The following is a 72,089-nucleotide window of genomic DNA, read 5'->3' as shown; positions in this document are numbered from 1 at the left end:
TGATGAAAGAGGATATATTTTTTCCTCTGAAATGTGGCTTCTTAAGTCAGTACATTTAGTTCTCAACTTCAGCTTTACTAGGGTGAATAAAGAGAACTTCAGGAAAGTGTCATTTGTCATATTTACCCAGGTCTGTACCTAGAAAATAGAATATTCCAAAGACTACAGTCTTTTTTGTTTTCCACTTTCGCTTATCGTCAGAGTTTTATGACATAAAAAATGTCAAATGAAAAAGAAATCCAGACTTTAATGGAGAGACTTCATTCAAAAAGATTCCTGCAATGGTGACGTTGGGACCACTGCAATATGGAGAGAGCTCTGGCTGTGGGAACTGCAAGCATCTGAAAGATCTGGTAGGAAAGGGTTTTTCTTCTATCAGAAGGAGTAAACAAGGCTAGAAAGAACAGGTTTCAGGCAGTTGATCAGGAAATGTCCTTCTTCATGGTCAGTGATTTTGGGGAAGCATCTGTTACTCAGATGCCTAAAGCTGAGTGTAGCTCCAAGTTCAGGGTCCTGTGTGCAGGAGAAAAGCTTCACTGATGTTTGGTCAAGTTCACAACCATTTTGTTCAGATGGATTAGTGGGGACAATAGTTCAGCGAATCTTTTATAAAGCAAAGAATGGAATTTAGAGAATCTTTATCTGGCCTTGTCATAGATGAACAGGGGGGCATCCCAAGTCTTATATAAATCATATGGGGAAAGGTGGTGGTTAAACTCTTTTCTGGAACACAGAGGAGATGGGATGTCTTTAACCATCTCTGTTTTTCAGGATCATACCTTGTGAGAATGTAGCCAAATGTCCGGACTTCCAGTTTCTCAATATTTGGTAGGCAAATAATGAGAGACAGCTTATAGTTCTGTGATTCATGTTTGTATCAGAATTTACCCCATTTCAGGTGGAAAACTAACACGCAGTATCCAAGACTCTAGCCTTGCTTCCAGAGTCAAATAATAAACTCTTCAATAAATAAGTACTGGTGGCCTCCTGCAGCTTCTGAAAGGAAAGAACTTAGCCACTCCCTTAATTATAGTCGCCTATAATTACAGAACATTGCCTGACACATGCAGGCACTGAATTATGTGCTGAGTAAATTGCAATAACTCCTATTTACTTAATAATTAAGAAAGGAACATTAGGCTTACTACCAAATTACTTGATTTTACTAATATGCTGATATATTGGAAATGTTGCTTGCAATGTCCTTCTTAAATTTAAGAAAAGTCCTTAATGTTTAAAGAGAATGCATTCTCATTTCTTTCTTTTTTTTTTTTTTAAGATTTTATTTATTTATTTGACACAGCAGGGAACCCGATGCAGGCTCAATTTCAGGACCCTGGGATCATGACCTGAACCGAAGGCAGAGGCTTTAACCCACTGAGCCACCCAGGCACCCCTGCATTCTCATTTCAAAGAGCAGCTATATGGGGTGATGGAAGGAACAATATTTTAAATCAAAGGGACCCGAGTTTAAATTCTTGAGCCGCCAACTAACTTTGTGACCACAAGCAAATGACATATGTCATTTTGCCTCAGATTGATTGATTGATTGATTGATTTTAGTGCAGTACTACCTTGAAGAATTCTTCAAGGACTAGGGAGAATGTATACAGTTTATCCTCACTACATGTACATTCCATATTTGTAAATATGCCTACTCACTGAAATTTAGTTGTAACCCCAAGGCCAATACTCGTGGTTCCTTTATGGTCACACTTGGGTATGCTCAAAACAGCAAAAAATTTGAATCATCTGATGTGCACCTGCCCATCCCTAGAGTTGGGACAAATCTATGTTTGTCTTCTTATTTCAGTTCCCACACTGTAAAAGGTATGGTCTAGGTAGTCCCGCATTTTTGCCATATTTGTACTTTTTGTTGGTGATGTTACTCTTTAAAATGGCCCCTAAGTGGTGGTGAAGTATTGTCTCATGTTACTAAATGCAAGAAGGCTGTGACGGGCCATGTAGAGAAGATGCATGTGTTAGACAGCCTTGTTGGGAGTTCAATGTTAACGGATCCTCAGTATTTACTAAATAAGGTGTCTTTAAGCAGAAAGATCATAAAACAAGGTTATGTAATGATTGGTTGATGAAAATGTGATTAGTGGCTCACAGGAACCTAACCCTCTACTTCCACTAGGACAGTGTTCATGTTAACTCAGAGTTCACAGTGACTGTGAATATGTAAATATTCACTAATAATGAAAGTTGACATTTATATATATCAAATAGTGAGAAGCAGAAGAGCAGCTTCTTATATCCGGAAGCTGGCCTGACACTCACAGTTAAATATTGATATCCTTCTGCTGAGCATAAACAGTTTCACAGAACATCTACATCAAGACAAGGTGACTCCATGACCATGAGGAATCAAGGATAAAAATAAGACAACTCTGTAATTGTGTCTGGTCACAGATGAAACATGTGCATTTCCAGCCCACAGAGAACCATGCCAGACCCTCCCTCTCTGAGGTAACATGAGTGACTACAGCCTCTTTACTGTTTGTCTGATAGCTCCTTCCAGCCTGCCCTCCTTACAGATAAGATTTATGGAGAATTGCCCTTACTCTCAGACAGCAGTCAATCCAGAGCAAATTCCCATTGCTGTGGACTCTCTCCAGAATCAACCAACTAACCGAAGTCCAAATCTTTTCTAAAACTCTCTCACCGAGACATGCCACGGTTCCCCGTGGTACATTATCTCTTACTGCCATGAGAAATAAGCCCATCTCCTTTAACTACACATGTGCTTCTGGTGGTCTCTGGCTGGAGGGTGTTGACAATAGACGTAGCTAAGAGGTAGTAGTGGTTTTGTTAATTTTATAAGTATATTAATCAAGCTAGCCCATGCTAATGATCTCAGATGCGCTAAAAACATACGACAACAAAAACAACAAAACAGTAACACAGCAACCTGTAGAGTATACCTCTCTTATAGACAGTTGATTTTGTTTTTCAGACTGTGTTTCAGTCTATTTATTGTTTTGCATTGTATTATAAGAAGTCAAAATATAGAAACCTGAGTGTATTACCCATGGCTTTTACTTATAGATGCTTTGACAGCTTGGAGCCTTGCTGACCTTGGAGAGATGGCTTCTTCCAGCATGAGCTAATTCCTAGCAAACCACTCATCCACTCCTTTCTTGGGCAAACCAAACAAGGCAGAGCCACATAGCCCTAGCAACTCCTTTACACTCTCACATCCTGGGTCACTATTCCCCTGCCCTAATCACAGCCCAGGCCAAGTACCAGACAACTGGAGATAGCCTCTATGCCCCACCACCCAGTGAAATTATTCGAACTAGCCAGTGCTAGGTTTACTTATGCTGCCTTGCCCATTCCTTCTCATGAAAACCAAAATAAAGGCTCCTGTCCATATTTTCTTGGTTCTCCCCAGTGTAGCACCCCATGGTGTGGCCTTCTCTTAGAATCTATGACTATAACAAACTACCTTAGTCATGGCAATTGTATCATGATCCGTTGGCCTTGCTATAGCTAAATAATAATAAGAACTATATTTTAAAATACTTAATCTTTGTCATAAAGGAATTTAGAGTATAATATTGGAGACTGGATAACCCTCACAAGAGAATAGAAAGGAAGCAAACACAGTGTACAACTAGTACAAACCTATGCAATGCCAAGTGCTAAGTCCTTGTTGCCTGTAAACGTGGAAAGGCTTTATGGGCGATAAGAGACAGCAGTGCTTGGAGGAATGGGTATGTCTCTTGGATGAGGGAAGGTATGCATTTGATCAAGTAATAGATTAAAAAATGTATCTGAATGATGCCCATTCTCAAAAGCAAGCATTTTTCTGATTTTTTTTTTTTTCCTGAAGGCAAAATGAACCTAGGCTTTTGCTTTTATTTTTAAAAGGAATGTCCTGAAGAACATATGATGCTTTTGGACATAAACTCCTGTATCCAGGCAACATCACTCTGAAGTAGGGGGCAGATCATTGACATTTTAAAGCTGGAGTTCCAAGAACACCTAAAGAAAAGCTGGCTGTGGAAGCAGAAATAGCCTAGAGGCCAGGGCTCCTAGAAAATTGGGATAATTACTGAAATCAATTCTGGCTTATAAAGAACACAAAAGCTGAACACACACTGTTAAATTGCATTCTGCTCACCTGTGGTTTACCATGCTTTTTTTTTTCTTTTATAATGCTCAGATTTTATAAAGGCCAAGTAGAATTTCTAACAGATCATTAATGAGAAGAACTTGTGGCAGTAATGGGAACACCATCCTATCACAGCTCTTAAAAATCTACGTATTATGTAACTTGGAAATTCATAAAATGGAATAAAAACTACTAAATCGATTCCAGCAAGTGACATTTATAGATAACATGTATATGGAAGTACTTTTTAAAGCTTTTAACACATATATGATTCAATTTATTTATGATGTGATTAATACTTGAGAAGGATTTGAGAAGTCATGTGTTTATGAATAATCCCATGAATCTTTGGTAATTGTTCATGTATTACTACACCCCTCCTGATCCATACATAAATCATGAATCATGTAGTTGATTTTTCAGGATAAGCGGTAATTGTACTCATAAGTTCTATGGTGCTAGTGATTGTCTCAGCATGGAGAGGGAGTGATCCACAGTGTGCTGGCTTTATGCCCAATGAACAGGAGATCACATTCATAGGATACTACTGCCTGGGAGAAGGAACTAGTGCTTAAACCAAAGGAAGGTACTAATAGAGCTTCAAGCCTATTTTGACCACAGGAAATCCAGACAGATGAATTCAGCAGAACTCTGCTGAGGCCTCATAAATCTATTCCCTAATGTGCTTTCTGAGCTTTTTGCTAGAATGTATCAGAAGTCACAGTGAAATTTATCTTTTGTTCCTCAATTAATACAATTCATACCTACCTAGCCTGTTTGAGGAATTATAGGTGGCATAAAATAGTCAAGTTTTTTGAGGCAGATAGACCTATTTTGATTCTTAATAGTACAACTTTCTAGAAGAATAACGGAACATAAGTTATTGAAACTTTTGGAGCTTTCATTTTACTCATTTGTGTATTAAGTGTACCCCCTATATCGTAAAGACTTGTGAAAATTGGGTCAAAACACAAAAGAACAAGGCTGGCACATAGCAGATACTCAAAATATGGATTGCTCTTCAAAAAACTAATTCGGGAACAAATTGGGATCTATAGAAGACATGGCTTGAAGTCACCCTTGATCTTACTCAAAACGGAGAAGTGCAGGGTTTATCTTTGTCAGCATCCAGTTCCCCTTTCCAAACCATTAATCTTGGTGTGGTCACTTAGTGCTTGTCATCATCCCTGATCAATGCCTCTCCTGTAAGGAGAAAAATCTGTAATCCATTCACACTGAGCTCTATTATTAATTGGATTACCTCTGCCAAGTTATAAGCTTTAAAAGACTAACTGTAGAATTAGAGACTTCAGCGAGTGGATGTGTGTTTTTGGTCCAGTGTGTATGAGTGGGAGGGAAAAGGGGGGAGTTTGGAGGGAGTGGCAGGGATATAGATATGCTGAATTTACACGTTATGGACTATAACCAGGAAAACAACTTTACTTTCTGAAGGAAGGGCTTGTGTTCTCTTTTAAAGAGCAATATATTAGTGATTGTATTCAGACTATTTTCTGGGGACAGATTCCAATGCAAAATATTTTTAAGTAGGTTTTAACTCTACAGAACTTTTAAATGGTCTCTTATCCATAAATGACCCAGACAAAAAAAAATTAACAAAGGAGGAAGGGCTATATTAAACTTAAAACATGGGTTTTTTTTTTTTTTTTTAAGACTTTAAGGAAAAAAAAAAAATTATTTTCCTTGGCGTTTCGTTTATTCATTTGCTTTGGCCATTTCCAGTTGAAAGGGTTCGGGACACATCCCCTAGAATGTGATGTGGACTTTGGCATGTGGACTATTTTGAGGTGAAGGTAATTGAAATCCTGCAGGCTCAAGAGAAACTTTTCCCCCTCCCTTAACTGCATAGAACAATCTAAATTGGGGTCTTTTCCAGTGTAAACCTATTGTCAGAGATAAAGTTTGTCTAAATGACCCATCTGTAATGGCAGGGCAAGCATCTAATTATCAAACATCTGCTCTTCTTATTACTCTATGAGTTACATTCTTCGCCTTTGAAGTCTTGGGCCCACTACCCCGTTCTCCTTAGTTCAGAGATATAGATCCCATTTTGCCTGTCTTTATAATTTCACGTCTGTGTGGATTCCCTGTCCATACAAAACTGAATTTAGTTTTCTCCTCTTAATCTTTTTTTTTTTTTTTTTAAGATTTTATTTATTCATTTGACAGACAGAGATCACAAGTAGGCAGAGAGGCAGGCAGAGAGAGAGGAAGGGAAGCAGGCTGCCTGCTGAGCAGAGAGCCAATGCGGGGCTTGATCCCAGGGCCCCGAGATCATGACCTGAGCCAAAGGCAAAGGCTTTAACCCACTGAGCCACCCAGGCTTCCTGTTAATCTTTTCCATGTCGATTTGATTTTAGCCCAGGTAGAGAGACCTTGAATGGAGCAAGAAATTCTTCCTTTCCAACAAAAAATATATGTGCCCCCTTGTTTTTTGACTCAATGCCTTGACAGTATCTGTTAGGAAAACACAATTGAAAATCGCAAGCCTCAGTGTTGAGAGTCTGAGTTTTTTTATAGAGGATTTTTAAAGATTTTATTTATTATTTATTTAAGAGAGATTGAGGAGAAGCAGGGGAAAGCGCAGAGGAAGAAGCAGACTCTCTACTGAGCAGGAAGCCAAAATGAGGGGCTCCATTCCAGGACCCCCGGAGATCATGACCTGAGTCAAAGGCAGCCATTTAACTGACTGAGCCACCCAAGGGCCCCCAGAATCTGAATTAGTAATATATGATATAGAAACATAAATTTTTTTTTCTTAATCTCTTCAGGCTTAAAATGTTATTATCTATATAACTAAAGCAGGTTTGTTTGTTTTTTTTCCCCCCCCCTCCCACTTGAAACATTTGCATAAGCACAGCTAGAGTTCTTCCTGTAACTGATTTGGGATGAAAAATAAGTAAAACTTGCAATATTGAAAAGTAGCAGAATATGTCAACCCAAAATATGACTGTAGGAATTCAAGATGTGCCACCCCAAAATATGCCATTTTGGTATGTTATTTTGAGCTGTAAACACTTGAAAAATAGCAAATGCAGGGAGAATCTTTGAATCTTGAATCTTGAATTCCCCCCTATCTGCCTGAAGAAATATCCTCCAAAAGTAACTCAACTGTCGTAGACCTTCCTGGGATTTTTGTCAACCACAGAAGATTGACTCATCACAGGGAATGAGACTAGAGGTCAACATCACACCCAGACAAACTTTGTCACAAACCATCATTCCTCCAATCTGTTCTTGTAAGGGCCTTGTAAGGGCCCATTCATCCTAAACATTGTTTGCTCTGAGAGTCCTACACCATCTCCCCTTTTTCCCTATCATAGTATTTAAACCTGAATTCCAAGCCACCTCAGGGAGTGACTCATTTTTCCCTGGGTATACATAGCCCAAGTATACAAGAGGTATACATGTTCATAAACTTCTGATTGTTTTTCTCTTGTTAGTATGTCTTTTATTATAGGGATCTCAGCTAAGAAGTCAGAAAGGTGAAGGGAAAATTATTTTTACTCCTCCTTAATACATTACTGAATGTAGCCCTTTTTATAGTCTGTGAAGTTTCCAGCATCCAGAAGAGTTTCATATGCTTATGTGATTAGAATGTGGTTTTTACTCCATGCAGTCGGGATGTCCCCCCTAGGAAAAAGTCATATACTATTGAATCAGAATAATTTCATGTGGAAAAAAGCTACACATGCAAGAATGTTAAATTAGGTACATGCACCTGGAGGCTTAAAAAGAAGCACATTATAAAATTAAAAAAAAATAATTTTACTTGAAGCTGTAATGCGGGCAATATATACTGTTGATTATTTTATTTAGTTATTGGTGCTGTTCTGTAATGATTATTCTTCAGAGTTTTAATTCCTACCCTCCTCTGATGGCATGCTGGAACTGATTACACAAATATAAAATTTAATCTTTCTCCAAGTCATATGTTTTACAAGTACAGCTTAACTTTGGGCAATTACATTTAAAATGAAAGGATTTCAACTGAAGAGAAATAGATTTAGAGGCAGTATGAATTCAAAGACCTTCCATTTCCCTAAGCAGCCTCTAATCAAATGGATATGTAAAACCTAAATGCTCTGCTTTTCCCTACCATTCCTCTTCTCTCTCCCATTGAAACAAGGCCCTTACATAATAATGATCTTTGGACTTGCTCCCCACAAGCTGTTTTAAACAATGCCTCCCAGTTCTTTTGTTGAGTTGTTTTTACTTTTAAAACAGATGGTTTGAAATCAGTGCAGAACCATAGGTGCAATTTTTCCTTAAGAAGAAAATTTATATGAAAGAAAATACTTGCAACAAATACATGTGATTAAAGGACTGTTATCTAAAATTCAGAAAGAATTCTTAAAACTAAACAATAAGAATGTAAATAGCTTGACTAAAAAATAGGCCAAAAACCTTAACAGATACACCACTAGAAAGGATATACAGATGGCAAATAAGCACATGAAAAGATGCTTCATGTCATAAGCTATCAAGGAAATGCAAATTAAACCAATGATGAGATACCACTATACACCAATTAGGATGAACAAAATCCAAAATACTGACAATACCAAATGCTAGCTAGGATGTGGAGCCACAGGAACTCTCATTCATTGCTATTGGGAATGCAAAATAGTATAACCACATTGGAAGACAGTTTGGCAGTTTCTTACAAAACTTAGCATACTTTTACCATATGATCTAGCAATTGTACTCCTTGGTATCTACCCAAAGGAGTTGAAAACTTATGTCCACACAAATGTTTGTAGCAACTTTATTCATAATTGCCAAACATGGAAGCAACCTAGTTATCCTTCCATAGGTAAATGAGTAAATAGTGATACATCCGGACAAAGGAACATTATTCAACACTAAGAAGAAATATGCTATCAAGCTATGGAAAGACACAGAGAAAACTGAAATGCTTATTTATTACTACATGAAAGAGGTCAGTCTGAAAAGTCTACATCCTGTTACAATTCAATTATGTTACATCCTATAAAGGATGTAATCCTTTAATTACATCCTAGAAAGGAAAGCTATGAAAGGAGTGAAAAGATCAATGTTTGTCAAAAGTCAGGGAAGAGAAGAGATGGAGCACAGGTAATTATTTTAATAATGGAACTATTCTGTATGATACTATAATGGTGGATACATGTTATTATACACTTCTCCACACCAATAAAATATACCAAGCCAAGAGTGAACCTTAATTGTAAACTCTGGATTTCAGGTGATAATTATGTGTCAATATAGGTTTATCAATTGTAACAAACACACCCATTTTGGTGGAAGATGTTGATAACGGGGGAGGCAATGCATATGTGGGGCAGAGTGTGTATGCGAGATCACCATATTTTATACCCAAAACTCCTTTACAAAACAAAGTCTATTTTTTAAAAAAGATTTTATTTATTTATTTGACAGACAGAGAGAGCACAAGTCGGCAGAGAGGCAGGCAGAGAAAGGGGGGAACCAGCCTCCCTCCTGAGCAGAGAACCTGATGAAGGGCTCGATCCCAGGACCCTGAGATCATGACCTGAGCCGAAGGCAGAGGCTCAACCTCCTGAGCCAACCAGGCACCCCAAAACAAAGTCTATTTAAAAAAATAATAATAAAGATATAGGGACACCTGGATGGTTCAGTCAGTTAAACATCTGCCTTCAACTCAGGTCATGACTCCAGGGTCCTGGGATTGAGCTCCACATTGCGCTTCTTGCCAATAGGGAATCTCCTTTTCCCTTTCCCTCTGCCTTCTGTTATCCCTTCTTGTGCTCTCTCTCTCTCCTCCGACAAATAAAATCTTTAAAAATAAAGATACACACACACACACACACACATATATGGAGGCAATTAGTTAGGTTCTAACAGGATGCCTGGAAACCAACAAAAAGGAAGCCATGGCCAGCTACAGGGTAAGTCTGAGGTTTGTCCTGGCAGCACTCTGAAACAAAGCCATAAGAAGCCAGAGAGTCCTAAGATGGCTGACAAAGTTGGCCAAAAACCCCTGAACAAATAAGGAAGAAAAAATGTAAAACCCTGCTTCCAAGAAATCCTCACCTCAAATAATGAGCATTCTTCCCCCTTGTTAATGACTGTCCGTAAAAGATAGAAACACGGCCCCGGGGACACAGCTCTATCTCTCTCTTGACCTTGACCTGCTCTCACATCTCATTGAGTGTGCTTTTGTTTTAATAAATCTTCCTGCTTGTGTTACTCATCTGCTGTGCTGTGTCTATTCTTGAGTTCTTTCTCATGAGACCAAGAGCTTCTGGTGACATCTTTTGGACAGGACAGGTTGATTCTTAGGGCCCAGGGATTCCACAGTTCATCTGGCTATATATATATAATATATAAAGACTTGAAGGACTTCCGTCTGTGATATGCTGCTAAATGTTCAATAAGCAAGAAACAAAACTAAACAAGCTCTAATTTGTACCCTTCACTGATTTCCATGATTTTGACAGGCAAGACATAATTTTGGATTCTCAACTATTAATATGCTGTGACTAGCAATTGAAGTAACTTCCTTTATCTTTGGTATGTGTATACATCACTTTAGCATTAATAGATTGGGAATGTTTTTGCATATATCCTGGAATGGCATGGATTCCAAGAAACCCAAATTTTTGAGTACAGTTTAATCATTTAATCCCAGACAAAGAGGACACTGCTTCTAAAGTGCGGTGTATCCATTCTGAAGCCTAACAGCCTCCATCCACATCTTTGCCCCTCCATTTATTTTTTTGCTTTAGGCAAATTATATAGGCTCTCTGTGTCTCTTTTTCTTTAATTGTAAAATGTGCAAAATAACAGTCTATACTTCCGTGGGTTCTATAATATAACACATATAACATGGATATATTAAGTTCTTAATAAAGTTTAGCAGTTATTCTCATTTGACTTTTGTGAAATTGTCCCCTTTTGGAAAATACACTTCTTTCTAAGACTCCCCACATGCGGGTGTGAGGCAAGAAAAAAAAAATTTATCCCTACCCTTTTAATTTCTTGGCTGAGACCTCCTCCACCCATAATAAAAGACAAATTTATAGGAGAGAATAAGCAGAAATTTAATAACATGTATACTCTTGTTTAAATGGGAGATATCCAGGAATTACTTTGTCATCCCCGGAAGTAGCCCACATTGTCACCTTAAGTACTATCTCTAGCTAAAGGCAAAAGAAAGGTATTAGGAGTGGATTGGTTATGGGAGGGTACCCAGAAAACACAGTCACCAAGGATATGGTTTGTTATGTAGATTTAAGTCCTGCCTTCTCCATTTCTAATTTAGGGCCATCTTTGTCTTGGTACAGGGAGGGAGAGGACCTAGTATATGGAGGTTCCCCTTACAAATGTAAATGTCTCTCTCTCTCTCTTTTTTAAGATTTTATTTATTTATTTGACAGAGATCACAAGTAGGCAGAGAGGCAGGCAGAGAGAGAGGGTAGGGGAAGCAGGCTCTCCGCCAAGCAGAGAGCCTGATGCTGGGCTTGATCCCAGAACTCTGGGATCATGACCTGAGCTGAAGGCAGAGGTTTAACCCACTGAGCCACCCAGGCACCCTGTAAATGTCTCTTATAAAGGAGTAACAGAGCTCTTCTTGTGTCTGCTGGTTCTTAAAAATTATTAGCTCAAAATAATCCTTATGCCAAAAAGGCATATTGGGGGTCAAAAATTCTCCTGCCCTTCACAGAAATTCCCCCAGATCACACAACTTTGTGTGCTGAGAGGTCTTCAGAAATGTGTCCATTGAATTTACTGTATATATCACTGTCTTTTACAACAGTTTCCTAGTTGATGGGAGCTGAGCAGTGCTTCCTTACTGTAGACCCACATCAGAGAAGTGCAGACGCTTAACTGACTGAGCTACCCAGGAATCCCATGGAATGAATTTTTAGATTTCAGATTCTAGTGTTCATTTCTTGAGTGCAATATTTCTATGATCATTCAGAGGACATCTTTATTAAATTTTCAAATATAAATGATTGAGGTGGTCTCCTTTCCATTTATCAAATGACTACATCTTCCTTCCCCATGTGAACAAAAGACATCAATAATATACTTTCATTTCTTTAGCTTGATGATAATAAAAACACATAGGTAGTTCCTCTGTTTCCTTTATTTTTTTTCATTATTTGCTTGGGAAGTCGGTTGTATTAAGATCATCTCAGCTGTCAGTGTCTTCTACTCTCAGCATGTATGGGAGGGGGCGGTTGGGAGAGGGGTTGTGTTCATGGGATTTTAAAATTGTAGAGTACCTGTTTGACAATAATTACACCCATATTTTGAATATTATTAATCACTAGCCATGACTAAAAAATATTTTACAAAACATCCAGTGTCCCTAACTAAATTTCAAATACAAAAAGAGGAAAAATATACATTAGTTTCATTCCCTTCAAGATAAAGTAAATAACATAATAAATACAGGGGATTAGGATCAAAGAAACCAGGTCTCCTTGCTATCTTCTCTCAAAAGATTTTGGCATCAGATTTTGAGAAAGTCAAATATAGTCGTTCTTTCATTTTTAGCTTTTATTCTAATTGCCTAATTTTATCAATCAATAGCTGACAGTAGTTTTCCCAATTCATGCATCAGACTTGCTTTCTTGGATAATGAGAAGGAAGTAGCTAAATATATCACTGTTATATATCACTGTGCTTGTATTACCTAATACAACCAAACAATGTTTATAGCAACTTTAAATTTGAGATAATTAAGCCTCTGTAACACTTAATTTGCTTCATAATAACACCTTTATTTTCATAGAGAGAGTCTGCTAGGTAGCTCAAGATGGTCTCCAGTGATCTCTGCCTTTGGGTATTGATGCTTTCTGGCTGGCTTCTAACAAATAATGGACAACTGTGATGGGAAGTCACCTTTCTAATTAGGTTGCAGAATTACTGTTTTCCCTTCCTTGGGCTTCTGTCTCTCACTTTCTGGCTTACTTGTTCTTCAAGAAACTAGCTGGCATGTTATGAGCTGCCCTACAGAGAGAATCACATGGCAAAGAACTGATGTTCCTAGCCAATAGCCAGTAAGGACTTGTGGTCTGTCAACAGACTGGGTGAAGTCCAGGACAGATAGATCAAGGGCTACAGTTAAGCTTTGTGATGATTGCTGCTCTGGCTAATACTTTGAATGCTATGTTATTGAGACACTCTGAGCCAGAGGCACCCAGATAAATGCTCTAATTCATGATCCACAGAGACTGAGATAATAAGTGTTTTTTTGTTTTAAGCTACTACGTTTCAGAGTATTTGTTACTCAGCAATAAATAATAATGTAGTCATATTGTCTATCAATTTATATAATTTTTAAAAATATCATTTTGTTCTGTTAACCACTATATGTAAACCACAAATTTAGGGTTTATATAAACCATTATCATATGTTTTATACTCTTTTATTTCCCATTTATTTTCCCAATAATATATTCAGGCTAGCCTTTCTTATTTCACCAGGCTTTATTTTTCTTTAGAAACACTTATTTCTCTCAGTGGATAACAATCTAGAAAGAGAACGTATTTCTTTTAAGTTGATTAGCATAGATATAGACATAACACAAATTATTACCCTTCTTAATTATAAAAAAGAATCAATAATAAAACCAATTAATTTAAATAATATTGGAATCCCTTTGATTAAAAAATAGATTTTCCAATTAAAATTTTCATCCAATAATAAATAATACCCCCAAAAGATACAGAAAAGAAAAATTAACCTATGTTAAAAAGAATAAATTGTGAGTCCTACTGTGAAATCCTTTCCATGGACAAAGTCTTATGGAAAATATATGATTGGAATTTTATTGGGATACACAGTTTTTAGAAGATTTTAGAAAGTTAAAGATACACCATTTTGATTGACTCTCCAATTCTAGCCCAGTAGGATGCAGTGGAATCTATCCACAGTGCTGGTTATATTTTTTGGAAGATCAGTTTGAAGCATATATGAAATTAAATAGCCACATAGGAATATTTGGTGGGAAAATACAAGAAAAATATTTATCTATTTCTATCTATTGTGGAATGATTATATTCACTGTTTCTAGAGAACTTGGCTCTGAATTTAAAACCATAACAGACTCTTTAGTTTCTATGAACTACTCTCAGAAAATGGAGAAGCCTGGCAGAGGAGATGTAATATGAAATAGAGTTACACAGCGCAAAGCCTCCTCAGGAGCCTTGGGATGGATCTGTCAGACACCTCCTTGGCTTCCTCAATCTTACTTTAGAAATTCCTCCTATGGGTATAGTCTCAGTGTATTCTCAGTTATAAGACAGGGAGAGTATTTAACTAAGTATTTCCTAGTAATAAAGAAATGAACAATAAGGAGAAGGTCAGAGGCAGAACTGTTGGAAGGAAATCCATTTCCCTCAGTTCTGTCCCTCAGAAAAGGTTTCCTCAGCATCTCTTCAGAAGGAAGATAACATTATTTTTTCTAAAATGGGATTTAATGAAAGTGGAATACAGTTTTAAGCATGTTGCTTACTGAAAAATGTCTTGGTCAAGGAAAGTATTTCTATACCTAATATTAACAGGTCTTTTTATGACCAACCTGATTTGGTCAGATCCAGATGGTATGCCATTTCCTGTCCTATTTAATTTAGTTTTTAAAAACATTTTTAAAAAGATATCTTTCTTATAAAGATGTCAGGAATCATTACAGAAGATGATAGATTTATAGATAATAAGTAAATGTAAAGATAGATAGTAGATATATATGTATCTGTATCTTTAGCTCTGTTTCTGTCTACCCATCTAAAGGTATTTTAACCTTAGAAATGTGCTTATAAACCTAGTACTAATGCTGATGACTTATTTGTTTTATTAATCATTTCAGCATTTTTCTAAGTTTTCCCAAAGGTTTCTTTATTATACAATAGATTTGGGAATATATATGGGAATTTTTCAAGAAAATTGGAACTTGTGGAAAAGAACCTTGGCAGAAGAGTTGTAATGACAAATAAAATGGATAATAAATTCTTCAGAATATTCAGTGTACTCAAAATAATATTTCTTCCAAACTTGAAACACATTTAGTTTGTCTTGGCAATGTGACATTCAGACAAGATGCAAGAATATATATTTAAAATAATATTATAGAAAATAAAGATAAATGAAAGAGTACAAATTTTATCTTATTTAAAATTAATTGTAGCCTACCAATATTACTTTTCTCCCCTAAAAACAAAATTTTTATTTTTAATTCAATACTATTGGCAAAGTTTAATTCTTACTTGAGGTTTAAATGTCAAAATGAACTTTCCTTTAAATTGGTCTATTTTTCAATCTGCAGCCTCCGTTTCTCCTGAATGAATAGTTATGATTGCAGATTCAATTGATATAAAAAAATCTAGTACTTAAAAAAATAAGAAACAACCAGGACATTTGATAACAAATTATTTGCTGTATTGTGTTTAAAAGGAACAACTCCTCAGTACGTTGACGGAAAAGTACTTAATGGACAAAACGCCCCAACAGGGATTAAAAACACAATATATAAAGCCAGAAGGAAATGTGCAATTTTGGATAATGTGACAGAAATAGCATCACTTGGAAGAAATTCTTTTTACCTAATCAGAGTTAACCTTCTCCAAATTGTTGTTTTTTACTTCTTCAGAGAAAATCTAATTTCAACATAAAGCTCTGACTTTAACTTGACTTATAAATTATTTATCTAGATCAGCTAATGAAAAGGTTTTAAGCATCTTTGATTTAAAGAAAAGGGCAGTAATTCTAAATTAGGATTATGCTATTTTAAAACATACTGTTTAGAGAAAATAATCTTATGCAAGCTATTTAATGTTTCTGTGAATAATATCAGAAACTAATTGCACTAAAGTTATTACCATCCCATCATAACACCCCAAATCATTTTTAGTAATGTTAAGCAGAAAATTAAACAATGATTGATGGCTATATCACAATAAATGCCCCTTTTGATAGACCAGGCTCATAGGGAGCTACCTTATTCTTTACAATGCCTTATAACAATTTTGAAACTTCGAATCACATGCCCAAAACTTAAAAACAGGGGAACCTGGGTGGCTTAGTCAGTTGAGCATCCACTCTTGATCTTAGCTCAGATCTTTATCTCAAGGTCTTGAGTTTCAAGCCCCATTCTAGGCATGGAGCTTACTTAAAAAAAAATTTTTTTTTAAACTCATAAACAGTAGTAGATTAGTGCCCAGGGAGGGTGTATGTGTAATGTAGAAAAAAATAACCTCAAGAGCAAGGGTTAAACTAATCAAAACCAAAAAAACTAATCAAAACAGATAAATTAAAAGTTGTATGATAGAGATAGAGCTTTGGTATAGACAATAGCGTTGAATGACTGGGAAAAGGAAATAAAGAAAGTATGCAGCCTTTTGTGTCTACTTGTTTCAGGCATTTTATTGAACACTTTCTATTTTCAAAAATAGTAACAGAGTGATAAAGTAGATATTCATTTTATAGCTGAGCAAACTGGTTAAATGACATTCCTGAGCTAAGGCCACATAGTTGATAGTTTTAGATCCAAAACTATTTGTAGTGTCTTGGTTGAGATGGGCTTTACTTGGGAATTCAGAAAAACTTATCATTATACAAACTTACTTCTATGATTCCAAAACTTACTATACATGATAGTATCATGTGGGCAGAATGACAATGAGATGTGAACTATCATAATATGTGTGGGTAATAGGGAAGTGGCAGAAGCTTGGATTATGAGGTAGAAGTGGAGTCAACATAAAAGGTAGCCTATAAATAACTTTCCAGGTTAAATAAAACCTTAAACACCAGTGTAAGAAACTTGGACTTGCTGCTACACTCAGTGGGGAGCCATCAAAGGTTTTTGACCAGATGCTAACCAAATCAAAATGATGGTCTAGATGTGTATATTTCTTTAGCTTGTTCTAGAAAGAACACATTCTGCAACGTAACATCCTTTATAAAAATTGTTCAGCTGAAATACATTATACTGCAGTTATTTTTTCCCCAGATTTACTGAGTATAATTGAGAAAATTTATATATATTTAAAGTATACAGATTGATGAATTTGATATATACTCACACTGTGAAATGATTACCACAATCAAGTTAATTACCATGTCCATTACCATCATCTCACATACAATTTTTATAGTGAGAAAGATTAAGATCTACTCTCTTAGTACATTTAAAATATGAAATAGAGTATTATTAACAATATTCACCATGATATAAATTAGATCATCAGAATTTGTTCACCTTATAACTAAAGATTTTACTCTTTGACCATTATCTCTTCATTTCCCCCACCCACCACCCCCTGGCAACTACCATGTTTCTTTCTATTTCTATGAGTTTGACTTATGCAGCAAGTATTTTAATTTAGAAGTAATTTAATTTCATTTAAACCTAAAATATTTAATTTAGAATTTAAATATAAGACAGATTTATAGTATTTGTATTTCAATCAGATATTTCTGTACCTTTAGACTGAATTCTAAAATTTCTTTTTAATGATTAGATATAAAATTGTCCCTACAATGAGCAGATATCAAAAGTGAGAAATTAGAAGAATGTAGGTAGACAATTTTGTAGAGAGGTCAAAACTAATGACCTATTATTAGGAAACATATCATGGGTTAAGTTTGAGGTAGAAAGAAAACATGGAGGTTTCTCCTCAGCCATTCAAGAGGTTTACAGAATGCCTTCTTCATGTCAGAAATTCTTAGAAGTTCCGGGTTACGTACAGCAGGGAAGAGAGTCCTTGCCTGCAGTGACCTTTTATTTTTGGACAAGAGACATTCAATAAACAAACAAACAATAAAACTCTGAGTAATACAATAGAATTGGTCAAGAGAATAGGAAGTTTGGGGTGTGTGTGTGTGAGAGAGAGGGGTATACTGCAAATGGAGCATTTGAGACTTGAAAGGTATGAAGAAGGGAACTGCAAGCTTATCTAAAGCAGAGAATTTCAGGCAGAGGAAAGACCCAGTGCAAACTACTAAGCCATAAATGTGCTTGGAGGGTTTCAGCCCTCCAAGAATACTTTGTGTATATGACAGAGCAGAGTTCAGGGCAGGGAAGAGGGATAGTGAATGAGTTATCAGGATGGTAGCTGGGGTAGGCCAGAACATGTAGTGTCTTGTAAGATATTGTTTAGATTTTGGTATTTACTCTGAGAAGGAAATTCATTAAAGGATTTTATATGAGTGACATGATTTTATTTATGGTGGCAGAGTAGAGAGCAGGGACAAAAACAGGGATACTAGTTATAAATTATTGCAGTAATCCAGATAAGAGACAATGATGGCTTAGAATTTGCTTGCAGCAGTAGAAATTCTGAGGGTGAAATTCCAGATCTATTTTGAAGCTCAAGACAATAGAATTTGCTGATAGATTGGATATGGTGTATGAAAGAAACAGAGGAATCAATACTCCAAATCAGGTAGGGTAGGTAAGGAGGAGGTTTTGGGAAAGGTAAAGGAATAAAAAGATTAATAGTTTTATGTTAAGTTTCAAATAAATATTAGATACTGAACTACCATGTTGACAAATTTGTTGTATATGAAAGTCTAGAATTCAAAGGAATAGTCAGCTTTAGAGATATAAAATGGGGAATCCTAAGCATATAAATAATGCTATAAGAGTGAATGGGGTTTTCTATGGAGTAACTGCAGGTAAAGGAGAAGTCTGAGACCTAAATCCTGGCACTTTCCAATATTTATAGATTATTGGGAAGGAAAGTAGCAGTAATGGAGGTAGGAGGAGAATTGAGAGAGATTGATATCATGAAAATCAAGTGAGGAAAGAGTTTATGATGGAATAAATGGTCAACTGTCTTGGTAAGTAAAACCATTGGATTTAGCAGTGTGTTGGTCACTATTGACCTTGACAGTAGCCATTTGTTGGAGTAGTACAGGAGAAGGTGAAATTATACTGGCTTAAAGAGTAAATGAAAGATAACAAGTGGAGACAGTATTTTCAAAAAAAGAGTTTTATTGTGTAAAGATGCAAAGAAATGGGTCATTAACTGGAGCAGAATGTGTGCACAAATAAAAAATTTAATATGGCATATATCGTATCAGGTTTTTTATACTAAATCAAAATGATCCAGCAAACATGAAAAATTGATAATGAAGCAGATGGAAAGGAAACTAAACAGACAAGAGAGGGTTAAATATAATGTGTAGGAATATGAATATTTTGTTCCTACAGAGATACATGTAGGTTGGTAGATATGATCTTAGAAGAATTTGTGGAAGTTCTCTTTGAATACTTCTGTTGAGGTTCATATTATATCCCTATTGTCCTTAAAAAAGATATTGAAACCCATAGATTTAAATTATTTTTTTTGTGAAAAATGTCATGGTTTTTAGATTAATGAAGAACTTTCAGGTCCTTTCACTTTCAAGCCAGTGATTTTTTAAAAAAATGATTTTAAGTAATTAATATATATCAGCTTAATAGAAGAGTTGATAAATATAGGCATTATTTTAATGAGTCCTTCTTTTCTGACTTGTTTTCAGTTTTTGTGAATGATATCATTAATTTTCTGATGTTCTCTTTCTACTTTGTAACTGGAGCATACTAACTTCTCTATAAATATAGCTATTATTAGGAAAATAAAATGGGAAATGTAATTTCTTGGTTGACATCACTTTATGACACTTACTTGAGACTTCAGACATACTTTGTTTTTGTACAAATCACCTCTTCAAATTTTTGCTCAACTTTAGGAAAAGCGTTTTACTGCTCATAAAAAACAAGAAGAGCCAACTTCATTCTGGAATAGCAGTCCTCCTAAAAACATGTTCTCAGGAACACATCTACAATTACATGTCCATTACTAAAGGGCTTTATTTTAGTTTTCAAGTGAGGTCATCGAAATGACCCAGCAGGATCTCCAATGACTGGTTTATTTCTTGGTAAAATTGAGTATTCCCAAATCATGTTATAAGGCACTGTTGTGACTATAATTATTCTCCCAACTCTAAAGCCACTGGGTTTTGGGGGGAAATGACCAAAAAAACACTTGACATTTGCATTACAGTGGAAAAATCGAGAGCACAAAAGAAAACCCTTCAGTTAAATGAAACCTGATATTCCAGTTATAACTCTGTCCTTTGTCATGGAGTCAACTCTAAGGTGCTATTCAAGGAATAGAAAAAAAACTTCCTCCTCAGAGGGAAGAACAAAACCAGAATGGATTACATCACCAAGCATCTTTTTTTTTTTTTAAGATTTTATTTATTTGTTTGTTTATTTATTTATTTATTTATTTATTTAAGCTTGAGCCAGGGGAAGGACTGAGGAGGGAGGAGAGAGAATCAAGTGGCCTCAGTGCTGAGCACAGAGCTGATGTGGGATTCAATCTTACAACCCTAAGACCATGATCTGAGCCAAAGCCAACTGACTGAGCTACCTAGGAGCCCCAATATATCACCAAGCATATTTAAATCACTTCACTTTTATATATTTTATGGTTTTTTGGAAAGAGCAGTTATAATTAATGATTTTTTTTTTTTTTTTTTTTTTTTTTAACCACTGGGTGTTTAGATACTTGGTAATAATGTTGCTTACCTTCTGGAGATCCACTGTTCGGAAACTGTCAAATTTCATCACCATCTAAGAGAAGATAGATTCAAAATTGCTGAAGCTTGAAAGGAAATTAGATTTGTAAGAAATGGTGGGAAGTTTAACATCTAAATATCGATTTTTGATGAACAAGTATTATTATTTACATTTATGTAATTTATTAGACATCAAGACAATGTGATTTCACAAATCCACTGAACCATTATTTAGACAATTTTAAAGGAAACTATTTGGAGCACAGAACAACCACATACATATATTTTGTTATCATAGCCACTTTTTATTTTTAATTTATTTTTTTAAAGATTTTACTTATTTGAGAGAGAGAGAAAGAGAAAACACAGTTGGGGGGGAGGGCAGAAAGAGAGGGAGAAGCAGACTCCCTGCTGAGTGCAGAGCTAGTGGCAGGCTCCATTCCAGGACCCAAGATCATGACCTGAGCTGAAGTCAGAGCTCTACTGACAGAGCCACCCAAATGCCCCTATGATAGCCACTTTCTAAAAATACACTATTAATTGAAAAGAATATAAGGGAAACAGTGACAAGCATGAAAGTAAGAGTGAGCATATTTTATACAATTTATTTTAAAACTTTTCATATTAATATAGGAAATTTGCCTATATAACACTGGAAGAATTTCTTTTCTTTATGTTAATATTTACAAGTGAAACTTTGCTTTTATCTGAAATAATTCTTGGAAGATAGTTATTTTTCCATTTGTAAACATATTGTAATTAAAAAGTGCTTTGGATATTTGTATATTTATAAATTAAACATCCATGGAAATAAGAAGGAAAAGTTTACTCAGTTGACCACAGCATTGATAAATTCATCTACACTCAACATTTTATGTTTTGATTTTCTAAAATTTTAGATCCTAGGTATATGCATTCTCCAATTATAAACCTATCAGTAGAAAACCAATAGATCAGTCAATAGTGAATTCCTATAAAAGCCTACTCATAAATCATCATAAGGAGCTGATAGTCTTCTAAGATCACTCAGATTGGTGTATTATTATCATTGCTATTTTATTTGAGATTCAGAATTTCTTCTGTGATTGGAGACCAACAGAAATGCAAAAGGAAGTTACCTTATATTCTGGGATATCACAGGTGTATGTATTATTTTGGTGTTTTTTTTTTTCCTTTAAATGACTAGAAAAACAAAGATGAGCATTCAAATATAATCATCACAGAAATAATGAATTTAGGTTTTAACATATTGAGAATTTTTAAAATTTCTTTTGGTATAAAAAACTGAAGTGTTGCATATTAAAATAATACCACGCAAGAAAAAATTTCAGGAAAATATTGTGTTTAGTCACATTCTTGGCTATACTTATAATATATTTATATATATTTATACAGAAAGGGCTGTTACATAGGTCTTAATCTTACCATGTGTATTTTCTTTTATATAAGAAAGGGGAAAGATAATTAAAAATGTTGAAAATAAAAGAGAATCAGTTTTAGGGAGAGGATATGGGATAACTGGCTTTTGGGAGAAACCAGTAAATTTCCTTTTGAGCAGAATTTGAAAGCAAATACAGAAGGAAGACCACTGTCTTAAGAATATCAACATTTCCTGAATGGCTTCCTTTCTAGCTGGATTTCCTATCCCTATAGAAATAGAAATAGGGTTGTTTTCTTCAGTCTTCTGATACTTATGTAAAGAGAGGGAAGTGAATTTAAGACCTAATTTTTGTTAGTATTTCTTTTAATTACTGTATTCAATATATGTAAGGATGATATAATGTTCAAACTATAGGTACTTACATAGGATGAATCCTGAAAATTATGACAAAGAAGAAGACAAAAGTCTGAAAACATTGTATAGAATTATACTAATTAATTTTCATCATTTTCCACTGAAACTACATTTAGTTTTAGCTTTTTGAGCATATTTACCACAGAATAGTTGTTGTGTAATACTTTTGTTAAAGGAAATATTAGGCCTTAGCAAATTAATAAGCTTCTTTGAATGCCAAAAGGTGAGTTTCCTGAACTTTTTTATTTCCATACAATTGAATTATTTTCTTCTTTTTCTTTTCTTTTTTTTTTTTTTTAATCATCTGAATGGAAGGTATGAGTTTGAATAACCTGTGATTCTATAAAAGAGCATAAATTATCTCTGAGACTATTTATAATATATATTACTCATTATATTATTTATATAATATAAACAATAATATAGAAATATTCAAATAACTATTTGCAACATGTCTTGTCTGATCATTCCTCATGCTCCATGTCACTAGTCCAACCATTAGCATGACCTTGGTTGCTGGGTTCATTATTTTATCCTTAACCAAACACAATTTTAATTATGTCATATTTTTATTATATATGTCTTATTTATTGATTTCTTTACATAAAATATTTCTGGAAAATAAAAGGAATGAAAGGCTTGGTGGAGTATAATCAAGTAGATGTAAAAATGTTGAAGTCATCAAGAGAAATATAAAATGTTACATTGATCAATTTTTGAGCATGTCTGGGCAGACCAAAGAACAGTTTATTCCCAAGATGACCACACAGTGATGCCTCTGGCAGAGTCAAACAGGTGAAACTAATCACAATAGCTGTATAATTAGGAAACAAGATTACAACTATAAAATTAACCTCAGTAGAGAATCTTTAAGGTTTCTCGTTTTGTAATAAAAGTTCACATGCAGAAAAGATTGAGCTTTCTGAGAGGGAATTGTGTATTTCACTCATTTTTTAATTTCTTGAACCCTGATAAGTTGTTTGTCATATGTCAGATGCTGATGAAATATTTATGATATAAGTTGATATTTTATCAGAAAATGTTAAGTCCATTATGAAATATTTTACAACCAAGAGGAAAGTCAACCAAACTGACTTTAAATATTCAGCTGAAAGTTACATCTGAAATATTATTTTGGAAAATTACATACTTAGACAAATATATATATATATAGTTACTGAGTCTCATTATTCCATACTAACTTCCCTCACTCTAAATATCAAACTTTGGATGATTTCAGCTTCTAATTCATATAAAAAATATAAGTCCAGCCAAAACAACATTGTCTCTTCCTTTAAAAATACTCTGTTTTATCTTTAAGCTTCTGACGTGATTTCTCTTTCCATCAGTATGAAATTGAAAAGAAAGGGCAGCTTGGATATGCTTAAGATAATAGATGGAAAACTAAAATACAAGACTTCATGACTGTAGTGTATGGAAAGGAAACTTGACTTGAAGTGGCTGTACCTTCCTCTTCTGATTTGTTTTTTTTTTATAAATGATGTAATGCATTATCTTTTAGTTCTGCTATAGAGCACCACTTTCTACATAATAACAAAATGGTGAACTTTGTTTCTCAATGGGAAAAAAAATGTTTCATTGCAATCAGTACGCAATGTATTTTTTTAAGTCTTCATTTTATATTCCTAAGGGGAATTCAGAATGACCAATATGAAGTAATTATTTGAAATGAGAGCACTCTTTCCCAAGACTCTGGCTCACAGAAATAAGAAGATATTTTTAACATAACCTGTACTATTTTTAACAGAATTGTCACATTCAGGTCACAAAAATAATTATAGCATATGGTGCTTTACAGAAAACTAAAGTCTCTTCAAGTATGGGAAGAGGCTTTCTAATACTTCTTAAGTTGTTTCCAGCCATATCAATTTTTATAGGAAAAGTCAAGAACTCTGGGGATAGCCCTATTTGTTATAAGTGAATGTTTTATAAGTGATTGATTGGGGTGATAAAACCTAAAATTTCAGATTCTCTGGAAGATTTAAAATGAAACAAATATAAAATTTTTATCATCATCATAATATTAATAATACTAATAAAAACTAGTATGTATTGAATGTAATATGTGAGGAATACTATGACATCACATCATTTAAACTCCATATGCTAGACACTTGTATCACCCACATTTTACAGAGGAAAAGAGCATCGATAGAGTAAGTAACTCTCTCTGGTCTCACAGATACTGAATGGTGGAGCTGGAATTTAGATTTATGTATTTTGGCTGCAGAGTTCACGTGCTTAATGGTTATACTCTATCACGTCACCCAAGTCAATGTTTGAAATACAGAAAGATATTTTAGAGCCCCCTCCCCAACCCAGTCTTTCCCCCAGAGACTGTTCAGTTTTGTTAGTGTGGAAACAGAGAAGATTCCTTGAGGGCAAGAAAAGGAAACTTGGACTTAGAGCGAACACTTCAAAAATTACATACACCGGTCTAAAGCCAAGATACCTCTTTAAAGGTTAAAAGTAGCTCAAGGTTAAGAAGAATAGGAGCCCAAATATGTTTGCAGCTTTTAAGAATAGAATACAAAGCAAAAGACGTTGCTAGACCTGGGACTGTCCTAATGAAGGACAATTTTCGTCTGGTCAATTTTTGTACCACCTTCAGTCAAGGAAGGTTGTGATTAAAAAATGTAACTCTTCACTTTCTACTGTAATTCTTTGTGCAGCATGTGCCTATATTAAAAGCTGAAATATTTAGAATCTGGTTTTAAATACATTTAAATGAGAGGATTTTATTGCAAATAATATTGAGGGTTTGTATCTTCTGTCTTGTATTTTCCATTTTAAGCACAATTAAAAGAGCAGAAAGGGCTATTTCTCATAGGCAGAAATGGGCACATAACATTCTATTATTTAAGAAAGAACTCGATATTTTGAGAGTTAGAATTTGAATACCAGTAGGTAAACTACATGTAGAGAAAAAAAGCCAATTTCTTTCTTTCTTCTTTTCTCTCTCTCTCTCTCTCTCTTTCTTGCCTTGCTTTGCCTTTCCTTTCCTCTCTTCTTCCTTCCTTCCTCCCTCCCTATCTCCTCCCTATCTTCCTTTCTTTTTTTCTTTCTTTCTAAAGATTTTATTTATTTGACAGAAAGAGACAGCAAGTGAGGGAATACAAGCAGAGGGAGTGGGAGAGGGAGAAGCAAGCTCCCCACTGAGCAGAGTCCAATGTGGGGCTCCATCCCAGGACCCTGGATCATGACCCAAGCAGAAGGCAGACATTTAATGACTGAGCTACCCAGGGGCCCCAGGAAAGCCAATGTCATAAACACTTTTGCTCCCTAATATACAGAGAAGTTAGAACTGATTCTAATTGTAAAAAGTAGGGCTTAATGTTTGTTGTCTTCTAATTGCAGAAGTATAATTTTTCATTCAAAACATTTCATCATGGGGCGCCTGGGTGGCTCAGTGGGTTAAGCCGCTGCCTTCGGCTCAGGTCATGATCTCAGGGTCCTGAGATCGAGTCCCACATCAGGCTCTCTGCTCAGCAGGGAACCTGCTTTCCTTCCTCTCTCTCTGCCTGCCTCTCTGCCTACTTGTGATCTCTCGCTGTCAAATAAATAAATAAAATCTTTATTAAAAAAAATTTCATCATGGTTTTTTGCTACCTAAAGCATCTGAGTTCAGGAGAACGTAAATTTCCTAAATTTTGGAATGAGAGATTTGTCATGGTTTTTGGTCAGCTTCTCCATTTCTTTGTTCCTGTGTGCCATCAAGTATAAACTGTCATAATAAAGTGGTATAAACCTGTCATGAAGACAAGTCCCCCAGACAGACTCAGATAAAGAATTAAAAGTAGGAAGAGTAGATCAAGAGTGGATGTATATTTTAAATGAGACAGCTGTCCAGTGCTGATTATTTACCAAATGCAGAAAGAATTCAAGTTTTAGTTTTTGATTATTAGAGAACTATGGGAAAAATGTAACACACACACACACACACACACACACACACACACTTGAGCCTTGTTTTGCTCAGTTCCAGTGTGCATGAATTTTAGTTATGGTGATTTAGATAAATAATACCACTCCCCAGAAATACAGTTCAAACTTTAATTATACTACTTTAATTATACTACTTTAATTATACTCCTCTAGTATAATTAAAGTTCACAGGTATACTACCTGTGAACAATTGCATAAAGTACCAGCTTTACTGCAAGTTCATTGGCCCACAGATCACTGCATAAATAACAGAAGCGCATCACAATCCATGAGCAGTCATGTCACTTCTCTCCAAATCCATCCATGAGTGGTCGCTACTCACCTATTAGTTCAAGAACTGGCAGCATGTCCAGAGTAAGTGATGCTAGGAAAATACTCCACATTAATGGAACTCTCAAAGGTATTTCAAACATTGCAAGCACAAAAACCAAAGTGTTGGGAGCGAATCCAAATTTAGAAAGAAGTATGATAGCTTGCTAAGGCACAGAAGAGATCCTTCGATATAAATGGTTCTTTCATATATAAAAGATCCTTCATATATAAATTATGTAACAAGAAGAGTAAGGCAAGTGTTGTTCAAATGACCCTTGCTAAGTTTATTTTTTTTTTTTAAAGATTTTATTGATTTATTTAACAGAGAGAGAGAGAAAGAGAGTACAAGCAGGAGGAGCAAAAGGAGAAGCAGGCTCCCCACTGAGCTAGGAGCCTGATGCAGAGCTTGATCCCATGACCGGAGCCAAAGGCAGTCCCTTAAGCAACTGAGCCACCCAGGCTCCCTCTCCTCCTTACTAAGTTTTTTACAAAGAAATAAAACACTTTAGTTCTCAGGGCTTAGAAGAAGAAGAAAAAAAACCAAAATGTTGGGAGCGAATCCAACACTTTTATATGTGAGTGGGCATTATAAATTATAGTGTACTAAATATTAATTTTATTGTTTTTTGCATTCTTCTATGCATTTACAACTGACAGTAAGAGTGCTTTGAGTGATTTGACAAAAATTTTAAAGATCAGGGAACAATCATAATCTTTCTTATCAATTATTAAGATTCCATAGTCTCTGGCTTCACAGTCATGTTTCACAATATTGCACTGCCATGCAAAGGACTACATAAATGATATTAAGATTTTAACCTCCAGTATGAAATACATGTGCATGTCTTCATCTGAGAGTAATTTTATTAAGTGATGAGAGAACTTAACTTATCAATAATAAAGAGAAAAATATTTCTGGTGAGAGTTTATATTTTCTAACTCAACTGAAAAAAAACTTCACTGTTCTGATCTTAGTCTGAATTCTTAGTAAGAAAGACATCTACAGTGACAAAAGGAATGGTGCTTTCTCAACGACAAAACTGAGATAGGCGTAATCTCCCATAATATCCAATGACTTAGCAAGATTAAAATGAGTGGTTTCTGAGGACTTCCTCTATTAACAGCAATTATTTTCCCTTTTGACAATTATTTTAAGACCTTATTAACAGATGCTTGTTGTTTGTCAACTTATTGGAAAAAAAAAAGTCATAAACTTTCATTACAAATGAAAAATGAGGTTCTTAAAACTCTCAATTTGACCAGATATGAAACAATTAATAAACCTTTGAAGGTATATTGAAAAAAAAATGTTTGTCATTACCAAAAATAGATGTCTTTAGGTAAAAAATAATAAAAAACCCATGCTGCATAGGTGATGATGATAGTCCTGTTTATCTTGTCAGTGGGCAAAAAGCAACCATTTAAGGCCGTCAGCCTCAATCTTTTGTTCATTTCTTATTGCTGGAATTTCATACTCATGTCTTCGTGTTGGATGGTTGTAGAGATGGTAAAATGGCATTTACTCAGTCCTACCTTGCTCAGCCTAGGAGCTGATGAATTCTCAGTTGGTGGATATGCTTGCTGCTTTTGTCTCTTAGTTTTGTCTCAAACTTTACTCCTTTTTTTTTTTTTTAAAGATTTTATTTGTTTATTTGACAGACAGAGATCACAAGTAGACAGAGAGGCAGGCAGAGAGAGAGAGAGAGGGAAGCAAGGCCCCCACTGAGCAGAGAGCCCCATGTGGGACTCGATCCCAGATTCAAGATTTCAGCAAGAGTAGACTAGAGTGTGTCAAACCCTAGAGGAGCCAAATGTATTATTTGGATTTTACAAGCTTTCTACAACAATTTTTCCATTCTGTGTTCTCAATCACAAAACGTAAAAAGACTAATTTAAGTATTTTTCAGAGATGACCGCTTCTTTGCTCTGAACTGATAGGTGCTATTCAAACACACGTTCATTTGTGGGTGTGCTGGCCTACCTCATTCTGTTGTGCTTCCCAGATCCCGCATTTCTTACAAATTGAAGGTTTGTGGCAATCCTGCCTGGGGTAAGTCTGTTGGTGCCATTTTTCCAACAGCATGTGCTCACTTCCTATCTCCATGTTTGGTAATTCCCATAGTATTTCAGACTTTTAAAGTATTATTATATTTGTGATGGTGATCTGTGATCAGGGACTACAACTCACGGATAGCTCAGATGAAGGTTAGCATTTTACAGCAATGAAGGTTTTTTTTTCTAAATTAAGGTATGTACAGTGTTTTTCAGACATAATGCTATTCTCACTTAATATACTATGGTGTAGGGTACACATAAATTTTGTATGCACTGAGAAACGACCAAAAATCCCTTTGACGTGCTTTATTGAGAGATTTGCTTTATTGCAGTGGTCTGGAAATAAATCCACAGTATCTCTGAGATATGCCTGTAATTCTTTGGTGCTATGTAGTAGAGCTATAATATCCTAATCATTGTTGCTCTAGATCAGAAAAGAAGTGGTATAGATTTTATATATAAATTATTTTTTCCAATTAAGTGAGTGTTAATTTGTGTCAGCCAACTGAAGATTTGCAGAAGTTCAGAAAAGGGAAAAATCTATCTCTTAAATCTCTACAAAGTAAGTATGTTGTTAACATTTCACCTCAAAAGTGCTTGCCATACTTATATAGTGAGAGAGAGAAAAAAAAACTTTTAATGTTTGAATTTTACTTTTTGGTTTTGTAGGTTTTTTAATAGATGTATAGCATGTAGGATAGCTCTATGTCATATACAATTATTTATACTTGTACAGGTTAAATATTATTTAATATTTATTTAAATTTAAATATTATTTAGTATTTAACAAGTTAAATATTATCTAAGAATGGCTAAAAGTCATTTTCTTTAAAAGGAATTTTTTAATTATTCAAATTTAAGAAATACCTAACAAGATAACTTTGAAAATGTGGGCAATTTTGTTGTAATTTTTATCTGCAAATGTTAACTTCTATCAAAAGTAGTATGTCATTTAAAATGCAGTATGGAAGCATTATTAATTTGAAGTCATAATATTCCCTCTGGTTGTTCATTATAAATATATAATATTTTAGTGATATTATAAACTAATATCACTTATTGACTTGTCCTGATAAATGACTGACTTCATTCAGACACTATGAAAGTTCATTTCTGTTTATAAATTGCAGTCAACAAATGTACAGAATATAAGCAGTTCACAGATGGGGATTACAGGTATGTAGGACATAATTTTTGAAGAACTGGCAGCATCAATATACTTTTTTTCTTGAAAACTGCATTTTAACAGATATTTCTGATAATTTCCCTGTTGGTTATATTAAAAAAACAACCATATTTTTCTTACCAACCAGTGTACCTAATGAGAAAACCGAAGACTGAGAAAATTCTGTGAGTCCATTTGTTAGCGCTAATGCTAAACCCACATAAAGGCATTTCCTGAGGATTTTCTCATGTGCTACATTTCAATAAACCTGAAAATCCTACCTCAAGCCTCTAATGGAAGCAAGCAAGCTGCTATGATTCACTCCACTTTGAGCAACAGGAAAAACAACAAAACAAGAATGCCTATTAAAGAAAACCAAAAGTTGTAATGGAAAAAAAAATTTCATAACAATTAGAATCTCTCCCTGCCCTTGCTTTTATTTTGTTCCTGTCCAACAACAACTGGACAGTAGGCCTTGGAATCTCAAAATAGTTCTATTTCACAGTCAACAAAAGATAGCATTCCCTTGTTTCTAAAGATTTATTTATTTATTTGAGAGAGAGAGGGAGGGAGAAGCTCAAGAAGCTCCCCACTGAGCGTGGAGCCCAATGTGGGGCTTGATCTCATGATCCAGAGATCATGACCTGAGCTGAAACCAAGTATCTGATGCTTAACCAACGGCACTGCCCAGGCACCCCAGCATTCCTTTGTTTTTAGAAGAGAAGTTTTTCCCAAGTGAGTCCTTATGATGGGTTTAACAAAAAGCAGATTATTTTTATGGGAAAGCTAATCAAAACTATTAGGACCTAAAGTGGAAATATTCAATGATACCTTTCATGTGGCCAGTTATTTTTTATACATTGAAATCCACCTAATAAAATTTCTACCACTTTTTCCAAAAAAGAACTGTGAAGACGGGCTCACAGAGTGTACACAAACAAGCACACTTGAGCTTCATTGTGTGACTTAACTGCTTAAACAGTATATAAGCCAACACTGTTCAAGGCAAGATAATTAAGTGATTCCGTAGATCAGACTCACATCTTTATTTCCATTGACCTATGTGTTGACTTCTGTGAGTTATTCCCCGCCCCCCCCTTTTTTTAAGATTTTATTTATTTATTTTACAGAGAGAGAGAGATCACAAACAGTCAGAGAGGCAGGCAGAGACAGAGAGGGAAGCAGGCTCCCTGCCGAGCAGAGAGCCCAATGTGGGACTTGATCCCAGGACCCTGAGATCATGACCGGAACCAAAGGCAGAGGCTTTAATCCACTTAGCCACCCAGGCAACCCTCCCCTTTTTTACTCTACTTTATATCTTTAAATGAAGTGGATAGACTAGATCTGATACATTCAAACAAAGCCTCCAAAGATACCCCTCAGAGGATTCTAAGGATCAGAATGGAGAGTGACTGGGCAAATGTTTGTCCACCTGCTGCCCAACCTCACTCCCACTCAGCAGTAAGTACTCTATTAGGTATTTCTAGACTGGGTTTGCTGGACTTTTTTTTTTTTTTTTTTTTAGAAAGTGGACTTAGAAATCTATTTTTAAGTGCTTGTAACTATTAGAATAAATTCTCTCTATGGTGCCTTCTAAGATCTGTAATTAAACCTAGTGCTGAAAAGTGGCAGTTAGAACTTATTATTGCTATAAATAATGACACCAGCATGTCACTAAAAGATAGACATTTTTAATATAATAAGTTCCCCACTTAAAAGCCAGGTTGTGAGGCATAGATTTGTTCATAAGTTGGCGACTTGGGAGATGGAAAGCACTTTTCCATGGAAACACTTTTTAAGGTAAAGTGAGAAAAGAGAAAAGAAAAGAAAACTAATTTGACTGCCAAAGTAAAAATGGTCCATTTTCAATAAAGAAGAGTGGGAGAGATGTTCTCACAAAAGCTGCAATTAAAATTCAGTAGCATAGATGGACTTTTTAAAATCTTTATTTGTAATATTTGAAGACAAATGATTTTAGAGATGTTTAATCTGTTTCACTGCCTTCTTTGATTTTGAAAGTTACCCAGAGACATGATTTGAGAGAGAGAGCTCTTTACTGGTGTTGGCATGCTGGCTGGGAAAGAAAAACAATTAAAAAATTTGAAAAGCTAATGGTCATTTAGTTTCATTCAGAATGAGAGATTTGTTAACTCCATCTAAATCCTGATACCCCTCACACTTTAAAAATTTGTGTTAAAAATTGGGGAGAGGGGAGCACCAGTAGCTGTCACTGTGTAACTATCCCTATGTTTGTTCAAATACATAGATTTCTAATTAGAGGATGCTGATAGCTCAGGGAATAACTCTGTTAAGACAGGTGGAATATTTATAATTTTTAAAAATCTGCCCTGAGAAGAGGTTTCTGGGTGGCTCAGTGGGTTAATTGTCTGACTCTTGCTTTTGGCTCAGGTTATAATCTCAGGGATGTAAGACTGAGCCCCACGTTAGGCTCCACACTGGCCATGGATCCTGCTTAAGATTCTCTCTCACCCTTTCCTTCTGCCTCTCCCCTTACCCTCTCTCTCCATCTTTCTCTCTCTTCCTTGAAAGGAAGGAAGGAAGGAAGGAAGGAAGGAAGGTAGGTCTTCCCTGAGGTAAAAACATTTGTTAAAAAGATTAATAAATGGGGTACCTGGGTGGCTCAGTGGGTTAAGCCTCTGCCTTTGACTCAAGTCATGATCTCAGGGGTCCTGGGATCAAGTCCTGCATTGGGCTCTCTGCTTGGCAGGGAGACTGCTTCCTCCTCTCTCTCTGCCTGCCTCTCTGCCTACTTGTGATCTCTCTCTGTCAAATAAATAAATAAATTCTTTAAAAAAAAGATGAATAAATGAAGATGAATCCTTATGATTTTTTTGTTTAAAAGGTTAATAAATGAAGATCCAGAAAAAGAAAACTTAAGCAAATCTTTCTATGAAGTTTAGTCAATAAAAATACAAATATCTACTTATTCTAAATGCGATTAATTCTGTTTATTTCAAAATATCATCCTTGGAAGTGTTTCCAATACCCTGTAGGAGAGTTTATTTCACTTGAGCTGGAATATTGCCAGACTAAATACTGTAAATGGTGAAGATGGTTTAGAATCCATAGCTTATAAATACAGTGTTCAACATTCTGAATAAATGGGACAAACTTCAAAAGCGATCATAATATCTATGAAATTCTATGTTCACCAACCTAGAATTTTATAGTTCTTGGTCGTTATATATTTTGGAAGCACCAGTGTCCTTCTTGATCTTCCAGCAGTGTAATACTTGGGCATCCCACAAAGATTCTAATTTCCATGAGCCTGATGGTGGGAAATGGAAATCCCATATTATTATATTCCAAGATTATACATACCATGGAGAAAATTACATGATCATTCTGACCTAAAAGTTAATACTTTGCCTATATTCTGAAACCTTGGGAATTTTGCATATATTCAGAAACCATGTAATAATGAAGAAAAACTGCTAGTAGTTAATCTGTAAATACTGTACAATAGTTAAATTAGGTTACAAAATCATTAAAATAAGAATCCTTCCATATTTTTATTTTTTAAGCACTAATATAGGACCTCTTCCTTTACCCAGTCAGAAATACACAAAAGTCCTTTCCCAATTTTTATGATAGGAATGCATTAGTGTCTTCTCTCACACATGCACACAAATTATCTTTCCAGTTCCCCTCTTCCCCTATTACAGCACAAATTTCACTGAACAAGAAATTTGAAGGTTGAGTCTATTCCCATAAGATTTTAAACATTAGAAGGAATGTGCTTCTTAGGTAACTATTTTGAGGAAGAGAGTATGTACTTTTCAGGGCAGAGATTTCATTTTGATATGAACAGTACTGATCCATCACATACAGTGGTTCTGTGTCACAGGGTGAGGTAGTCATCACCAAACACACACATATGCATTACATGGTATATGCAAACTGTGTCTTCCTTAGATTTTTGTTTTATTCCAAGAAGTACTATACTTTCTTGGAAACATACATTTCAGAAGAAAAAAAAAAATCTGTATTTGCCTTTCCTGAGAAAGTAAACCCAAGGGGCCAAGTATGACTTTTCTTTACAAAATATTTGCATGGTTCCAGCAATGTCAGCATATTGACGGATGTTGTCTTCCTTCTATATTTTCTTTCTCCCTGTACGGAAGCTAAATGTGACTAGGTGGGCAGGAAAGATGTTCTATAGATCATAGAGTTCTTTAGCAGCAATTTGAATCTCTTTGCTGTCCTGGCTCATTAATCTGCATCCCACACATTTGAAGAATTACATAAGCCTAACCAAAAATCTTATTTAGTATAAAATAAAAATTTAAACACAAACATTCTATAAATCATCCTCATATAGCAAAAATGTTTCTGTTAATCTCTTGCCAAATGTTATTATGTAGATACACTATACAGTGTTTCTTAATTCAAAATCACGATTTTCTCAGTCATGAAAAAGGACACTGGCTTTTATAAACTCAAAGGTAACAGCTTTTTGTATTCTATCATAATTAATCTTGTGTATAAATAAAGGACTTTGTAAGATTCTGTTTCTAAACCCTGTTTCCGAAATCTTACCCAAAATCTTCATAAAATTTATGAAGTACACTATTTTAGAATCTAGTTAAATAAAAATTAAGATATACCTGTTTAGGAAAAATATTTTAAATTGGGTTACAAAATATTAAAAGGTGGCTTAAATTAAAAGTGGAATAAAAATTATATATAATAGTTGGGATAAAAGAGAGGAACCATAAATAAAATTTTAAATTTTTATTAGGTGGTAGTTTAGCTAAGTAGTTAGAATAGCTAAAAAAAACAAAAGAAAAAAACTTAAAAGTTATATATCCCCAAATGCAATAGATGTGGGTTTCTATTTAATTGCCCCTGTTAGTAATATTGCTTTTAAAATGTTTTATTAAAGTATAATATAGTACACTACAGCTCTAGGAGCTTCTGTGTATATATGCACTCAGGTAAGCACCAGGCAGATTAAGATACAGGATATTTCAAAATTTCTCATCATGCCCCATCTCAGTGAATACCCTGCACACTCAAGGTAACTAGCATTCTTGCTAACCTATCACAATAGCTTAGTTTTGCCAATTTCATGTACACTTGGATTTCAAAATATGCTATGTTTTTGTGTGACCACCATCTTTTTCTCATCTTTATATCTGTGATATTTGTCTATACTGTTGCGTGTAACATTAGTTCATTCTTTATTTCTAAGTGGTATGCCATAGGATTTACACCACAAATCATTTATATGAGCATGCTGCTGGTAATGGGCAGGTCAAACCTCTTGTTCTCAGTACATGGACTTTTCAAATATGCCCATCACAGTTTCTTTTGCCACATCTCATCTCCAAAGGAGAAGGAACACTGGTGAAACCCGAAGTGGAAGATCCCCATCTTTTATGCACTATGTTATTTCCTTGTTCTCCACAGTTTGATGATTATGTAAATAAACCTCTGAACTCAGAATTCAAAACCCAAGAGCTACTCTGTTCCATTCTTAATAGAATGGCAGGACTCAAAGAGGGATAACATGAATCATCTCTGACAGCTGTAGGCAAAGGATAGGAAGAGGAAGGGGAATTAGGACAGAAACAGCCTAGTCATTCTTCAGGTGGACAGGGCACATGTGCTTGGGAATGTGCAGATAGGCAGTCACATAATGATGGACAAGATTTGAGAAAGATGTTAGTATCGTTTGAACTGCTGAATCAAGAACTCAACAAATTCAGGTTCAAAGGGTCCTTGTGCTCAATAGACCTTTAAACATCATTTGATCTAAATGCCCTCAGCTTTTCCAAACTTTCAAATAATTTTCCAGTTTTTCAAATAATTTCCTATATGATAAACATGTGAAACATATTGTATGTAATTAAGCTATCATGACTTATTTCCTGTTTTCTTAATACCTCTAGCTCTCACCTTTGCTAGGAACCTGGATGGCAGCCCTTTTATTCAGAATATGGCTTTTATCTCATCAAATAAAGTTACATATTATTCAGGACCAAGTTATTATTCTTGAAGTAGTTCACTGCTTTTTTTTCTGCAGCAATTAAATGTGTTTTGATTATAAACATATTTTATAAACTTTTAAAGTTCATAGAAAAAATTCAAAAATGATTTTATTTTATTCCTTAAAATTTTGTTTTTGTGTGCTTTTATATTTATAAAATGTAGAAAATTTTCTTGATACAATGTATTGATCTTTAAATAAATAACAAGTATTTTACAATTATGTGTTCCATTTTGTTTCATATTTTCTCTTATTAATTATTTATCTACTCTTATTTCACTTGCAGGACAGGCCAAAAATCAAATTATACTCTTAACTTATATTTAGTTCTAGAAAACTATTAACATTTGTAGATAAATCACTTCATAGAATAGATCAATATATCTTAAAGTTATACTATTAAAATTAATAAGACATCTGTTATTTATATATATGGTAATTCTTAAAGTTTTATGATTATTTTTTACCAACTATGATATTAAAATAAATTAAAATATTTGATTTGGTAAGTAATTCATAAGTGCTTCCTTTTTCTACTTATTCTAGTCATGCACCATTCAACCAAAGAAAAAATGTTCATTTTTAAGAAAATATAATAAAATCATGATATTCAGTTTTGCATAAGTAATTCAATATCCATATATCTATATAAGGATCATAGGTTGTAGTTTTTTGTTTTGTTTTGTTTTATTAAAGTATGTCTGACATTCAGTGTTATACTCTTTTCAGGTGTACACCGTAGTGATTTGACAATTCTATACATTATGCCATGATATGTGTGGCAGTGTTTATTATAAAGAATCATCACTCTGCCATTGGGAGAATGACAACAGGCTATAGTAAGGTGGGTCAATTTTTATCATTCTTTTTAAAATGCTTGTTTCTAATCCTAGAGAAAATTTGTTGCTTTAAAAACCAATTTCTGGGGGTGCCTGGGTGGCTTAGTGGGTTAAGCCTCTGCCTTCAGCTCAGGTCATGAACTCAGGGTCCTGGGATCAAGCCCCGCATCGGGTTCTGTGCTCAGCAGGGAGCCTGCTTCCTCCTCTCTCTTTCTGCCTGCCTCTCTGCCTACTTGTCTGTCAAATAAATAAATAAAATCTTAAAAAAAAATTTCTGAAGATAATCCATTTTGAAAGGTAAAAATTCCCAAACTTTAGACTATTCTAAAATGCTAAATTTTATGCACGCAGTGATTATGGATTAATGTATTGTTATGCATGAGGATCTTCTTCCAGTGATTATTTCAAATTGGTGATGTTCTGGAATTACCAACCAAAAATTTGAAAAGTCAATAACTGGATATTAATTGATTATATTGTGTTCAGTAAGAACTTGTCAAAACTAACCTTATTTTCTGTGGTGACAGGATTAGCAGATTGCATGTTTTTATAGAGAAAGCCCCTAATTTTATTTAGGCATTACCAAAATCTTTCATGTTATCTCTTCTGAAATACTGGGAAGGTATTTACTGGCACAGCAATATACTCTGCTGAAAAACTCCCAAAGAGTGTGGATCTTAATGGGTTCATAGCAATGGGAAAAGATGTCTTTTATGAACTGGTACAGAGCTGTCAACAGTATTATTAACAACTTGGAAGATGAGAGAGAAGACATGGTTATCAAATTTATAAATGACTAGAAACCAGAAAGGTTAATTAATGTAAGAAATAAGATGCAAGAAAATGTCTATTACTATGAAAAGCCAAGTCAGCATGATGAATTTGACAGGTATAAACCTAGAATATGTATTCCACACTAAAAGACATTTAAAAGTTTTCACTGTTAGTGAAAACCAACTTGTGTAGTTTTGTGTGTACAAGTGTGTGTGTGTGTTCATGTGTATGCTGGTAAGAGAGTTAGTAGTTTTATTTACAAACAAATTTAATGTTAACTGGGACTATTAAATGACAATTAGAGGTGCCTGGAAGCCTGAGTTTCACTGATAGAAAAATATTGTCTTGACAAGAGAAATACCAATTCCTCTGTGCTCTCTCTGGTTGTACTGCAGCATTATATGCAAGTTTGGGAACCACATTTTAGGGTCAACAATGACAAACTGGATAACTTTTCTATCAGTGAGTCTTAATCTTTGGGAGATCATAGATAATATTCATTAGGACTTTAAAAGAAGCAATAGATACCTCCCCAGGAAAAAAATACATATACACAGAATTTTATATACAATTTCAGAAGGTTTACAGCATCCCTGAAACCATGTATGAATTTCCCAAGTGTTCATGGACTTAAGCTAAAGAATGTCTGATCTAAGACCAAGTGGCAAAGCAGTAAGAATTATTGATTCTCTAACATAAGAAAACAGTTAAGGGAATTAAAGATGTTTAGTTTGGAGTAAAGAATACCAAAAGGGTAGGAAGAAAATAGCTGCCATCAAACAGTTGAAGAATTTTTATGTTTGAGAGTTATTATATTTATTTTATGTATCTCCAATGAGAAAGATAAAAACACCAGGGAGACATATTTTGTGTAAGTAGAAATAGAATGAATGGGAGGAATTTAATTCAGTTTAACATTCAATCAGTGCTTTCCACATGGTATGCTAGACTAGGAGAGCGAATGTAAATATCAAATGAATAAAACATAGTCTCTTTCCTTGGGATGTTTGGAGAAGAAAGTTCCAGCTCAAAAAACAAATTCCCTTTAAGGAAGAATTTAAAAAAAAAATGCCAGTCCTTTTGTGGCTATATGGTATAGAAATTTTATCAGCCTAGAGTAGATTTTGATTACTAAGAAAATAGTGATTTGAATGACCACACTTAGTAATGCCAATAGACAGTACTTTTAGTAAGGCTCATTGTCCCGTGAAAAGGAACATGACAGCAACTTTTGGGGCTACCCATAGCTCTTATTCTGAAATCTCCCTGGTATACAGGGGTGATAGCTGGAGTGTACGTAAAAAATATGTGTGGGGCCAATGAGCACCTCGAGGAAAAGGAATCCAGATTTCTTCCTCTTTTAGGATCCACCTTATTAGACCTTCTCTCGTAGATTGAAAGGTTCCAGATGGATATTTCCTGCAAGAAACGAACCTCAAACTAAAATGTATAAAGGTGACAGCAAACCTTATCTGTCCTTGAATGAAGGCTATTTTAGCAAAGCATGTTATGTAGGTGTGGAGGCCCTACCTGACCCAATCACATTGACAGAGCAGGTCCATTTTAAGTAAAATGTTTAACTATGTCCATGTAATCCAGAAGAACTGTATCTTCAGAGCACAGAGTACTGTGCCATCCTTTAGTACTATTTACTGGTACCTAGGCTGGTAAAGTTATCTGTGAGCCACTGAATGCAAATGTATTGGACAAGATTGTATCAGTTCTCACCGTTGACACTATTTGGGTTGCAGTGGGTATATAGCATCGGGCAAGTGGTCACAATAGGCTCTCCAACCCTTGCCCTTATGAGGAACATCAAAAACTCTGGGCTAAGAGTGTAGAAAGTTAAGAGGATGATGCTGGTCTTCCTGGAGTTATTAATTGAAATTATTAATAAAAAGGAAAAAACAAAACTGACCTTTGCTCAAAAGGTCATTGAACCCTGAAGGGAATATACCTAGATATGTAAGTTTGCATTTTCCTTTCCAGTCTTGTTACTATAAGTTAGAATAGAATGGAAACTGAAAAGAAGATAATGTCCTAGCTTATTTCCTCAAAATAAAGTCCAAAAATTATGGTAGAAGGAATTATTTCCTCAAAGTCTAAAAATTGTGCTAGAAGGAAACAAGATCAATTGACTGGTAAAATGCACTGCTCACTGCCAAGGGCCTATTGACCTTGAACGGTATTTCTATGATCTATAGGTTGAATATGAAAATTGTAATTCTGGATATTTCTAGAACAGTGATGCTTCAGTGGACTGACATAATCAAATTGATGATGGTTTACCCTAAACTAATTAAATATACATCTGTAGGTTCAGTGCCTAGACATCGATACATATTTTTTAATTAAGAAAAATTCAGATGACTTTAACAGGCAACCAGAGTTGTGAACCATAGAGCAATGATTCTTGGAGTGTGGCATAGCAGCATTAGCATCACCTGGGAACCTGCTGGAAATGCAGATTCTCTGGTCCAATTTTGACCTACTGAATGAGAAACTCTGACAGATGGAGCCCAGCATTCACAGTTATAGCATGCCCTCCAGGTGATTTTAATGCTTATTCGAGTTTGTGAATAATGTCATAAAGCCTTATGGAGAGTTTTAATTTTTCTAATTAAATAAATTAAGTTTGTTCCTTAGCCAGTTACAACCAAGAGGTTGGAGGTAGAGAATTGTAGCTACGATTCTTTTATATATACCCATGATCTAAATAAATGTGAAACATGTACCGAGTTCTCAATAATATGCGCTGCCTAACTTGCCCCTGTGTGCTTGAAGGTGATTTCTATGCCTAAAATGATAGAATATCAAGCATGTTCATCCTGGACATGACTCTTAAACTCGGTCATGGTATTTATGTCCTTTAAACTGCTCCCAGTGCTTTCCTTGCAGGATACATACATGCCTAATAGAGTTTTATTCATTTACTTATATATTTAGCCAACACTGATCCAGCCCTAGGAGATGGGAGGCGCTGGTGATAAATTAACAGGACAGACAGGGTGCTGCTAATGTGAAGCCCATGGGAAATGAGATAACTTGATCATGCAGGACTCTGCTCTATGACTAGAGAGGCCATTTTATTCCTCTGCCTTTCCCGCACTGCCTGACTGATACTTTAAAAAAGTCGACCACCCTAATTTGGTGCCAGATCATGACTGATTTTGGAAAAGAGTACTGGTAGGATTAACCTAGGTGTAGGAAACGCTGTTTTCACACTATGAGACAATGTAGAGAAAGGTAACTAACATTGTGTGAAGCCATTAAAGAGAATGGATTATATGAACCTGCCTGAAACAACTAAGGTAAATTACTTCATTCTTTCTGAAAGAGCTCAATGCATATGAGAAACATAAATATGTCTTACATGGCTACAGTAAGATAGAAAGTTAACAAAGAGATTGGACCTACAACATCTTAAAAAACAAAAACTAATTCAGCCCCCAAAAGAAATACCCTATGTTACATGTTGGAAAATCATAATACTCTCTAGACCCTGATTTATTAAAAAAACCATCTAGTAATGAGATTGAAGCAGTGATCAAAAACCTCCCAAAAAACAAGGGCAGAGGACCTGATGAATTCCCTGGGGAATTCTACCAAACTTTCAAAGAAGAAGGAACACCTATTTTGCTGAAGCTGTTTCAAAAAATTGAAGCAGAAGGAAAATTCAGAATCTTTTTATGAAGCCGGAATTTCCCTGATCCCCAAACCAGGCAAAGACCCCATCAAAAAGGAGAATTTCAGACCAGTATCACTGATGAATATGGATGCTAAGATTCTCAACAAGATCCTAGCAAATAGGATCCAACAGCACATTAAAAAGATTATCCACTATTACCAGGTGGGATTCATCCCTGGGTTGCAAGGATGGTTCAACATTCGCAAATCAATCAATGTGATAGAGCAAATCAATAAGAAAAGAAAGAAGAACCACATGGTCCTCTCAATTGATGCAGAAAAAGCATTTGACAAAATCCAGCATCCGTTCCTGATTAAAATGTTTCAAAGTATAGGGATAGAGGGAACATTCCTGAACATCATAAAATCTATCTATGAAAAACCCACAGCAAATATCATCCTCAATGGAAAAAAGCTTACAGCCTTCCCATTGAGATCAGGAACACAACAAGGATGCCCACTCTCACCACTCTTGTTCAACATAGTATTAGAAGTCCTAGCAACAGCAATCAGACAACAAAGGGAAATAAAAGGTATCCAAATTGTCAATGAAGAAGTCAAACTCTCTCTCTTTGCAGATGACATGATACTTTATATGGAAAACCCAAAGACTCCACCCCCAAACTACTAGAACTCATACAGCAATTCAGTAATATGGCAGGATACAAAGTCAATGTACAGAAATCAGTTGCTTTCTTATACAATAACAATGAAAATATAGAAAGGGAAATTAGATAATCGATTCCATTTACTATAGCACCAAGAACCATAAGATACCTGGGAATAAACCTAACCAAAGAGGTAAAGGATCTGTACTCGAGGAACTACAGAACACTCATGAAAGAAATCGAAGAAGACACAAAAAGATGGAAGACCATTTCATGCTCTTAGATCAGAAGACTAAACATTGTTCAAATGTCTATACTGCCTAGAGCAATCTATACTTTTAATGCCATTCCGATCAAAATTCTACCAGTATTTTTCAAAGAGCTGGAGCAAATAATCCTAAAATTTGTGTGGAATCAGAAGAGACCCCAAATTGCTAAGGAAATGTTGAAAAAGAAAAACAAAACTGGCGGCATCACATTACGTGATTTCAAGCTTTACTACAAAGCTGTGATCACCAAGACAGCATGGTACTAGCATAAAAACAGACACATAGACCAGAGGAACAGAGAAGAGAGCCCAGATATGGACCCTCAACTCTATGGTCAAATAATCTTCGACAAAGCAGGAAAAAAATATACAATGGAAAAAAGACAGTCTCTTCAATAAATGGTCTGGGAAAATTAGACAGCTATATGCAGAAGAATGAAACTCGACCATTCTCTTACACTGTACACAAAGATGAACTCAAAAGGGATAAAAGACCTCAATGTGAGACAGGAATCTATCACGATCCTAAAGGAGCACATAGGCAGTAACCTCTTCGATATCAGCCACAGCAACTTCTTTCAAGATATGTCTCCAAAGGCAAAGGAAACAAAAGCGAAAATGAACTTTCAGAACTTCATCAAGATCAAAAGCTTCTGCACAGCAAAGGAAACAGTCAACAAAACAAAGAGGCAACCCACAGAATGGGAGAAGATATTTGCAAATGACAGTACAGACAAAAGACTGATATCCAGGATCTATAAAGAACTTCTCAAACTCAACACACACAAAATAGATAACCATGTGCTTCCAAATCAGGCTTTTGGTAAGTCTACAGATATTAGCAAAATGATTTCTGTGAAAAACCAAAGACTTTATTGACATATTTAAGTTTCCTAGATGACTGAAAATGTTGTGTGCTTTAAAGACCAATACCACAAAAAAGGTATCATTAAAAACTATTATTTTCTATAGCGACGGCCCCTTTTTTTCCCGTACTTAGGCCTTGGTGATTTCCCCATCCCAAAGTGGGTTATGAAAGAATTTGATGAATTAGATGCAATTTATGCATCATTTGACAAGGTTTTTCTCTTTGTTAGTTAGAGGAACTTTTTGATACATTTTGAAACATTATATTTTGAACTATCCTTTGGGGAAAAATTACATGCCTAAGGGCTGTACCCATAGAGAAATGATGGGTTCCCAGAACATTGTTACAAGACATATCCTTCCCTCTTCATTCCCTTTCCACCCCCAGTGATAACAGACACAAAGAAATATTATGGAAAAACTACTTTCAGAGGCATGATTTAGCCAATTCAAGGGAAAATTGTATTTTATTATACAAATATGTATTATCCTATATCACCACAGGCATCCTTAGAAAAATGATCTTATAGTTTCAATACCAGAGCCATGCACCCCTTCTGTGCAGCACTACCTGGGAAACACAGCTAGCTTGGGGTACCAACCTGTCAGTCAAAACCTTGATGATGTGCCAAACCTGTGCAGAGCTCCATGGCTTTCACCGGAGGACCTCAAGGGAGCTGTGTGTTTTTGTGTGGATGTGTTTTCAGAGGATCCAGGAAATTCTACTGGCTAAGGTAGAGAAGGTATGTGGATGAAGAGACAAAATTCCCAGGAGAGATTATTTTATGAAGGCTGACCTAGGATAATCTTTGAAATGGAAGAATGCAAAACTGGTTCTAACTGTCCTAGGAGATAGCTATGTGCTCTACAACAATAACTATACAGTAACGTGTACATTATCAGCAATGCATATAGGGTTCAATTGGATCTTTGAAAAGATCCAGAACATTGTTTTAGAATATGATGCATTTATGAATGTACATTTGCATGCATGTATGGATACCCATAGTCCATATAAACCACTATAGACATGGGGGGGGTCAACTGATAGGAGAATCCTGAAACTTCTCAGAGGGAAAGAGAAAACCGGGTCTATTCTGAAAAGGAAGGCACAGTTATTTTGTGTGGTTTCTGTCCTTACAAAACTGAAAATCCTCTCTGGATGCCTAAACTCAGTTTCCAAGGACAATCTCTGCTTCACTCTGGCACATTATGCTTATCACAGAATTATGTTTTCTTCAAAGCTATTACTTGAGAGAAGAACAGATGCCAAATTTTATATATATGTGTATATATATATATATATATACACATATATATATATTTAAAACTTCTGAATATCTAATTTTTCTTCACAGATCAAGTAAATTAAAAAAAAATTTTGAATTGATATTTTGGATGGCATTCAATGTTCTTCTCTTTAAATTTTGAGAGTCCTGGATATCTTGCCAAGCACATAAACCAAATTGTATTGGAACTGCAGCACTTTAATAAGAAGCCTCAGATATTGCCTCCCCCATCCCCACGTGGCAGGGCTCTCGTTTATTGGAGCCATCTTTTACCAAGCTGCCAACTTCCCCTTTTGCTAAATACTCATAAAACTCCATCTTCTCATTGACTCTGTTCTTTAGTTTGTGTTTCTCAAAAGGAACAAAAGGATCCATTCTTTGAACTTGATCATCTTTTTTTTCTTTTTTGTTTTTGCCACTCACACATCCTACATGCTCTACCTAATGTCATTCGAGAATCATCTTTACCTCTTGGAGACATTGCTATTTACATTACTAGGACAAGGGCTCTAGATGTAAAGACTCTTTCCTTAATTCAAATAGCAAAAGCAGTCTTATTAAATTGGAGTTACAGCCAGCCACAGTGATCTTCTCTTCAGACCAAACACCTCTTTTATCCTGTCTGCCCTTTCTTTCCGACAAGACTGTTAGTATCTGTAAGTAGTGGTGACAGGTCTGGAGAAGATGAATTTCCTACTATTGTGGAAAAGAACAATAATAAAAGAAACATTTCACTCCGTTTTTACTGACTCCCCAGAGAATACATGAAATTAAATGAGTTATTTAAATAAAGCACACTAGGTCAATGGTGCCAGCTCAAAAAAAAGTTCCAATTAAAAAAAAAAAAGACAGTAAGTTTGTAAAGGAGAAAAAGTAATCTTTTTTCTTTTTTAAGGCAGAAGGTCTGTTTCTTCAAAAGTAATCTCACATAGAGGTGGTCCAATATAAAGTATGCCAGCTTTTCTAGTAAAAAAATACACAGGTGAAAGTTGGAGGCCATACCTCCCTCTCACAGTCTCCTCAAAGTCAGAAATGGAGGATTTTGTTAAAAATCACTGAGGGATCTCCCAGCGTATTTTGAAAATAGTACTACAAAATACGAAGCTCTGAAGGGTGATGTTTATGATTTGGGAAATCTCCTGATGATGTATCTAGTAATTGCTTAAAATTATCACTTAAATATCTGTGCTTCAAAATAAGAAATACTAAGGGGAAAATGGCATTATAAACAGGTTTGCCTATCAGATTGTACATTAATATTTCCAAGAATGGGTCCAAAACTGCCTAACTCATTGCTGCATTGAACTATATTCTGTTTAAATAGCATGGTAAAATTTAGTCAGATTCCAAAGGTATCACTTCAGCTGGGGTTCTCAAAGGACAAATATACAAGGAGACCTAGACCAAGCAATAGGCCCTTCTGTGGAAATAAGTTTTGCAACTGGTTTTATTTTGGCACAAATGGCAGTTAGGGTAATTTTCATTGCTCTTGCTAATGTCATTTTCCTGGAGACCACTGGGGACCGTGAAAGATGGTACTACTTCTGTGATCAAATAACATTACTTAAGTTCTTCCCAACCCCCTTCCATAGGAAAGATTTGATTTGAAGTAAAAATTTCATACATTTAAGGTAGCTACATTTTCTTTGATATGAAAATGTAAATTTTGAATTAGGATTCTTTAAAAAATTAACAGATATCTATATTTCATACCATTTGCTTTTGTTTGTTCTTCCCTAAAGAACTATTCTTCTACACGACACGTTCAATGGTTCAGTGTTGATTTCAGGATAAAATCAAGGGTCACCAGCTTCCTTCATAAAACTTTTCAACAAAACATCCCTATTACAGTCAGGCTCTATCATTTTTGTAGTACTGGATGCTTCTGCCTCTCCAGTTTTGTGGGTCTACATGTGAACCCATTCTGACAGATTATATTTGCCGCTCCTTATGGAGGTACTAAATCAAATCCTACCAATATTTCAGTCATTTCAACATCATGTCCTAATTAAACTGGTTCAGTCAATAGCATTCACCGTGTTTTGAAACCATATAATATTTAATCAGTAGGTCTCATATGATACCTACCTACCATGAGAGGAAAAAGAATCATGCTCTTGTTTAAACATGTTAAAAGATGCTGTTGATTATGAACTATTAATAAAACAACTTTTCCATTTGAAGAAAACCAATTCAATGTCTAGGTAGAAAATCCTAACTGAGAATATCAGAGGAAATGATAACGAAATAACTTTTTGCTTTCACTTTTGAGTAAGGTTCAACAAATTACCAGCCTTTGGAAAGGGGAGCAGAAATTCCGAAGAATATGATCTGTCCTTTGAGACAATATTAAAAATAGCTGTGAGGTTAGAGTAACTAGACAGTGTTCATTTCTCATCAATTTTTTTCATGACAGTTTTGTTTTCTAAGTGTTGATTTTAGTAGTTGAGAATTATGAGTTAGAGGCAAAAGTCTCTTAAATGCTGGAGAGATATCATTTGCCTTTCTTTGGTCTCCATGGGCACCAAGAATATGAAGATCAAATAGGCAGGGGATTGCAACAGAACTTCAACATAAATTCAATATTAAATTAAATAAAATAACATTTAAAAAACTGAGACATACTGAGAGTTAACTCAGTCACCTCATTCTTATCTTTGTGTGTCTGGTTTATTTCACTTAGCACAATGTCCTCGAGAAGTGTATGCACTGTCACAAGTGGTAGGATTTTCCTGTTTCACCTAATTGTGAAATTTTTCTGTTAGATTTTTTTAAATGCCTTTTTTCTCCATTTACCTCTCTTTGGCAGGGCCTCCATTTACAAATATATTTAGCATTTTGATACTCCACGGGTCCTTAAGCTTCTATACATTAAAAAAGTTTTTCCTTTAACTGTTCTTAAGATTAAAAAATATTATTGATCATGTCTTCTGCCCATTTTTTGATGTTATTATCTGTTTTGTGTGTGTTGAGTTTGAGGCGTTCTTTATAGATCTTGGATATCAGCCCTTTGTCTGTCGTGTCATTTGCGATTATCTTCTCCCATTCCATGGGTTGCCTCTTTGTTTTGTTGACTGTTTCCTTTGCTGTGCAGAAGCTTTTGATGTTGATGAAGTCCTGAAAGTTCATTTTCGCTTTTGTTTCCTTTGCCTTTGGAGACATATCTTGAAAGAAGTTGTTGTGGCCAATGTTGAAGAGGTAACTGCCTATGTTCTCTAGGATTTTGATAGATTCTTGCCTCACATTGAGGTTTTTTATCCATTTATAGTTTATCTTTGTGTATAGTGTAGGAGAATGGTGGAGCTTTATTCTTCTACACATAGCTGTCCAATTTTTCCAGCACCATTTATTGGAGAGGCTGTCTTTTTTCCACTTCTCCAAAGAAGACATACAAATGGCTGACACATGAAAAAATGTTCATCATCATTAGACATCAGGGAGATCCAAATCAAAACCACATTGAGATACCACCTTACACCAGTTAGAATGGCCAAAATTAACAAGACAATAAACAACAAGTGTTGGAGAGGATGTGGAGAAAGGGGAACCCTCTTACACTGTTGGTGGGAATGCAAGTTGGTGTAGCCACTTTGGAAAACAGTGTGGAGATTCCTTAAGCAATTAAAAATGGAGCTACCCTATGACCCTGTAAATACTGGGTATTTACCCCAAAGATACAGATGTAGTGAAAAGAAGGGCCAACTGTACCCAAATGTTCATAGCAACAATGGCCACAGTCGCCAAACAGTGGAAAGGACCAAGATGCCCTCCAACAAACAAATGGATAAAGAAGATATGGTCCATTTATACAATGGAGTATTATGTCTCCATCAGAAAGGATGAATACCCAACTTTTGCATCAACATGGGTGGACTAGAAGAGATTATGCTAAGTGAAATAAGTCAAGCAGAGAGAGTCAATTATCATATGGTTTCACTTACTTGTGGAGCATAAGGAATAACACGGAAGACATTGGGAGATGGAGAAGAGAAGTGAGTTGGGGAAATCAGAGGGGGAAACAAACCAAGAGAGATTGTGGACTCTGAGAAACAAACTGAGGTTTTTTGGGGGGGTAAGCCTAGTGGTGGGTATTATGGAAGGCATATATTGCATGGAGTACTTGGTGTGGTGCATAAACCATGAATTTTGGAACACTGAAAATAAAATAAAATAAAATAAACCTTAAAAAAAAAAACCCAGAAAATACTATTGATCAAATTTATTGACCACCCACTCTATTGGGGCTGGTAAGCCCATCCAGTGAATTTTTAATTTCAGATATTGTATTCTTTGGTTCTTGATTTTGTATTTAATTATTTTTTAATAGATTCTAGTTCTATGTGAGATTTATCTCTTTATTTACTATGAGCATGTTATGCTTTACCACATTCTGAGTGTTTTTAATAGCTATTTAAAGTCTAAAGTCTGGGGTGCCTGGGTGGCTCAGTCATTAAACGTCTGCCTTCAGCTCAGGTCATGATCCCAGGGTCCTGAGATTGAGCCCCATGTCAGGCTCCCTGCTTGATAGGAAGCCTGCTTCTCCCTCTCCCACTCCCGCTGCTTGTGTTCCCTCACTTACTGTCACTCTCTGTCAAATAAATAAATAAAATTATTAAAAAAATAGTAAAATCGAAAGTCTTTTCCTGTTAATTCCAATATCTGGGTCATCTCAGAGTTGGCTTCTGTTAAGTATATTTTTTCTTGAAAATGTGTTGCCTTCTCCTGTTTTATTTATGTCAAGAGTATTTTTATTTCTATATCCAGAACTATGTGAATGTAGTATCATGGAAACTCAGGATTACTTTTTATTATTACAAAGTATTGATATTTTTGTTTTAGTGTGCAGTAATCTTATTGGACTTGAATTTGTAGTCTTTTTCTTTTATTTATTTATTTATTTTTAAAGATTTTATTTATTCATTTGACAGAGATTACAAGTAGGCAGAGAGGCAGATTGGGGGGGCAGGCTCCCTCCTGAGCAGAGAGCCCCCAACATGGGGCTCGATCCCAGGACCCTGAGATCGTGACCTGATCCAAAGGCAGAGTCTTAACCGACTGAGCCACCCAGGTGCACCATGTAGTCTTTTTCTTTTAGATCACAATTCAAATCTCATTTTTCTCCTTGTAACATGGCTGTTTGCTACCTGCCCCACACATGCATGGTTAGGGCTTTCAGACTTAATTCTCAGATGACCTCATTTAAATGTTAGAACCATAGAATGTAGGCTTCTTATAATTCACTGAGATTTACTGGGTCAAAATATAATTTTTTTTTGTCATGGTATTTTTGTATAGCAAAAGATTGCATTTCCATTTTGAAAAACAAAATCCATTTTGAATCATGGATTCAAAATCCATTCTTATCCCCACATTCATTTTTAAAACGATTTATTTACTCATTTTGAGAGAGAGAATGAGGGAGAGAGAGAAAGCAGGAAGGGGGCAGAGGGAGATATTCTCAAGTAGACTCCATGCTGAACATGAAGCCAGAAGTGGGACTCGATCCCATGACCCCAAGATCACAACCAGAGTCAAAACTAAGAGTTGGATGCCCAACAATCTAAGCTGTCCAGGCATCACTCCCACATTCATTTTTTTTTTAATTTATTTTTTATTTTTTATAAACATATAATGTTTTTTTATCCCCAGGGGTACAGGTCTGTGAATCGCCAGGTTTACACACTTCACAGCACTCACCACAGCACATACCCTCCCCAATGTCCATAACCCCATCCCCTCTCCCTACCCCTCCCCACCTCTCCCCACCCCTCCCCCCAGCAACCCTCAGTTTTTTTGTGAGATTGAGTCACTTATGGTTTGTCTCCCTCCCGATCCCATCTTGTTTCATTTATTCTTCTCCTACCCCCTTAACCCCCCCCATGTTGCATCGCCACGTCCTCATATCAGGGAGATCATATGATAGTTGTCTTTCTCTGATTGAGTTATTTTGCTAAGCATGATACCCTCTAGTTCCATCCATGTCGTCGCAAATGGCAAGATTTCATTTCTTTTGATGGCTGCATAGTATTCCATTGTGTATATATACCACCTCTTCTTTATCCATTCATCTGTTGATGGACATCTAGGTTCTTTCCATAGTTTGGCTATTGTGGACATTGCTGCTATAAACATTCGGGTGCACATGCCCCTTCGGATCACTATGTTTGTATCTTTAGGGTAAATACCCAGTCATGCAATTGCTGGGTTATAGGGTAGTTCTATTTTCAGCATTTTGAGGAAACTTCATGCTGTTTTTTGGAGTGGCTGCACCAGCTTGCATTTCCACCAGCAGTGTAGGAGGGTTCCCCTTTCTCCGCATCCTCACCAGCATCTGTCATTTCCTGACTGGTTAATTTTAGCCATTCTGACTGGTGTGAGGTGATATCTCATTGTGGTTTTGATTTGTATTTCCCTGATGCCGAGTGATATGGAGCAATTTTTCATGTGTCTGTTGGCCATCTGGATGTCTTCTTTGCAGAAATGTCTGTTCATGTCCTCTGCCCATTTCTTGATTGGATTATTTGTTCTTTGGGTGTTGAGTTTGCTAAGTTCTTTATAGATTTTGGACACTAGCCCTTTATCTGATATGTCGTTTGCAAATATCTTCTCCCATTCTGTCAGTTGATTTTTGGTTTTGTTAACTGTTTCCTTTGTTGTGCAAAAGCTTTTGATCTTGATGAAATCCCAATAGTTCATTTTTGCCCTTGCTTCCCTTGCCTTTGGTGATGTTCCTAGGAAGATGTTGCTGCGACTGAGGTCGAAGAGGTTGCTGCCTGTGTTCTCCTCAAGGATTTTGATGGATTCCTTTCTCACATTGAGGCCCTCCATCCATTTTGAGTCTATTTTCGTGTGTGGTATAAGGAAATGGTCTAATTTCATTTTTCTGCAGTCCCACATTCATTTTTAATTCATCTCACAACCTCAAAAGTTGAGTTGACCTCTTCTCTTTTTTATATTATTGCACATAGCATTTATATTTTCCATTGTCACTGTCCCCTACCTCAACACATTTTCTCTCTGTTCTTTGCCTTTGTCTTTCTTTCTTTTAGTCTTAGAAGAGTGAATTCACACTCTCTCCTGCCATCTCTGCCAGCTCTTGCCATCTTCTTTCCACTGGCTCTGTCCTTAAGTCCCTACCGTCTGACTTTCCTCCCCAGCAATTTTTTCCTCACAAGACTTAATTATTAAAGCCAAAAATATGTTAAAAAACAATACCTCAGCCCTTCTACTAAGACTTATGGTCACATTCTTCACAGCTATTTACAGTTCATGAATCATCTTATCCTTCTTAACCAACCCCACTCCTTCTACAACTCTCCCATCAGTGATAATGGCACCCAACCAATTAAACCTTTCTCTCAAATGTCAGTATTCATATTTGAAATACTCTGCCAGATTTCCTATTTACATAAGAGAAGTGAGATTTTTTCAAGGGAAAGAAATGGCCAAAAGGGAACTAAGGGTGTTAGAAAGGAAGGCAAATAAAGAAATACTTGCTAGTTGAATCCTGACCCTCTATGTCAACCTCTACTGCCTTACATAGGCATAGTGGTCTTTGCAGTGTTTTAGAGCCTATGGTCTATCATTTGGGATGACTTTTGTAGAGATTTGCCTTCTTGTAGCCTGTGTTTAAAAAAAAGCTCTTTTAATCTTGCAAAATATTAAAGTAAGTAGTAACAAATGTTGATAAAAATGTCAAATCATACATGTCCAGCATCACAACTTTTGGAGATTTTTAACACTTCCCAATCCATGTCCAAGTGAACATGTGAGTCCCAGAAAGTTAAAGACCAGTTTACAAGTAATATACCAAAGCTGAAATCCACAAAATTTATAGAAATGTGGACTGGGCCAAAGCTCAGTAAAGACATGAGGCAGAGAGGTCAATATTGACTATTTTCAAATTGTATAGTGAATGAGCAGTCAATTTAAGAATAGCTAATAAACTCTTGTTAATATGTTCATAATGGGGTGAAGTATTCTGAAAAACCCAATATATATGACCAGTTTATGGTTAGACTTCATGGGCTTCCTTCCAAAAAAGACATCACCAACTGCTGGACTTGAACCAATTAGAGAAATAAAGGATACAACTAGACTATGACTCTGGGCAAAGAGACAGATAAAATCTAGGCAGGAGCCCAGGCATACCACAGTGGAGAAGAGAGATCAGGTGTAGTGAATACTCTTGTGTGCCATCAAGATTCACTCTTCGGGCCAAGGCTTTCATTCTCCCCACCCACTAAGATATGATTTCTGTTGATGGCTTATAGCTGAGTTCCTCCCCAGGCTTTGCCTCAGGATAAAGGGATATACCTTGTCAAACTTATGCCTCTTCCCAGGTAGCCTACATCTAATGACTTCTGATGTGGGAATGCAAGGACCTGACCTCTTGCCTAACATTGGGAAAACTCTGAAAGGCCAGTCAAGCCCCAAGGTTCACTGTGGAATGGGCTGAGGCTTTTGCTACTGCATCATAGTTGAGGTTCCCCCTGAAACGAATCCTGCTTTCTTCATTTTCCTATTGTCATCAAGTACACTGTTATGGACTAAATGTTGAACAACAGGTTCCCCCTGAAACGGATCCTGCTTTCTTCATTTTCCTATTGTCATCAAGTACACTGTTATGGACTAAATGTTGAACAAAATTCCTATGTTGAAATCCCAACCCCCAATGAGATGGTGTTAGCAGTTGGGGCCTGTGGGAGGTGAGATTAGGTCACAAAGCTAGAGCCTTCATGAATGAGATTAGTACCTCATTAAAGAGACTCCAGAGAACAATCTGGCCCTTACTCTCTGTGAGAACACAGGGAAAGGATGACTATCTACAGACCAGGAATGGGCTTCCTCCAAACACCAAATATGCTAGCTCTGTGATCTTGGATTTCCCAGCCTATCTGTTGTTCATAAGCCACCCAATCTATGGCATCCCACCAAAACTCACTGAACTAACACAGACACTTCCTGATAAACGTCCTGCATTATAATCATTCTTAGAATTTATTCCTGGGGTACCGAAGCAAAGATAACAGAGTTGGATTCCACTGTTATGGTGGCTAAGGGGACTGTGATAGATCATCTAATCAGTCTCCTTTTGCAGAATCCAGGTTGAAGTGCAATCCATGGATAAGGGTTGGTACCTAGGAATCTGGAACTCATCCCCAGAGCACCCATCTCAGAAGGGCTGGAAAGGAGTAGTATGGAAAGGATCAATAAGAAAAAGAAAAGCCAGTCAACAATCTTGTTTGCTTCTTGGAGGAATATGTCATGGAGTAAAAACAAAAACCAAAAAACAAACAAACAAAAAAATAGAAATGAGCTCTGAACGTGAGATTGCCTCTTACTAACTGTGGTCAGAAGTGATTGCTGGTATTTCCTCTGCAATACAGAGATACGGAAGCTGATTTTGAGTATTATCTGAAGTAATATTTGTGAAGTGCATACTTGTTACAGAAAATAAGGAGCACTTCCTTGTATGTTTACAACTATTACCTTATTTAGTTCTCCACATAATATGTAAGGTAGCATCTTTTGCCTGCAACAGTGAGTAGTTAAGTAGCATAAGAATGATGGAAAGAAAGAAACCAAAAGGTATGTAACAGTCAGTAGATTATAGTTTGGGAGGAAGAAGAGATCAAATGGCCCAGAATGTCAAGTAGCTTTAAGAGACAGAGCAGAACTTAGGACAGAGGCCTCTATTACCCTACTCCACTCTCTAGTATTCAGTAAATACTTAATTTTTTTCAAAAATTCACCATATGAGGCAAAAAAGAACTCTCGTGGCCAAACATTTAAAAGAAAATGGTTTAAGAGAAATAAAATAAAACTCCATAAAAATAATTTGAATAATTAGGGATGAGGAGCTTCTAGAACTATGTTCTTATAAGTTCTCTACCTCCGTGATTCTATACTTAAAAGAAAGCTATTAGTCACCATACCCATACTTTGGGGAAAAAAAGTGATGCTGTGTGGGAAGTGTTGTTTTTTTCCTAATGGAATACTCTTTGCAAGAGTGATTATTAACAGAAGGAGACATGGATTTTCTTATCAATTTTTATTTGCACAGTGATTGAGAAGGAGGGAATTCAGTTTTTTATGAAAGGTGCCCTACTTGGTAATTAATTGACAGTGCATTTCATGGTTGTTCTATATTAACAGAATAGGAGATAATATATTCTCTTTTTTGAATTACCCAATTCTCTTTTTTGACGGCTACTTATTCTGGAAAACAAAAAACTTTTCACATTTTCATCCTAGTAACTTTAAAAACAACTGGAACATTATGGATGTTTATTCACTCACCTCATTCTTTCAATCCTGTGTTCCTCTAGCAAATTACCTTTGGTTTCATCATTGGAGGAGGAAGAGTACAGTAATAGAAGGTAACATCAGTAATGTCACTAGCTGGTCATCCAGACAATTCCTTCTGGCAGTACCTTTTCTGATTCGACATCAGTTTTGTACCTAGCCTTCAGTTTCATGGGTTTTTTAGCATTTGTTAGTATCCCTAAGATAATCTAAGGCAGGGAAATGGATTTACATTCACCAAAACATCCAGAGAACAAAACGTACATGTATTGATTTCCACCGGGGAAAAAAAAACCATAAAATAAAATGGAATGTTTCAAATGAGCCTTATCCTTTATTCACTTTCTGAAAGCTGCATCTGATAATAATTAGAAAGTTGTTTTTAATTAAAGTAACACAGTGAAGTGGGATTCTTTCTATGGATGTTTGACTTCAGATTTTAACAGTTTGTTGCATCCATCTCCACAGTCAGTACATATGCTAAGCAGACCACAAGCTAATGACCATTGTCCAGAGGACCTCCACCATGAGCCACTGTGCGTTAAACTGCCAGCTTCTCAATCTGACTCTGGCATTTCCGTTTCTAATCAACCATTGACCTTCAGTGGCTATCCTTTTCCTTTTCATTTATTAATAGCATTGTCTTAGTCACAATTTAAACATGCTAATGTAGTCATATTTTGATAGAAAGTACACCCCCATCTCTTGATTAAGACCGCCTATTTCTAAGAAATAATTACTTAGGTGGGTGTTTTTCCATATGGCTGAGTTCGTCCATTTACATATTGATTTTCTGCGATCTATTTTCAAAAGTTTAATAGACTTAAGTTCTGAAGAAAACTGATGCTTGAGATCTTGGACTTCCCAGCCTGTCATTGTTCATAAGCCGCCCAGTCTGTGGTTTTTTTGTTACTCTTTAGAATGTGACTGAAAAGTCAATCGTTTTCTATTCCTCTCTTGTGGTTTCTAGTCTATATGATCTTATAGTAATTTTAAAATTGTTTATATATTCAGTATTTTAAATATATCATTTTAACATGGTCCAAAACTCCAAAAAAATTAAAATATAAAGAGAACTATCTCTTGTTCACCTTTGTTCTCCACTTTTCCTTTTCCTGCTACTTCCATACTACAAACACCAGTTAATCTCTCCTGTATCTTTCCACAGTTGATGGATACAAACAAATGTAAATATACATTTGCTTAGTTTCCTTTACTACACAAATGCTAGATTACAGCATGCACTGCTCTGCGCTTCTTTAAAATTTAGCAAGATGCTTTGGAAAGCTTTTCAAATCCATGCACAGAGAACTACTCATAATTTTTTCCAGCCATATAGTATTCTAGTGTATTAATGTATCATATAATTTGTTCAATCAGTTCTTTATTAATATTTAGTTTTTTTCTGTTTTCTTTTTTTAAAAAATTTTAACAGCAACATGATGAATAACCTGAGCATATGTCATTTCCTCTTTGCATAACTGATATTAGACTTGCTATGTTAAAGGACATGTACCAGTGTGTTTTTGGAGATATTACCAAATTTCCCTCCATATGGTTTGTACCATTTTATACTCCCACCAGTAATTTATGAAAGTATGTTTCCAGAACATCTTACCAACTTCTGATTTTTGCCAATTTGTTATGTGAAAATGGCATCTCATTAGAATTTCAATTTACCTTTCTCTGTAAGAGAAAGAGTAGAATTAAAGAGTAGAATTAAATATATTCATTGAGCAGGTATCTATTGAGTCTTTACTAAGTGGCAGCCTTATTCTAAGTAATGGGAATATAAAAGTGTACTAAGCAGAAAGAAAACACATAGGTATGTGATTATGCATATATTCATATATATAACTATGTAGTACATTGAATGGTGATAATGATGAAGAAATAAAAATAGAATAAGGTGAAGGGGGAACGAAAGTCAATAAAAGATTTCATTGGTAGAATTACATCCAGGCAAAAACTTGAAGAAGTAGGGAGACTGGCCTAACAACGTATCTGGAGAAAATGAGCTCCAGATAGAAGAAACAACCAGAGCAAAGTTGTCAAGCAAGGAGAAGATCCAGCATTAAGGAGGAATACGAAGGTGCTCAGTGTGACTGGAGCAGAAACAGGAGAGGAGGTGTTGAAGTTGTCAGAGAAAGAGTGAAAAGCCACAGTGGATAGGGCTTTGTAGACAAGAGAAAAGATTTGGACTTTCATTCTGGAAGAAATGGAAAGCTATTGAGGAATCTGAGCAAAAGAGGAAAATGGATTTGATCTGACATGCATTTTATTTTTTTTTTATTTTTTTTTTTTTAAGATTTTATTTGACAGAGAGAGATCACAAGTAGGTAGAGAGGCAGGCAGAGAGAGAGAGAGGAGGAAGCAGGCTCCCTGCTGAGCAGAGAGCCCGATGCGGGACTCGATCCCAGGACCCCGAGATCATGACCTGAGCCGAAGGCAGCGGCTTAACCCACTGAGCCACCCAGGCGCCCCTGACATGCATTTTAGAAGGACTCCTCTAGTTGCTGTTAGAAATGACCATAGAGAGCAAGGAAAGAACCAGAAAGGCCAGTTAGAGGACTAATCCAGCAACCCTATAGACAAGATGGCAGCTTGGCCCAGCATGGTAGTGGGCTATCAGCTCCTGGATATATTTTGAAGATATAGCAAACAAGACTTCCTGAACTTTTGGATATATGACGTAAGGGAAATAAAAGAGTAAATTACTCTTCCAAGTTTTCTGGTTTGAGCAACAGAAAGGACAGAATTGCTATTACCTGGATTAATTTTTAGACTCATTTGTATTTCCTCTTTCTTTTGTTTGTTCTTTCTTTCTTTCTTTCTTTCTTTCTTTTTTACTGAACTCTCTATTCATATTTTTTGCTTATTTGTTTCTATTGTGAGTCTGATTTTTTTCTTAAAGCTTTCAAGATTATTTATCAAAACCTACCCATTCATAGGTAATACGAATTCAAAATACAACAGTTTATATATATTTTGCTTATGTTATTTTTGATGTGTTTTGCTTTTCTTTTCTTTATTTAAAGGCATACAGATGTCCTTTTAAAAATTACTTGGACATGGGGTGCCTGGGTGGCTCATTTGGTTAAGTGGCTGCCTTCAGCTCAGGTCATAATCCCAGAGTCCTGGGATTGAGCCTCCCTCTCTGGGAGCTTGCTTCTCTCTCTGGCCATCCGCTCCCCTCCTCCCCATCTGTGTTCTCTCTCTCTCTCTCTCTCATAAATAAATAAAACATTTAAATAAAATAAAGTAAAATTACTTGAATGTATCCATTTTAATGGCTCCTGAATTTTTAGTCAAAATGAGAAATACTATTCTTGCTCCAAGGTTAGGAATAATGCATTATTTTATGGTCTAGTTTTATGGTTTTATTTTTTTACATTTGTATCTTTAATTGCTTAGAAATTTATTCTGGTGAAGGATAGAAGGTATGAAACTGACTATGTCTAGATGAGTGTCCAGTTGTCCTAAGACCACTTATTGAATTAGCTCTATTTTCTTCACTGATTATATATACCGTCCTTCATAGGTCAGGTTGCCAAATGCACTTGGATCTAATTCTGGCATTTCTGTTTTTTTCCTTTGGTTTTCATCTCTGTTCATAAGACATGACCATAAAGTCTTATTTATTTAGACTTTGTAATTATTTCAATAAATAGTATGACTAAACCCATCTCTCTGATCTTTATTTTCATAGTTTCCTGTCTATTTCTGTTATTTTCCCACCGAGCTTTAGAAGCACCTTGATTATTTGCAAAAAAGAAAAGAAAGTGCTGTTCTCTTATTTAAATCATCTTAGAACTATAAATTAATTCAGAGAAAATTGGCATGTTTATATTTTAAGACTTTCTATCAGAACATAATCTGTATTTGCATTTGTTTCTGCTTTTCTTTTTCTTTTTTTTTTTTTTTCTCTTATGGGGGTATGTTAAACATTTCTCCATATGTGTCTTGTGCTTTTTCTGTTAAGCATATTACCTTTTTTTAAATCAGTCTGTTGCTATTAAAAATGAGGACACTTTTCTTTTACCATACATCATCGAAGTGGTTTCTGTTTTATATATTGAATGGTATTGATTATATTGATTTTATACCCTAGTGATGGCATTTTAATGCGGTTTGTGTGGTTTTTCAATGGTTCCCTGGTGGGTTTGGGTATTAGATAATTTCTAGTGCAATGAGTGATAGTTTAATCTCCTCCTTCCTAATCTCTGCCTAATTTGTTAGCTAATATTTTCAGTAAAATTGAAAAAAATAAGAGTTGTGAGAGTGAGTGGACCCTGTGATCTCACCCTCATGTTCCCATGGTATAGAAACCTATAAATTAGATGGGGCAGCATGCACTTCTATAGCACTAATATTCCCTCAGAAAGTTCATCACAATAATGATTATCTGTTCACTCTATATTTTTCCTTCTATACAGTGAGTGTTTTTAAAACTCAATTTTGTCGGGGCACCTGGGTGGCTCAGTGGGTTAAAGCCTCTGCCTTCAGCTCAGGTCATGGTCCCAGGGTTCTGGGATCAAGGAGCCCCACATTGGGCTCTCTGCTCAGCAGGGAACCTGCTTCCTCCTCTCTCTCTCTGCCTGCCTCTCTGCCTACCTGTGATCTCTATCTGTCAAATAAATAAATAAAATCTTTAAAAAAAAACCTCTATTTTGTGTACATTTCATATTATATCCATATCCTCAGGCATATAGTACTCCTTATAAGTATATGTTAAATGAATGATTAGACAGCTTAATGAAGATTATATATCTCTGCTTGAAGAACTTATGTAACAGTATTTAAACATCTTTTTGTCTCTACATGTAAGTGCTTCTTAATTTGAGACAATGTACTACAAGTAGACAGAGCAAAGGGCTCAGAGCCTAGGACATCTCACTGCTTCTCCCTTTGGCTCTGTGATTGGGGGACAAGTCTTAATTTTCCCAATACTCAGTGTATGAAATGCAAATAATGTATCATCAAAGAGTTCCTCTGAAGAAAAAATGAAAATGCTGCATGTGAAATGTTGATCAAATTCTCTTTTTTAAAGGTTTATTTATTTATTTGGGGGGATGGACAGGGTGGGGTAAAGAGAATCTTAAGCAGACTCCATGCTGAGCCCAGAGGTCAATGTGGGGCATGATCTTATGATCCTGACATCAGGGTCTGAGCCGAAACCAAGAGTCAGACAGTTAACCAATTGTGCCACCCAGGTACCCCACTATGACCAAATCCTAATGCCTCATGTTCTCTTCAAACATGGTTTCTTCAGGAGAATATTGATTCTATGTGATGGTTCTTTTGTTCTATTTCCCTCCAGGTATGAATTGCTGGCATTTTGTCAGTGTTGAAGTAAACTCACCCCCTGTGCACCCTTTCCTTCTTCCTCTTCTGGGGGTGTGCAATTTGAAGTTCTCCTCTAATGAATCACTCTGTATTTATCTGATTCAAACTTACCTCTACTCTCCATGCCTTCTATTTATTGAGGACAGTGTTAATAACAAATCTCTCCTCAAAAAGAAGAGAACTATTTCACTGATTCCTGAACACCACCCTTTGGAGTTCAAAAAGGAATCTCCAGACAAAGATGTCCTCCCTTCTCCCCTTTTTTTGGGGGGGGGGATGGATGGCTAATATGAAGAAATCAGTGGCTTGACTTGCAGGCAATCCTGTCAGGGACCAAATACTTCCATTTTCTGAGGCAATTCTTTCTCACTCAAATGAAGGCTAAATCAGAACTAAGGAAAAACCATGCTCATGAAATCATATTACAAGCAGGGAGACGACAGGTCGTCTTGCCTGACACTTCCTCACCCAGTTTCTCATCCAGCTCTGATCCACAGGTTAACGGACATGATAATTAACTCTTCATAGGAGGCATTTCTACCTATTGCTACCGATTATTCTCTGAAAATTGGAAATAGCAGCCCCACTATCATCCTTCAAAGGCTGAACAGAAAGTGGAATTGATTTAAAAGAAGCCCGACTACATGAAAGTCTGAGAAATATAACATGGTCACCATTCCTCTCAGCAAATTGCTGATTGCTCAGTAAAACTTGCAGGGGGTGGGAGGTGATGCTTCCACGCTACAGTAATTAGGGTAGAATGGTTTGGAGAAACTACTGGAAAGCTCTGATGAAAGGCCAGGAGCATTGTGGCTTTATTAGGAAAATGCCAAACAGTGCTAACAGTGTCTGCAAAATTGGATTACCATTTTTATTCTGGGTTCCAGAGGGAGAAAATAGCCAATTAAAGCATTCAGTACTAGGAGTACCATGCTGAGCATTTAGTTAAAAGATATGCTTAGAGATTATTTTGTCATTCAGAACACTGCCCTTCAATCAGTGCCAATGTCCTAATAACCAGAGGATAGGGAGAAAGGTGAGGGGGCACAACTTTTTCTTTTAGAAAAGGGACCCACCTGTAGTTTGATTCAGAGTCCAGAATTTATATTTTAGTATTTATAATTTTTTTTCATTTTAGGTACATTTTATATTAAAGTAAGTCAGCAGGGAGGAAATTACAAAAATAAATAAAAGGAGGTGTTATAGGATGGAAAGGAGAAGAAATGGTGGGAGGGAGGAAAGGAGAGAGGAAGGAATGCTTCAAGTAGATGCCATTCAGGAAACACGTGTGCTGAAGTTTTATCACCTTTCCATTTAACCAAGGCTAAGTGGATTTTTCTTTGAGTGTCTCCTGTATAATCATTTGCCGAAATGTCAGAACACAAGCTGTCATTATTTGACCTTTAGGGACACTTAATGAAGAACCTTTCTATTTTCCCGTGTCCTGCATTAGGTAGGCTGAATTACGCGAGAAGAGATAATAAAGAAATTAAGAGAAATTCTGTCCCTGGCAAGTGAATGACCTTCCTGTTTTTCTGTTTCTTCATGAGCAAATTTCATTGATAATATTAGCCATATGCATTTGTCATGGTGACTCTGTTGGACCCTCCATTCCCTGGTCCTTGCCCATGCACACTTGCCATGGCTGAACACCATGGGAGGGTTTTGGTTTTATTCTTCTTTGTCATCCCAGATACCCAGTTCTGTTCCTTCCTTCCCATGTTGAACATGCAAATAATATATGTGATCATAGTCAGGCCCGCATAAACTTTATTAATTCCTCAAATAATTATATATCCTGCAAATTCAGATACCAGTGTCATGAAGTAAATTAGTGTGAAATACACTATTTTGGGTGAATTAATACACTTTCTCAGGGCTTCCACTTCCATTAACAGACAGACATTCCAGCTCCTGCACGTATCCAAGTCTTTTTTAAAAAAATATATAACTCTATACTGTTTGCATATAACTTAGAAAAACAATTGCTATGGTACAGTCTAAAACATGTTTTGCTTAATAATCCTTTGTTTAAAGCATTTTGAATTGCACTGAGAGAAATTTAAAGACTCTTGCAAGCAAAAATCAAAGTGATTAAAGCAGCATGGAAATAAGTGGCTTAGATGTCTGGGAATGTGCTGAAAACCCAACATACAGGTCAACAGCAAACAGATTATATGAGTTGTGAGCTCCTAGAATATTGTAGGCTCCAGAAATGTCAGCCTTTCCCCCCACCCCATTGCTGTTAACCTCTTAGTTTTGCATTTCTACTTTCCTCTCCCTCACCTGTCTGTGATATTAAGTATTTATGGCAATCAACAAAAATTTAAAAACACATATTGTTTCTCAGTCAATTCACTGTATACTTTTCATTACATTTCCAATAAAATTTAAATTTTCATTAGAAAATTCCTCAGTTCATATTCCTATCATTTGATTTTCATGAAGCTATGAAAGTTCCAAGTGATATGGCACAAAATTAAATACTATCTTAGAAATAACGTTCAGGGGGCGCCTGGGTGTCTCAGTGGGTTAAAGCCTCTGCCTGCGGCTCAGGTCAGGATCCAGGGTCCTGGGATCAAGCCCTGCATTGGGCTCTCTGCTCCGCAGGGAGCCTGCTTCCTCCTCTCTCTCTGACTACTTGTGATCTCTGTCAAATAAGTAAATAAAATCTTAAAACAACAACAACAACAAACATTCAGCTGACAGTCTAATCCCAGTTCCATTTTGTATGGTCTGAAAGATGCCATTTATCCTCTCTTAGTGACCTTCTTCCCGTGACCACCTACTCACTTCTTGTCAGTTTTCATATTAAATAGATTTCTATATCATTAAACTAAATGTTGCTTCTCTCCATCTCTTATTTATTGGTCAATTCTCTTTACATATGATATTATTTCAAACATTTAAAGATAACTACTATTAATCTTTGAAGATTTCTGTTCTCTAGGCAAAAGGCCCCAGGTGTTCCTTTGTTCACACATACTATGTTATTATGTCCATTTTCCATTGTGTCACTGCTAAGCATAGCTGAACTCATTTCTCATTTTCTGTATACTATAACCCTATAAATTCTGCCAAAGACTGGGTGACAAATGTAGTAGACAAGATCACATATAATATAGGTCTGTATTACAAATGTAGTTAATTAAAATGCAGAATATTATCTACATTTTATAAACTCACAATTATAAAAAATATTTTCAGGTAAATGATACTTTCCTTTGGTATTATATTATCTGATACATAAAGTAGCCTTCCATTAAAAAGAGTTTCTCCCAATAGAAATTTTGGCTCTTAACTTGAATTAAAATAAAGAGATTAGGGGTACCTGGGTGGCTCAGTGGGTTAAGCCTCTGCCTTTGGCTCAGATCTTGGGGTCCTGGGATCAAGCTCGGCATCGGGCTCTCTGCTCAGCAGGGAGCCTAATTCCCCCTCCTCCACGCCTGCCTCTCTGCCTACTTGTGAGCTCTCTCTCTGTAAAATAAATAAATAAAATCTTTTAAAAAAATTTCTTCTCACAAATTTACACATAAATTGCTGATATGATAAATATCTAAATGTAAAAATTCTATGAAATATTAGCAGAATGTATAGGAAAATGTATTTATGATTTAGAGTAAGGAAAGGAGGACCCCTTAGTGATAAAGCAGAAGGCCATTAGGAAGGAATGAATAATTACAGCTACACTTCATTTTTAAAAATGTGTGTAACACAAAAGACAAATATTAAAGGTGGAAAGTATATAATATATACATAGACATACATAAGGACTATATTTAATATATAAAAGAAAGGATTAATGTCAACAATATATAAGGAGTTCCCACGAATCAATAAGAAAAAAAAGAAAAATGGACAAATGAATAAGAATTCACAGAGAAATAAAGACAGCCAATAAACATATCATAAACCATTTAATATATCTGATAATTAAGATAATGCAAATTAATTCAGTTATTAGGTATCATATTATACTTCTCAGTACAGGGAAAAGGAGAAGTTTGATAGCAAGTGTTATCCAGAGTAAAGGGACACAGTCCTCCTCCTTTTCTGTGATTTGTGTAATATGAATTGTAATAGTCATTTTTAGCAATAGGTATTAAATTTTAAAATTGTTATAGCTTAATTTAAAATTGCCCTAGCAATTGCCATAGAAAAACTTACTGACATGTGCTAAAAGATTATACATTACAATATCTTTATGATAGCAAAATAAAGGAAAGAGAGAAAGAAAGAAGACTTGAAATGAAAGCAAGGCAAAGACAATCCACCATAAGTATAGTTGTATGACCTGAGGAAGGAAAACAACGTAACGAAACAAAAATATCTAAAACTCTAATCAATGAAAAGATTGCATATGTAGGGCACCTGGGTGACTCAGTGGGTTAAGCCTTTGCCTTCTGTTCAGGTCATGATCTCAGGGTTCTGGAATGGAGTCCCACATTGGGCTCTCGGCTCAGCAGGAAGCCTGCTTCCCTGTCTCTCTCTCTGCTTGCCTCTCTGCCTACTTGTGATCTCTCTGTCAAATAAATAAATGAAACCTTTAAAAACAGTTAAAATGCATACACTACTACTGACTCATCAAACAAAATTTTCACATGCTAAAAGGAGATGAAGATGATTCAAGATGATCAGAGCTTCTACTTCTATTCCACTTTGGAAATTTCCTGACTCTAGCTGGGAAGAAATCAAACATATATGCAAGTGAGCTTTTCTTTATTTTTCTTTAATGTGCAATACAAATGGCTTATCCCCAAAGACAGTTTAAATTGCCTTATAAAAATTGTTTTAAAGAGTGGTTGATTGTCTCAAAAATGCACGTATGTGATTAAAATTCAATAGAAAAGGTTTTATATAGCGTGTGTACACACTATTCATAGTAGTGTGACTTCATCAGTATTCTAGCCCAGGTGTTTCTGTATATGTGCATGCGTCCATGTGACTAAAAGACTCTGCATAACATATATATTGCCTCTGTCATTCTTCATCCCATTCCCCAAATATGTATTCTATAGTTCTTGTTTAACAAATTGTATATATTTAAGATGTACAACCTGATCATTACTCACCATGCTGTACCTTAGCTCTCTAGAAATTATTCATTCTACATAACTACAACTTGGTACCCTTTGACCAACATCTCCCCATTTTTCCCACCTCCCTTGCCCTGGTAACCACTTTTCTACTCTTGGTTTCTATGAATTTGATGCTTAGTTTTGTTTTTTTGTTTTTTTTTTTTAAGAGATTTAGTTAGTTAGTTAGTTAGTTGGGGGAGAGAGAGTTTCTCTTTCTGCATTCCTTGGGAGGAAAAGAATGAGCGGGAGAGAGAGAATCCAAGCAGACTCCCCACTGAGCTGACTTAGATTTCATAGATAAATGAGGTCTTGGGGCCTATTTCTTGCTATATCTGGCTTCTTTCATTTAGCGTGTAATGTCCTTCAGGTTCATTCACAGTGTGTGTTTTATCAAATGCATGTTCATTTTTAATGCTACTTTTAAAAACCACTTGCACAGATACTCCAAAACATATTCTTGTACTTCTGGGAATTGTCCTTTATGAAAATGAAGTAGACAAAGAATTTCACCCATTTGTTTACTTGACACCTTAAACATACAAGATCCAAGATGAAAATGCAAAATTCAGCACACATACTGTCACAACAGAGAAATTGACATACTAGCATAATTTCGAAATCATGTCCTATATTTTTCTTTCTTTATACATTATACACTATACATTTAAAATTATACGATAAATTGATATTTTGAAGAAAATTATATTTTGCAGAAAATTACATTTTGAAGAAAATTAGTCACAAGAGTGTTTACAAAAATTCCATACCCTAAACAAGATATGAAAAGTTTAAATGTCATACATGTTTTCCATTGTTTATTAATAATTACAAAGACCTATAGATGGCCAACAGACATATGAATAGATGCTCAAAGTCACTCAGAATCAGAGAAATGCAAATCAAAGCTACAGTGAGATATCACCTCACACCTGTCAGAATGGCTAAAATAAAAAATACAAGAAATAAGTGTTGGTGAGGATGCAGAGAAAAATGAACCTTCGTGTACTACTGGTGTGACTGCAAACCGGCACACACATGCTGGAAAACAGTATGGCACTTCCTCAAAAAGTTAAAAATAGAATTACCCTATAATCCAGTAATTGCACTACCAGGTATTTACCCCCAAAATACAAAAACACTAATTCAAGGGATACATGCATCCCTACCTTTATTGCAACATTATTGACAGTAGCCAAATAATGGAAACAGCCCAAGTGTCCATCAAAAGATGAATGGGTAAAGAAGATGTGGTATATATATCATGGAATAGTACTCAGCCATAAAAAAGGAATGGACTCTTACCATTTGCAACAACATGGGTGAGGCTAGAAAGTATAATGTTAAGTGAAATAAGCCAGTCAGAGATTAAGACAAAAACCATATGATTTCACTCATATGTAGAATTTAAGAAACAAAACAAATAAATGAACAAAGATGGGGGGAGAGACAAATCAAGAAACAGACTCTTAACTCTAGAGAATTAATGGTTACAAGAAAGGAGGGGTTGGAGGGATGCGGGAACTAGGTGAAGGGGATGAAGAGCACACTTATTGTGATGAGCGCTGAGTAATGCATAGAATTGCTGAATCATTGTACTATATTGTGCTATATATATAGTACATTGTACTATATTGTACACCCAAATCTAATATAACACTGTATGTTTACTGGAATTAAAATTGAAGTTAATAAAATTGAAGTTAATAAAAAATAATAATTACAAAAAAGTAAGAAGGGAATTCTTTTAATGAATTGAGAGAATGTGTAAGTCATGCAGAAGTGAAAGAACCATGCTTCTTGTATTTCATTTTTATGTTTAAGATAATTACATACATAAAAAAGGATTTACAAATTTTAAAATTAATTTTAGGATTCAAAACACTAAGGTTAGCAGTTAAGACAATAATTGGTTTTGTTCCATCAAGGACATTAATTTTAGTAGTCTAAGAAAATAATCATCTCAAGGCTACCTATTCTGCAAAATACAAACCAGGTAGGAATGCTGAATAAAATATGTATGATTCTCAGTATTGCTAGGATTTTTAAAACATAAGTGAATTTCTACAGAGGTAGTAAGTGAAGAACAAGCTAAAAATCATAGCGGGAATTTGAAGGTGTAGCAGTCCAGAGGGAGTTAGCTGTCCCAAAAACAAGGAGTGTGTTTTAAAGGCATCGCTTTGACCACAGAGTGGACTTTAACCTCAAGTTGGAGAATTTAGAATTGTATCCCCTAGATAAAAGGGACCATCAAAATGCTGTCCCTTAGTGAAAGTGTGACATAAAGAAGAATACTTCTTTTGGGGAAAAAAATATCATAAAATAAGTATGTCTGTCTTGGCTTGAGCTTGGGTGGAAAATAAAGTCTCCTATAAGTGTTGTAACATCAGGCTTGTCTTATATGGATTTGAGGTTCAAATTTATTCCATCTTCATGGTACAGGAAACCTCAAATCAAGGAAAAAATTCTAAATGTTCTCATAATAGTATTTCTTATGGGTCCCTGGGCCAATTCAAATAATTTTTAAGGGGACTTCCCTTCATCAGGGCCCTGTCTACAATAACATATAAACTCTGTCTAAACTCTAAGATCCACTAGGAAACAAGGCATAATGAGAGAGAGTAAATAAACAGGCCAATAACACCCGTCAACAAACAACAGAATTAGATACTTAGGAATTGCAATAATGAAATAATCAGATACCAGTTATAAAATGAGTTTGTTTAAGTTAATAAATAAATGAAAGGTAAAATATATGGTATATATATACCATAGGTGATATATATATAAAGTAAAATATCGGGTATATAAAATTATAAACATGAATATGTAAATGTATATGCTATCTATAATATACAGTAAAGGTAAATATATATGGTATATATATATTTTTATAACATATATGGTATATATAATTAGAAATATGAATATGTATTTAGGTTAAGACAAGTTTGAGAAAAGAATCTGTATTAGAGTTCTCCAGAGAAACAGAACTGATAAAATGAATGCTCTAGAGGGAGAGATTTATTTTAATGAACTTAAGAGTCACACGGCTTGTGTTGAATCTTACCTCCAAGATTTGCTAACTGTGGGACCTTGACCTAGTCATTTTCTCCTCTTTACTTTCAGTGAAAAAAGGAAGAAAATAACACTCCTGAATTAAAGGTGTTGGTATGAGGATTAAATGAGGGACAATATGTAGAATATTACCACAGATCAGTAAAAATAGTAAGTGTTCAGTGGCTATTAGCTATAATTGAAATGTGACTTAAAAGATTGCAGGATATAACTGAACTTAAATATTTATATTGGAGAAAAAAGCCCTCAAAATGCCAAGTATTTAATCACTTAAGTTAGAAATAAAGAACACAAATATAAAGTAAAAGAAAGTACAAGGAAAAAAAACTAATAAATATAAGCAGAAATTAGTGAAAGGTAAACTAGGATCAAAAGAGCCTGAAATTGAAAAAGGTTAAAGAATAGGAAAACCACAAGAAAGATTTTCAAGTGAAAATGAAAGAAGACACAAGCAATTTTAGGAATAAAGTGACCGTCATATAGATCATGTAGTCTCAGCGGGAGCCATGACACCCCTTTGGGAGCAAAAAATAGTGTTTTGAAGTCCCTGAAATTAACTATCTTATAGATGAAGTACAGATATACATAGAGTGTGTAAACAGATACACACTATAACTGTGATATTAAAATTTCATTTTTGACACTTGAAAATTTTCACAATGTGTACTGAAATAAAGTTTTAAATCCCACAGCCTCCTTAAATATTTGGAAAAGCAGATGATTGGTGGGAAGTTTAAATAAGATTGGTGGGATCATCTTGGTCTGACATTCAGTGACTGTTTACATTCTGATATTTTATCCTTCATTCCCCAAATCCATGGTAGCAAAAACTATGCTATCTGAAAATTATCATAGGGCTAAAAAGAATTATTTTTAAAAATCCAAACAAATGAAAGATTCTAGAGGACTAAGGAAGCTATGGGGAAATAATCTTCCACCCCGGAGAAATCTCCAAGAGCAATTAGCAAGGTCATAATTTTTTTTAAAGAGAACACAAGTCCAAGTTCATTGCTTCTTCCCATGGGAAGATGACGTAGTTCTTCATAATATATGTCTAGAAAATCACAGGATTATTAATTTTGAGTATTGTGATGAAAATGTTTGTTGAAGTGCTTATTACCCAAGAGGTAGTCATTGACTTTTGTCCCACTTCTTTTCTAATCAATGAAGTGGCAGTAGATTCCTACATTTGTTGCTCAGGTTCTTTCTTTCTTCTTTTTTTTGAAACTATAACTGACTATGCCAACAATCACAGCAACAGAAAGCACTCCTCCTTCACATTTGTCAGTTTCTTCTAAGAGGTTTCCTATTTCTAAGTGCTGCTTTAGGCTCAGCACAGAAATGTAATGTAGAAAGGTTGCAAATCTTGTCTGTTTATTCTTCATGTACAGATTTTAACCTGTCCTTTATTTTTGACTATATAAACAGATTGATCACTTTTTAATATTTTATTATTTATTTATTAGAGACAGAGAGAAGAAAAGGGGGAAAGGGGGAGAGGGAGAATCTTAAGCAGGCTCCATGCCCAATGCAGAACCCACGGGTCCTTGATCTCACAACTCTGAGATCACGGCCTGAGCAGAAATCAAGCATCAGACACTTAACCAACTGAGCCACCCAGGCACCCAAGATTGATTACTTTTCTAAATTTTGTCACAACCTCATATTAACGTGGCTCAAGTAAATCAACAAACAGAAATAAGCTGAACAAAAATCTCAATTTAAAAATTATTTGAGCTATTTTGTTATCATATTTAACACTTTTCATAATCATTTCCAGATTCTCTTATTGTAAATATTTTAATAAATGATCCATTTGGACTGTAACTCCAAAATGCATAAAACATGGACACTTTTAAAATACTCCTTACCTGGTAGTCTGTAAGACTACCCCAAAGCAAAAAGCTGAAGTCAGTAGTATACTGAATGTTCTTCACAGTGTTTCTAGCAAACCATGGCCTATAGGACGTTGTTTCCATGAAGTAAGTTAAGAAGCAGGGGAAAAAAATGTAAGAGGTGTATTCTATTGCTTCCTACTAGGGAATATGAATGAGCTGATTTGTTCTGACTATTTTAAGTTACAGAGTTAATCTCTTGAACTAGAGGAAACTCTAGTCATCTGAGTAATTACTTCTATTCTAAAAGATGAAAAGAACTTATGGCCTCTCAAGAAATAATGAATGATGAACAGAATGAAAATATTGAGCAAGACTCAAACCACTGTAACAAGCTTAGAGAATGATTGTCATCATTGCTACCGGGCAAACCTTTTGAATTCTCTTACTATGACCCTCTCTCTTTCTGAATAAGAGCAAGAACACACATGATCATGGAAGAAACTATGAGAGTAGAAGGTGCTGGGCATAGCAGAGGGCAGCTTTCTCATTTCCTGACAATAACAACCAATCCAGGCCATATTTCTCCTTGTTTTGTGTTGGGAATCCTAGACTTCCCCAGTCTCCTTATATTTTCCACCCTCATCCCAGTCTTCATCAACTTGTGATTCTGATTTGAGGACTTTAATGCGCCATAATGTTTCCATTACCTAAGCAAGAAATAAGATGTCAAGAAATATACTTCATCAATGATCTGACAAACACATTTGATCACCACTGTTCAATATCTTTGCAGGAGGTTGATAACTAGAAGGTCTAGATTAAGGCATAAGGAAATGTCAGTTCTGCTTTTGGCAAACATTTTCATATTTGTTATCTTTAAAGTGGCAAGCCAACTTTTCAGCTTCTTGGGTAACATAAGAAAGGTCAACAGAATTGGAAATCAGAACAAAGAACATCCTATAGAAAACACAGCTTTTTCTATGATTAGATAGAAAATTTAACATGTTGAGAAAAACACGTTATTCAGCAATAAGGTTAAGAAGTGTAGGTAATCCTATAGACTTGTTTGTTTTTTTTTTTGAAGATTTTATTTATTTGAGAAAGAAAGCATAAGGGGGCTTGGTGGGGGGTACTGGGGAAGGACAGAAGAAGGAGCAGGGCCCCATGTGGGGCTCAGTCCCAGGACCCTGGGATCATGACCTGAGCTAAAGGCAGGCAAGGCTTAACCGATTGAGCCACCCAGGTGCCCCAAACCTATTGACTTTTTAAATAATTTCAGACCTTAATCTTCATATATATGTATAAATGTATGCATAGCCTTATTGGATATAACACTTAAACATAAGCAATAAAAGAAAAAACAAGGGACATCTGAGTGGCTCAGTGGGTTAAGCCTCTGCCTTCAGCTCAGGTCATGATCTCAGGATTCTGGAATTGAGCCCTGCCTGGGGATCTCTGCTCAACAGGGAGCCTGCTTCCCTCCCTCTCTATCTGCCTGTCTCTCTGCCTATTTGTGATCTGTCTCTCACTCTCTGTTAAATAAATAAATAAATAATCTTAAAAAAAAAAAAAAAAACTAAACAAAAAAAAAAAACAGGTAAATTGGACTTAATTATAATTAAAACATTTTGAGCTTCAAAACACATCTTCAAAAAAGTGAAAACACAACCACTGAATAGGAAGGAATATTTACAAATCATAAAACTGGTAAGGGATTTGTATTTACTTCCATTGTTTCTTCTGAGGAGTCAGCTGTTAGGCTATTTGTTGCCTGTTTTTTTGTTGTTGTTGTTGTTTTAAAGATAGTCACTCTATATTTTTAAGGGTTTTCTCTTTTTATTTACTTTTTAGCACTTTTACTGTGATTGACCTGGGCATGGATTTAATTTCGTTTATTTTGCTTAGGTTCTTAGGGTTTGTCAAATCTCCAGATTAGTGTATTTCAACAGCATGGTAAAATTGTAAATCACTATTTCTTTAAATATAAGTTCTGCCTCCTTCTCTGGGATACTGGTTAAATTCTGTTAGATTGTTTCACTGTGTCTCATCATCTTTGTTTCCTTCAATTCTCTTCTGATTTTTAGTCTTGTGCCTCTCTGTGCTCAATTGTGTTTTTTCTGACCAG

The sequence above is a fragment of the Mustela nivalis genome (assembly GCF_964662115.1).
Source record: "Mustela nivalis genome assembly, chromosome: 8".
NCBI lineage: Eukaryota > Metazoa > Chordata > Mammalia > Carnivora > Mustelidae > Mustela > Mustela nivalis.
Note: the sequence above shows the minus strand (reverse complement) of the source record.